The sequence below is a fragment of the Carlito syrichta genome, unplaced genomic scaffold (genome assembly GCF_000164805.1).
Source record: "Carlito syrichta isolate Samal-C Ts95f unplaced genomic scaffold, Tarsius_syrichta-2.0.1 Scaffold288921, whole genome shotgun sequence".
NCBI lineage: Eukaryota > Metazoa > Chordata > Mammalia > Primates > Tarsiidae > Carlito > Carlito syrichta.
The window spans coordinates 159,655-229,451 of record NW_007233017.1 but is presented as its reverse complement, the minus strand read 5'-3'; the positions used below and the strand labels follow the sequence as shown (position 1 = coordinate 229,451).

The following is a 69,797-nucleotide window of genomic DNA, read 5'->3' as shown; positions in this document are numbered from 1 at the left end:
TGACATCATGGGAAAGAATATGTGAAAACACACATGCTAATGCATGTATGTATATAATGAGTATGTATGTATATTGGTACATTATAAGATGAGAAGAATGAAAAAACTGCTGTATAATGTTGATAGGCAAAGAGGTGCATGCTAAATGGATTTCCTTTGAAGGCAGTATATGAGATGGGCTAGGCTCTGGGTAGAATAGGAGTTCTGTAGTCTGATTTCCTTCCTTGCCCTACCCACCTCCTTGGATGAGTTTGACATAAACTAGCTGGATAGAATAAAAGGAACTTGAAGCATCAATAAATTAAACACGCTAATAAAGTGATCCACAATATATGACATGAGAAAGCCCTTTGCAAAGTAAAAAGCATATATTTATGTTAAGTTACCATGACTGGCTTCTTACAAAATGATTATATTGTCTTTAAACAAAATACAAAAGTATTTTCAGAGCACAACTTTAAACTCTGTGTCTATGAGCTTTCAACAAATGCTTATTAAATTGAATGGGTAAGACAGTATTTTGGGGAGAAAACAAAAGTTACAGCATTTAGACAGCATTATTTCTGAAATTTCTTCCAGAAAAACTGCAGAAACCTCCACTGCCAAACCATTTATTTATAGCTAGACAAAAAAATAAAGAAAGAAAAAAGAAGGCCATTTGTGGGTCTCTGTCTTTACTGGCCCCGGGGAGTGGAATCTGACTCAAGCCTTTTTTTATTTTTTAAAGTTTCTCTTTTTCATAACATAATATTTGTAGGAATCAAAATCATTCCTACTTAGGTTATGTTAACATTATGTACTGTTAACATCATCATATTGAGGATGTTAATTGTAACCTATAGAGCACTGGAAATAAAGTTAAAACAAAATTTAAATTCTGGTTCTGGCAATTAATTAGGTAATCTTAATCGGTCTGAACATCAGAAATATCCTCATCTTTGAATGAAGATGACACCAACATTATAGCAATCTGTTTAAGATCAGATGTATGTTATATTAATAATAAAAATAAAGCTTTTTAAGTTGTTACTGTGATGACTTCATACTCTTAGATCATTTTTTTCTCCCTGAGATAAAGAAGGAGGTAGCAAAAAAAAAGCATGGATTTTTGGGGTCCCTAGACCTTGGTTTTCTACTCTGTACAGTGAGATAATATTCCCTCATTAGAATTATAGTGAAAATTAGATACTACCACATCTAAAGTATGTAGAACTGTGCTTGGTAGAAACTCAGGAAAAGATTGCTACTTTTATATATAAGGTTGTTTTTAAAAATATATATTTTTCCCCTTCCCCTTTTAATATATTTTTATTTTTTATTTAATATATTTTTATATATTTTATATATAATATTGTTATTTCTTTGTCTCACAGAGGTCAGAGTCTCCCAGTGACTTCTGGGGCTTTCAGATCAGCGCATGCTCTCAGAGGAAAGACAATGGGTGAATGTAGAATGTCCTGGTGTGTTTTCTTCTGATTTCAGGGATCATAAATCCCTCAAGTTCTGCTTTGATGATTTGCTCCAGTTCTTTTAAACTGATGTTTTATATATCTTGCCATTTTTATAGTATGTTCTGCAGGAGGGTTAGTCCTATATAATTCTCAAACATTAAGGTATGTATAAATATTTAGATATACTTCATCAAAGAATAAGTCATTGTGGCTTACAGTTGAGAGCTTTAGTATAAAGTTTAGAGGTGGAAAGGAAATTTGAGGCCGAAGTGGTAAAGAGGGGGTCACTTTAATTAAACTTTAAGAATGAGTTTTTCTTGGGAGGAAAATAAAATTTTGGCAGATGGTATTTTCAGTTTCAAAGACCTGATGAAGAGAGGCCATTTATATACTTAAGGAATAAAAAGACCATATGATATGTAGTGATTGAAAGTATGTGCTTGAGACAAAGGCAGACGGGTTTGAATTCTAGCCCTCCCACTTATTAGCTGTGAGACCTGGGACAAGGTACCTTATTGTTCTTAGTCTCAATTGTCTTAACTCATAACACTGTCTCATATAATTATTGTGAGGATTAAATGAGCTAATGCAGATGAAGCTATTTGCATAGTGCTTAGCAAGCAGTAAGCACTCATCACATGTTTTCCTGGTACATCTGTCTTTCTGGTGAATAGAGTAGCGTGAATGAACAGAAATTTCAAGTTAAAGTATAAAAGAGAGTAAGGTCAGAAAGAAACTGGTGATAGTTGGTCTGACTGGAATCATGGCTTAAGGGATTTGATTCTAAGCAGTAATTGGAGATAGACTTGAAACTTTTGAGTAGGTGAGTGATGTAATGTCGAATCCTAAAGTGACAGAGCTAGAAAATCCCTTATGAGTCATAATAATATGGACTCCTGCTTTCACAAATGGGAAATGAGAGACCTAGAGTAGTGACAGAGTTAATTAGTTGCAGAACTGAGACTAGAATCCAGATCTTAAGTCTCCTTCAGACTCACTTGTGCCACAAAAATAAATCCAAGGGGTTATTCAGCGTTTGTTAAGTGCAGATTTGGGGAAAAAAAAGGAAACAATGTTCAGGTTTTTTGTTTGTGTTAAGTAAAATAGATGTAGGCTTTTCATTGATGCTTTTAGGCAAACAAATTAAGATTAAAAAGTTATCTTGGTCATTTGTAACCTCAGGAATGTTTGTTAGAGGAAGCTAAAAAATAAATGAAATAGGTGATTCTAGAATGCCTTCATTGGTACTTATAGTGTTGTACTGCTAGTGAGATTGAAGAGTAAAGTTTTCCTTAAACAAAATGGAAGATCATAGGTTGTCCAGTGACTTTCAAAGGTGCTGTTTCCCGAGAATTTTAATTAGAAAAACATAAAAAGAGTTTAAATCTAGGAGGGTCCTTTAAGTAAGTATGTAGTATTACTACATACATACTAATAGACTTTGGTTGGGATTATTTCCCATGTGCTGAGAAGTTTAAGTTTTTAGGTTAATAGAAAAATATCTAATTTACATATAGCTTTATACATTAATGATGAAAGAAGATAGCATTTAAGTATTTAAGTAATTTGCTTCCTGATAGTTTTTTAGATTAATTCTTCAGTAGAAAAATTCAAATTTTAAACATGATTTTTCTTATGTATTTGGGTTTAATAAGACATTTTTGCGTGAAAGCTGTATTCAAATATATAATTAAAATAAACATTGAAACTTGGAATATATACCCATAACCTGTGAATATGAATGCAGACCTCTTTCAGAATTCAGATTGTAGTTCATCAGTTCACTGATGGAGCTCTTTTGTGTACGGTATTGTTTAAATATAGATTCTGATTTAATATTTGTTAATTGTTATAAGAGCAAGACACTTCCATAGAATTGTGAAGTTAAGTTTTAATATATCTAGCCATTTTATTCCTGCCGTTATTTTTGCTACTCAATAGGCAGACTTAAATCTCTGACTTAAGGCTTGTTATTTTCAGAAGTAACTAACTTATTAAAGTAAAACTGAGTATTGAGCATTTTAAAACATTCATAAGCATTTTTTTGGAAGTAATAATTTAATCATTTGGTTATGTAAAAATATAACTTGGGGAATATGAGGATTGATGTGTGTGTGTGTGTGTGTGTGTGTGTGTGTGTGTGTGTGTTGTATATTGTATATTATTAGTGGCTGATTTTGAGAAGACTTTTTTCTTAGCATATAATGCTTTCAAAATCTTTAAGCAAAATAATTTAAGTAGAGCAATGCATTAAGTATTAAGCTATATTAAGCTGTACTAAGATAGTATTTGATATGTTGTTTACTCGGTAATATAAATAATACAATTGAAATAAGTATTTGGAAGTCATCATAGTTACCAGAAGCATTTGTTTGAAATATGACTTTGTATATAATAATTTTGTGTCTTCTAATTTAGCTGACTCATAAATTACCTCTCCCACTTTCACCATTGTCACCTTCTTATTCAAAATGACATTTTGTGTGTTCACTTTTGTCAGGTAACAGTTCTTGAGCATTTTCTGCTTCTTGAGCCTCTCCATGAGGGATTGCTGTGAAGGAGAATCAACAGTAGCAAACTAGAAAAAGTTTGACAGTACAGTTAGTGTTTATGCCTTATCTATACATGATTTGGGACATTTTTGCCAAACACTGAATAATTTTCCTGTGGGAATCTTGAGCCCTAAAAGGAAATGAGCAAGCTAAAGAGCCACATATCATGTGGCACTTAGATTTATTTTTAGAATGGCACTATAATGCCATATTTGGATTGAAACAATGTGATAGCAGTACATTATTTTACTAGAGAGCTATCTTTTCTGATGAAATCATTTACTTTTCTGTTACATCATACATTACAGATTGAACATAATACATATATAACCATCAGCTAATATAAAGTATATATATTATAGTTAGAGGAGTTTATTTGGCAAACATGTCTAGAGCTGACTTATTAAGTCTGGCATAATAGAGATTCTGTGACAGTTCAGTGATTACAGTATATGGTTGTATTTGTTCTGCATGTTTGGGGTAAGTTTTGTTTTTTTTTTTTTAATTGGGAAGGGAAAAGAGTAAAGGAGTAGATTCATGTGGAGTTGTTAATAGTTATTTGTCTCGAAATAGAAGAGCCCCTTACTAAATAAACAGTGATTATAGAGAAACTCAAATGGATTTTTGCCTCTAAGAAATTATTTTAAAAGAAAAGAAGAAATAATTAGCAGAGATATTTCACATTGAGCTCAGCAGTATTTTGGTTAATATGGTTCATAGGCTAAAAAACAAAGCACTCATTGCATCAAAGTGTCAGTTTTTCTGCTGCCTGTTTTATCTTCTTTATAATTTCACTTGGTTAAAATAAATTATGATGTTGATAACATGTAGTAGATTTCTGAATTGCATACTGTCTACTTGCAGATTGCCCACAGGGCACTAAGTTCCAAACAAGAAAACCTGCCCACACACATTTTGTCCCTTGGCTTTTCTCCCAAGGTTGGAAATATGGCAATATTATAAATCTCAAATCTGGTGGAAAAGAGCTACCTGATGTACCAGGCTTTAAACTGCCTGTTTTACCTATTTTCTGTGCAGTGTCTCATTTGCTTCTCATAAACTCTGTGAGGAAGAGACTACTGCAAAGATTTTATAGATATGGATATTAAGGTTCAGATTAGTTAAGTAACTTGCCCAAGGTCACACAAATTAGATTTTTCAGAAATAGAATTACCTGCCGTGCAGTGTGTGTTCTGTTGGCTACATTATGATTATAAGTAGAGTGCCTAAATTCTATCTTCTCTATTCTTTGTCAGAAGCCCAACTCCAGTCTCCACACAATTGTAGCCAGATTCTAAAATGCCTTCATGTTACCTTCATGTTCGCGGCTATCTAATTTCAGTCTGTTCTATGTTTTTGAAGTGTTGGAGCTTTGGAATGGAAAATTTAAAACATTAATTACTGAATGACTGAATATTTCATTTGTATAAATACATAGAGATTAATTTTATCGTTTTGGTTCATCATATGAATTGTTATTAATGATTAATCAATGGTAGTTTTACTGTAGTACAGTTTTTGCTTTCATGAGGAAATTGTCAGGATAAATATATGAAGCAATATCTACCCACAAATCCAATTTTTACTAACATTGTATTAGTGTGGAAGAATAGCACTGCAGGACAGAGATCACATGATTCCTAGTTGAAAGGAAAATATTGACTTAAACAGCAATGTTGCTAGTCACACAGGGACAAGTAAAAATCTGTGTGTATGGGTACACGTGTATTATGTTCTTAGAAGCTAAATTTAAGTTGAAAATGTTTTTGTGTTGTCAGTGTTAAGTGAGCCCATCAGTCAGATATTTCTGTAATTCTTATTGATTAGACATAAAATTGACTTGAGGGGCATCATTTGATTTATACAAATACATTAATGTCTCATATTACTGAGATATTATGGTACCTTATTAGAATATTTATAATTTAACAAACAGAAAAATGCACATAAGAAATAGGTCTAGAAAATAGAGGTAAATAAGAATGTAATACATACACAGATACACAGGCTATGAGATCCTGTGCTATGTAAAATTAAGCTGCAAATTTAATTCTGAGTTTCCAGGAGGCCAAAGCTAAAATGAACATTGAATCATTCTCCATGAGGAAAAGTATGCATAATTTTTTAAGAGAAATAATTTTTGATGGGAACACTGAGTAATGTGGTAGGAGATGTCCTCATTATTATGAAATATAAGGTTTCTATAGCAGTTTAAAGAACAAACAAAACAACCAAGGTCTTAGAACGTGCTAATACCACAACTTAGTGAAGGTGGTTCTCTGAGAGGCCAAGATATTGTGGTCTAAAAATACATCTGTCTAGTAGTCAACCTTAAGCAAAGAATAAAACTCAGAATATTTAAAAGAATATTAATTTTTTTTTTCTAACCTGGAGTCTTACTCTGTTGCCCAGGCTGGAGTGCAGTGGCACGCTCACGGCTGCTGCAGCCTCGACCTGCTCGGCTCAGGCGATCCTTCCGCTTCAGCCTTCAAGTAGCTGGAATTACAGGTGCACACCACCACACCCGGATAATTTTTTTATTTATTGTAGAGACGAGGTCTCGCCATGTTGCGCAGGCTGGTCTCGAACCCGCGGGATCAGGCAATCCTCTCATCTCCGCCTCCCAAAGTGCTGGGATTATAGGCACGAGCCACTGTGCCTAAAGAATATTAATTCTTTTTTAAAATCTGAAATGGTTGAGATACATGCAACCTAGTATTTAGGGAAAATATCTTTTCTTTGATTAACTTATGGATGAGCCACATGATGCGATTTTTTTCACTTTGCTTTTAAGAGTATGGTATATTTCTCTGTCTACATCTTATTAGAGCCTTAGTTTTTCTGCTTTTTTATAAACACCGAATGGCCTTTTCTAAGGAAGTGCTTTTTACTTGAGTGTAAGGAAATAGCTTATTTTCAAAGCCTGTGTCATGCCAATTTAAATTATAAGAGTTTAGAAGAGAAAAAGCATTTTTAATATATTAGGAATTATAAATGATACGACAGTATTTTCACTTTTACAATATAGTATTCATTTTGGTTAAGAACATGAGCTAGAAAGCCAGACCAGCTGGGCTCCAGACTCAGTTCTCCATTTTTTAGTCAAGTAATTTAACTTTTTTCCTCATTTGTCAAATGGGGAGAATAATAGTACCTACTTCAAAGATTGTCAAGATAGATGTATGTGTTATTATTGCTTAAATATTTTTAAATCTATGAAAGCATTTGGCAATAGGAAATTTATTTTTAATAAGTGGCTCTGAACCTTACTATGTATCATATATTCCCTTGAAAATTAATTTTCAACAAGTTTTTGTTGCATTTCTACTATTCTCTGGGCTAGAGATATACATGAACAAAACAAATATCTGCCCTTATGAAACATAATAGATTCTAGTGAATCTATTTAAAGCCATGAACTCTCTTAGAAAAATGTATACAAAACTTTGCATACAGAGTCAGAGAACTTATGGTAACCCATAAGTCTGTTTACTATCATGCTAAAAATACTGTATGTACCTTTTTATTTTGTCAAACTTCTTGTGGAGCATTACTTTTAGATGGGTACTGTATTTGATTTTAAAAGACAAAGCTATTAGAAGACAAAGTTGTATTACTGTTTTTCTTTTTTCCTTTTTTTTTCTGCAAAAAAGCTTTATTTTCATTTGGTCCAGAGCTTGGGAGAGGGCTCCATGGTGGTTTAAAAGCTGCCTAGTGGCTGTAGGCAGAAGAAGCCCTGATACTTTTGAGAGCCTCCCCCCCGCCCCCAGACCGCTGGGCTTCTAGTCGTGCTTGAGGGAGCCTTTCGAAGAGATACTCGCCCAGCCCAGGCTCAGCTGGCCACCTGTAGTTAGTCAGGTGGTTGCCCATCTTCATGAGTTTCACTTCCTCATCAAGGAAGTGGTTCTCCAGGAAGTCACAGAGATGAGGGTCTGTGGATCCCAGGGCATGAAGGTCCAAAAGGGGTCAGGTTCTTCTCCAAGTTTATGGTGGCTTCCATGGCATCCCGGGTTTTACTCCACTCATCTTGAGAGGGCTTCTTGGTATCCTGGATGAAGGCGCGGCAGCCACTCTGGTTTTGCATCTTCAAGAGATGCTCAGCGCCCTTGCGCTTCACCAATTAGCCGAAGAAGTGGCCCACGCCTTCCATAGCCACATCGTTGTGGTCAAAATAGAAACCCAGAGAGAGGTAGGTGTAGGAGGCCCGCTGCTGCAAATTGACCATGCAGTTTGATGGCTGCCTCCACCTCGGTGGAATAATTCTGGTGAATCTGGGAGCTCATGGTTGGTCAGCAAGAAGGAACTAACCGCAGAAACGATGATTGCTGGTCCCAAAAACAGAAGGTAGCTGAGAAGGAGGTCTCGGAGGTTGCAAGTGGAGAGGAGATCAGAGTGCAGTGGGAGGCTGGGAGAGAGGGAGTCCTGGGGTCTGTTCCGTCCAAAAACTGTTGAAGCAAGAGACAGATCCACGGACTGCCAAATGCGCTGCCACTGTTTTTCTTTATCGTTTTGCCTCTATAAAATTAGACATGCTATGAGATATAACATGACTAATTAAAATGAAATTTCCGGAATTTTCAAGTTTTTGTAAGCCCATCCCAAACATAACAGCAACTGTTTTCGTAGATTTAACATTATTATTCTCAGTCTTTATTTTGTTTACATAACCAGTTCTAATTCCAAACATATGAAATGAAATGATTAATGGTGATACATAATTAAGAAAGCGTGATTTTACCTCAGGGAGGTTTTCTGTCCTCATTTATTTACTTTTAAGCATAGCACCACTCTTTTGAGTTTTTGTCCTATCTGTTTAGGGAATTTTAAAAACTAAGTCTTTAAAGTGATTTCTGACAAACTGTAGCTTTTTAGAAAGAAAATGTAACCAAAAATTGTTATTTTATTCCTGTGAGGTATATTGTGAAGATAGGAAATGATATAATGTACTGGTGTGGGTTGGTGTGGTATTTTTCTTTTATTTTGTTTTCTTAAATATTACATGATAGCTTTTAATAAAACACTTATAACATTCTGGATTAGATTTAAGAAGAACTAGCTTTTTCTTTGGATAACAAGCTGCTTGGAAAATAATAATCTTCTCTATGCTGATTATTTCTCATGGCAGCCTTCCACTGTACTTTCTTTGTTTGGGTACTTTCTTTTTCTTCCTGCCATTCTTAGCTTTCTATTTTTCAACTTGAGTTTATAAAGAGTATATATTCAAAGGATTTCCTCCAATTCCCAGTACCTAGTTATTCCTGAGAAGTTACCCAGTGGGCCATTTCTCACAGTAAGGTTTAAAAATAATCATCCATAAAGATTACAGAATGTGATACCATTGATTTGAACAAATAAAGGACTTTTAAAACCAAGATGGGGAGAAGAAAACTACAAATGCTATTATTTTCTTAGATTTTTGTCTGCCCAAACTATTTTAAGAGAGCCTTAAAATTTAGGAAAGCAACAAAGCTTCACTATTGCTTTATCATGTATACTCAAACAACATCATAACTGGGGACAAGAAAGAAATCACATATAATAAATCACACATAAGCCACATGAGCAGAACCTTCCATTGATTACTGTTGAGCATATATGTATCCACAACATTCATTTCACCAGTTTTGTTCCACAAATTCAGACTGGCATTTTATTGGATGCCTTAATAAGTGCTGGTATGTGAAGTTGGTGACTTAACTGATGTCTAAATTTCCATATCATAGAATAAGGAGGTAAGACCTTTTATTCTTTAATAAACTTTATTTTTAAGAACAGTTTTAGATTCACAGAAGTATTGTGAAAGTAGTACAAGGAATTCCTATATACTTTGTTATTAAGCCTGTTATTAACATCTTATATTGGTATGGTACGTTTGTTACAATTAACCACTCAATATTGATAACCAAAGTTCAGATGTTATCCAGATTTCCTTAGTTTTTATCTGATATCCTTTTTCTGCTCCAGGATTCCATCTAGGATAGTGCATCACATTTAGTCATCATATTTCCTTAGGTTCCTCTTGACTGTGACAGTTTCTTAGACTTTCTGTTTTTGATGACTTTGACAGTTTTAATGAATACTCAGGTATTTTGTAGAATGTACCTCGAGTGGGATCTATCTGATGTTTTTCTCATTGAGTCATGAGTTTTGAGAAGGAAGAACATAGGTGTAAAGTGCCATTTTCCTCATGTATCAACAGTTCATGCTATCAGCATGACATCACTGTTGATGTTAGCCGTGATCATCTGTCTGTGATCATGTTTATCAGGTTTCTCCACCTTAAAGTTACTCCTCTTTCCCCATTTCATACTGTACTGTACTCTTCCAGAGGAAATCATGGTGCACAACCTACACTTAAGAAGTGGGGAGTTAGCTGGGCTCGGTGGCTCAGCCTGTAATCCCGCACCTTTGGAAGGCTGAGGTGAGTAGATTGCCTGAGCCCGCGGGTTCGAGACCCGCCTGGGCAGCGAGACCTCACCTCTACAATAAATCAAAAAATCAGCCGGGCGTGGTAGCGCGCGCCTGTAATTCCGGCTACTCGGAAGGCTGAGGCGGAAGGATCGCCGGAACCCAACAGGTCAAGGCTGCGGTGGCTGGGAGCGGCCACTGCACTCCAGTCTGGGTGACAGAGTGAGACTCCAACTCAAAAAAAAAAGAAGTGGGGAGTTATGCCTTCCTTTTTTGAGGTTGGAGTATCTACATAAGTTATTTGGAATTCTGCATAGGAGATTTGTCTCTTCTCCCCCTTTACTTATTTATTCAGTCGTGTGTGTATGTGTATAGCCTCATGGATGTTTCTTTTATACTTTAGTTATAACTCAGTAGTGCCTTATTTATTTTGTTGCTCAGATTGCTCCAGCTTCGATCATTGGGAGCTCTTTCATTTGGCTCCTATATCCCTTTGATATACCCCCATCAATGGAGGTTTGTTTCCTTTGTGGTGGGGGCAAGGGGAAGAGCTTCCTTATTTTTTGCCACTACACGATGTTCTAGGCTCATGTCATATACTTTCTGCTCTAGTAGTCCTAGAATCAATCATTTTTCCAAGGACACCTGATTTCTTTTTTAGGAAATGTATTAAATGTCAAGATCTAGATAGTTGGTGTGCACATTACCACTGAGGGCTATTTCTTCTAGGCACTCTCAACTGACAGAACAAACAATATGTATGTATGACTTTTTAAATCAGTTGACATGCAGATTCAGCAAACCATGCATTGGAGTTAGACTAGGATGGGGTCAATAAACTTGATATGCAATTCTTTGCAACTTTAGATTCAATTCTTAATTATATATAGACTAGAAGGGGAGGGTAGGGCAAGTATGGAAATGATTATTTTAAATCAGACCTAGAATGAAAGTGGTACCAACATGGTTTGTAAATTGGTACAGCTTTTCTGGAGGACAAATCGGCAGTGTAACTAAAAAATCCAAAATAAAGATTATGCTCAATCTTCATGGGAATGGAGTGATTTGGGGAGATTTGTCTCCTCTCCCTTAAGATTCACTGCTTGGGCAACCCCTTCGGGTCCCCTCCCACTGTGGGAGATTTTCTGCCCTCTCAAATTCTGCTTTCAAAAAAAAAAGAAAAAAAAGATTTACTACTCCACTTTACAGCCTTGCTTATAGCATAAAAGAGTACAATAGCTTGAATATCCCAGTGCTGGAGACTTGGCAGAGTAAATAATGGTATAACCATGTGACAGGTTACTGTGCATTAAAAATGATAGGATAGGATAACTACCAAGTAACATGAAATGATACAATATTTTGCAATTAATAAAAATGAATTTTCAATAGTAACCTCATTTTATAAAAATAATTATGTAAAATGTTAGGTATGTGCCAACCAAATGTTAACCACTGTTATATCTGGGTGGTGAAATTAATTTTTCACCCCAGTATTATTAATATGAAGAAGCCAAATAATTTTACTAACATAAAACAAAAGGGTTTTATTATATTAAGAAAGCAAAAAGCTAGGCTTTTTTTCCTTTTAAAATGCAGTAAGGTGTATCATTGATTTGGGGTTATTTGGGGGGAACATTGAATAGTTCCATTTGGTAGGAGTATGGGAAGGGGAAATTAAAGAGATTTGAATTTTAGCATGAGGTATTAGTCACCAGTTTTTGTTTAGTGGATGAACTTAAGAAGTACTGGTATTTTGCAGTACCGTTTTTAATGAAATTACTTCCAACAGTGTCCAGATTCTACCAAACCAGGCACCCTTCTTTCTCTTGAAGTTTTTAGAGATGAACACACAGGAAAAAGTGACAAGTAGAAAACATAGTTTAATTTGTTAGCCAGAAGCCTCTGTTCTTCCTGGAGCAGCCTCCAGATCCTCAAGGAAAGGATGTTGCAGCATGCATTTGAGAGAGAGCAAAATATCCTGGGTTCCTTTTCAAGCAATGACCTTACTTATGTGGTTCAACTGGTATTCTGGAATCAGGCTTGTGGAACAATTAGGATGAAGGAAGAGGGATGGACCTCTTCCACCTATATACACAGTAATAGGGAACCATGAAAGTTTATGACCAGCAAAATAATGTAAGCGGACTGTGCTTTTCAGCAAAATTAATTTTATAAAGTTGTGCTGGGAAGAAGTAAGGAGATAGAGGAAGAGCGTTGTTATGGTCTGAATGTTTTTGTCCCCCCTCCCCCCAAATTCATAGGTTGGAACTTAATCACCAGTATTAGGATAGTATTAGGAGGTGGGGCCTTTGGGAGGTGATTAGGTCATGAGAGCAGAGTCCTCATGAATGGGATTAGTATACTTGTAAAAGGGACCCCTGAGTGCTGCCTTGCTCCTTCTATCATGTGAGGACAGAGCAGAAAGATACCATCTCTGAGCCAGAAAGTGGGTCTTCACCAAACCCTGACTCTGCCAGCATCCTGATCTTGGAATCTCTAGCATTCAGAACTGAAAGAAACAAATTGCCGTTTTTTATAAGCTACCAGTTTATGGTATTTTGTTATAGCAATCTGAACTGACTTAAGACAGTCATTTAGACTATTATATTAGTCTTGGTAAGATGAAATAGAGGTCTGACTTTGAGTGATATACACTAAAAGTGGATAGGAGGAGACAGAACCCAGACTCTGCAGAGAGAGGCTATCCAGATCAGCGATCATTCATGGGAGGCAAAATGAGGAACCTGTTTGGTTCTGGGCCCAAATGACAGAGAAGGTGGTAATTCACAAAAATATAGAAGTCTTATGAAACATTGATGGGAGCAGGGGGGAAATGAGATTAGTTGTTTTTGTAAATGCAGTATAATCTACATATAAAGTGTACATCTCTTAATTATCCACTTTTGATGAGTTTTGACAGTTGTATATGCCAAAGAAAATACAAACATTTCTATCACTCAGAAAGTTCCCTCATGCTCTTTTCCAGTTGATTTCTCACTACTACCCCAGGTAACCACTTTCTGATATCTCTTACCATAGGCTTTTGCATAAAATAATGTTTTTGAGATTCATCTATGTTGTTGCATGGAGTAGAGGTACATTTGTATTATTGGGGCAGTATTATATGGGTGTACCATAATTTCTCTTTTTCTATAGATGGACATTTAAAGTTTCTAAGAAAGTTTGGGGCTATAACAAACAAGTTGTTAGAAATGGAATTGCTGATTCATGGTAGTTAGATATGTATTTAACTTTACAGAAAACTGTCATGTAGTTTATTAAAGTGGTTATAACCTTTAAGCACTCAACAACAATTGAGAATTCTAGTCATTTCATATCCTTACCAACATTTAGTATTTTTATTTTAGCCAATGTAATGTGTGTCAGTTTATATGTTTATAATATCTGAGCTGTGTATACTATTTATTTTGCTGCTTGAAATGTAAGGCACTATATGCCACTATAATTATAGGGTTTCATTTAAACTGTTACTACATTGTATATACAGACTTCGAGAATTAACATTTGCAAAGTGCAGCAAACATTTTAAATGTTATTACATGAAAAAAGTGTGAGTGTTCAAAAGGATATACATTTCAAATTATAGCAGGTTGTGACAATTTCTGCGGCAAAAGGGTAAAACTAATAGTAACATATTAGTATACAGCCTGTAATCCCGCGCCTTGGGAGGCTGAGGTGAGTGGATTGCCTGAGCCCGCGGGTTTGAGACCCGCCTGGGCAGGCGAGACCTCATCTCTACAATAAATCAAAAAATTAGCTGGGCGTGGGAGTGCGCACCTGTAGTTCCAGCTCCTTGGAAGGCCGAGGCGGAAGGATCGCCGGAGCCCAGCAGGTCGAGGCTGCGGTGGCCGGGAGCAGCCACTGCACTCCAGTCTGGGCGACAGAGTGAGATTCCAACTCAAAAAAAATTAAAAAATTAAAAAATAACAAAAGTTTCTTGTCATGTTAACCATAGCAAAAATTACTGTGTTGTTGGATATTTAGAGCAGGGGTTGACAAACTGCTGCCTGGGGGAGGTCAAATTCAGCATGCCTCTTGTTTTTGTAAGTAACATTTTATTGGGATACATCATATATTTACACATCATATATAGCTGCTCTTCAAAGGGAAAGTTGAATAACTGCGACACTGAATGGCCTACAAAGCCAAACATTTTGCAAGATGTTAATACTACATCATTCTGTGGCATTTTAGTTTTCTTCTGGAGATTAAAGCTGTTTTTCTTGAGATAAATGAAGCAGCCAAAACAGAACCAGTTGACTAAAAAACACCTCACTAAAACATCAGTCATTTTCAGAACATATCAACTGACTTTAGCTATTCATTCCCTGTTCTTTTAAAAGTTTTTATCTCTGCACTGTATGCCTTTAGTACATTTGTGGAAGTTTGTTGTCTGTTAAGCCATTTCACTAACTACAGCCTGGTTGGAAAGATGCATTTGGTTGACCTGATTGGTTTGGCCAAGTATACTATTTTCCAATATGTGTTGTATCAGCAAGCTCTCTACATTAGCTATATCTATGTTTAACCCTTTAGAGATTAAAGGAATATGTATTGTGTAAAAATTAATTTTGTAAGCACTGGGTTTAGATATTTTATAAAAGCTCTTTGCGATATTCTCTTAGGAAGGGAGCGTCCATAATGTTGCGGTGGTTTATTTTCAGAACTTTATCAAATTTAATGATGTCATTGTAATAGGAACTTACTAAATTCGCCGCTGTTAGAATTTCTGGATCATTTTTGTATGGCTTGGACTCTGGCAAGTCAAATGGCTTTAATCCAAGTTCTTCAGCATATTTCCTAAGATCAAATATTTTAAGCAAGTGGTTCACATGGAATTCCCTGATTTATTTATTCTTGAAGGCATCAAAAATTCAGTGTGAATTTTCAAATTGACCTTCTCTCAGGGGTATTTTGCCCCTTCATTCTCTGAAGACTCCCATGGTTAATGACAGATTGATGAGAACTGATTAGTTATAGAGTGTTTTCATTTTTTTGTTTTCATTCTGTGTGCAGTTGAATTTTCAAATCATATATCTCTAGTAATTGTATCCTTTTTCAGATTTTCTTTTCCATCATCAGTCCAATATGATTGATGTAGCTGATATAAAATAATTTGAAACTTTCTGTATTTCTCCCAATTCTCAATCTAATTTTCTAACCTTCATACTGCCTTAAACCACAGTCTGTAATTCTTAGCATGTTTCAGAGCTTCCATTGTTGTTTTGTGGAATTCCTAGAGTAAATTCATCAGATTCACTGTGGATTGTTTCCAGTTTTGGCTATTGGGAATAAAGCTGCTGTGAACATTTGAGTTCATGTTTTTGCATGCATTTAGATTTTCATTTCTCTTGGATAAATACCTAGGAATGGACTCACTGGGTTGTATGGTAAGTATATGTTTAATGTTATAAGAAACTGCCAAATGCTTTCCAAAGTATTGCATTCCCAGTCTTAATGTATAGGAGTTCCAGTTCTTTCTTGTCCTTTATCTTAGGTCTTCTTAATTTTAGCATTTAGTGAGTATGTAGTACACTCTTTTTGTGGTTTTAATTTGCAATTCTTGATGATTAATAATGATGACATCTTTTCAAATGCTTATTTGTCATGTGTTTATTTTCTTTAGTGAAGTATCTGTTAAATCTTTTACAAACTCACCACTCCAGTTTTTTTTGATTGTTGATTCCTTAAGAGATATATATTCTGGATACAACTTTGTTATCAGATATACTTTATAGGCATTTTGACCTGTACTGTGGCTTACCTTTTCGTATTTTTAATAGTAAGATTTAAAAATTTTGATGAGGTATCCAATTGTTATATTTTCATCTATGACTCATGACTCCTAGGGACCTCTCTAGGTAACTATGCAGCTCTCTTTCTCTCTCTCTATTCAGCTCATTCTTCTCCAGTACTAAGCCCCACAATTCTAGCTACCTTGCTCTTCCCAAATTCTGCTCTCTCTCTCTCTCCCCTCAACTCATGTAGGTACCTCTGACCCCTAGATCTGAATCGGTTTCCTTAACATGTGCTGTAACCCGGAAGCTGCCACCATACAACTAGCTGCTATAGTCTTAGGTGTCACCTTGGATTTTTTTTCCTTTTGTCAGATAGCACCACAGTCCTGAGCTGCCATAAGTGTTATTAAGGATGTGTTAATACTGCTGGGGGGTGGGAGGGACAGAAGAGAGGAGCACATGGCAACATATTGGGTACCTGGGCCACTATCAGGGGAGAGAGGGCCAGTTATTAATAGAAGCCCAGGCTTCACCTGTATGCAACCTACTTATATAGTATATCCTTGTTTGTACCCATCCCACAACTCTAAAATTTAAAAAGTTAAAAAAAAAAAAAAAAAAGACTGTTAATAACTAGAAGTAATATATGAGGGGGGGAACCAGGATCTCAGGATTATTTTTTGGAGGGCAGGCCCCTTGTAATATAGGCTTTCCCCTCTAGGTAAGTGTTCTAGGAATCCATTAGCAGCAGTTTATCAGCTGTTGCCATTGTGAGAGGCTATGCTTGGCTTTAGTTTTTTTTTTTTTAAAGAGTCTATCAACACATTTGCTTTGATACAAGTGCACCTGCCCACGCTGCACTGAGTGTTCAGCAGTTTTTGACCAAAAACAGCATGACCCCTGAGCCCCACTCTCCCTATTCACCCAATCTCACCCCTAGAGACTTTTTTTTTTTAAATCCTGGATGAAGAAAGTCCTCAAAGGGAAAAATTTTGCTGATGTGGAAGAGGTGAAACAGAAAAACAGCAGAAGCACTAAAAGGCATAAAAATTGGCAAGCTCAAAAACTGTTTTGAGCAGTGGAGAAAGCAATTCTACAGGTGTATTGCATCAAACAGAGTACTTTTGAGGCGACTGAAGTTTAAACAGTTGAAGTTAAATAGTTACAGTAAGAACACGCAGTATTTTATAAATAAACTCTGGGTCCCTGAACAATTATCATAATACTATAAGAAAGGGATTGGCAGTGACAGGAAACTGCCAGGAGAGGGAAGGAGGGGTACACGTCATCAATAAGGTTACCCAATCTCAAACCAGGCAAACTGGGGACCAAAGTGAGGCCCAAACTTTACCTGTACCGATGACTATTTGTATATCTAATCCTGAATTGTACTCCATATCTTTAAAGTAAATAAATATATAAACAAAATCAGAGATACTAAATAAATAAATAAACAAACAAACATACAAACTCTGGAGGGTTTTTTTTTTGTTTGTTTGTTTCTTTTTTCTGAGTTGGAGTCTCACTCTGTCATCCAGGCTGGAGTGCAATGGCCGCTCCCGGCCACCGCGGGCTCGACCTGCTGGACTCCGGCGATCCTTCCACTCAGCCTTCCAAGTAGCTGGAACTTCATGCGTGTGCTATCACATCTGACTAATTTTTTGATTTATTGTAGAGATGAGGTCTCGCCAAGTTGCCCAGGCGAGTCTCGAACCCGCAGGCTCAGGCAATCCACTCACCTCAGCCTCCCAGGACATGGAATTACAGGCTGAGCCACCAAGCCCGGCCCGTCTGGAGGTGTTTTTTTTGGTTCCCCTCTTATATGTCAATAAAGCTCCTTGGAAAGCAGTTGGGCAGTGTCATTGAAGGTATAAATAGTTTGCTGGTTAAGAAAGAGCATAAGCTTTCAAGTTACTTAGTTCAAATTCTCCAACTATAAAATATTCATGGCCCTGAAAACATGATTACCTGAAAGGCTAGAGAAATTATTGTACAGGAGAATATTCATTTGTATGCAATCACTTTAAATTTTCATCTTAAAACAGGAGTATCATACACTTGAATGATATGCTGATTATGATGTATTCTCACCAAGCAGGAGAATCAATTCTATTGTCTAGCTTTGAAAACAATGCATTGTTAAAGTAGAAAGTCACATTTCCGTGTTCCAGTTTTTTTTTTTTTGTATGTGAGGAAATGAAATTTAACAAGGGAGAAGTATTAGAAATAACTGGGTACTTGATATGTTTTACAAAGAATTGCTGACATTACTGACATCTGTTCAGGTTTAGTTAACTCATTACAGAAGAGGAGGCAGTTTTTGTCCATTGGAAAAAAGCATAGAATATTTTCCCATAGCTTGTTTGAATCCCTTGGCATTTGGTGGTCTTGTTTCATGTTGAGTAGTTTGCTCTGTGCATTCTTATGCCATTTGCCCCAGGACAAATCCCAGTTAAGGAACTTCTTTTTCCATCTGAGAGCCGGCATGTGGGCTTCATGCCAAAGTGTCAATTAAAGCAGCAATTTTTATAACCTTACTTTTTAAATGGGAGCACTTTACATCCTTCTTTTGAGGTTTGGTTATTTTCCTATGGGATATCCATTTTGAATAGCATATATTCCCTCTTACAGTACGAGGGTCATCAGCTGCACTTCTTTACAATAGGGATGGAGTGCAATATGAGATGTATAGAGCAAAACAGATTGCTTTTCTTTCATCTTTTTCCCCCATTTACATTTGCTTTTGCTTTTATCTGAGGTGGTCGTCCCTGAAGAGGCAGTAATTATGGGCATGTATACGTGTATATGTCCTTGTAACATTTTAAAGCATGTAAATGAGAAAACCTTGCTGTTTAACCCCAAACAAGAATTTACATGACTGACCTAACTAAAACCTCTGTTTCCTTATGTTTCCATAGGAGTCTCCCCAGGACAGTGCTATCACCCGGGATATTAACCGAACATTCCCAGCCCATGACTACTTTAAGGACACAGGAGGAGATGGACAAGATTCCTTATACAAAATATGCAAGGTATTTTCTGTCAAAAAAAAAAAAAGATTCAGTTTTGAGTGGTGGCTCTGGTTCTTTGAAATTATATAAAAGACAACACCAAAGTATTTGTATTTGATGGTCAAGAATGCAGAAAAGGAGAGAAAAGACTTTGTATAGTCATAGGTAACAATACAATTTTTTTTAATGTCATTAGAATTTTATTTATTTTTATCTTTATTTTATTTTATTTATTTATTTTTATTTTTTTTGAGTTGGAGTCTCACTCTCTCGCCCAGACTGGAGTGCAGTGGCCGCTCCCGGCCACCACAGCCTCAACCTGCTGGGCTCCGGCGATCCTTCCACCTCAGCCTTCCAAGTAACTGGAACTTCAGGCGTGCGCTACCACGCCCGGCTAATTTTTGATTTATTGTAGAGATGAGGCCTCGCCCAGTTAGGTCTTGAACCCGCGGACTCAGGCAACCCACTCACCTCAGCCTCCCAAAGCTGCGGAATTATAGGCTGAGCCACCGAGCCCAGCTTCTTTACTTTATTTTAAAGATGTGGGGTACAATTCAGGATTAGGTGTACAAATGTTCATTATGTAGGTTCCCTTGTTGATGAGGTATGCCCCTTTCTCTCTTGGCAGTTTCCCTCAACTGTCAATTCCGTACCCACTTCCCTGGCAGTTTCCCACTACTGCCAATCCCTTTCTGATAGTATTATGATAATTGTTCAAGATTCGCTTATGAGTGAGAACATATGTTACTCTGTTCTTTGTTTCTGTGATAGATCACTGAGTATGATAGACTCTAAATCCAACCAACCAGGTTGCTGTGAAGTCCATATGTTTTTCCTTCTTTTTGGCTGCAAATATTCCATTGTGTATAGGTACCACATTTTTTAGCCATTTCAACTTCGTTGGATAGCATGATTGGTTTCATGTTTTTACTATTGTGAATAGAGCTGCAACAAACATGCATGTGCAGGTATCCTTTGGTAGAATGACTTGAGTTCCTCTGGGTATATTCCCAATTAGGGGATTGCTGGGTCATATGGAAAGTCAGTTTCCAGTTCTTTCAGAAATCGCCATATTGTCTTCCAAAGAGGTTGCACTAGTTTGTATTAACAATACAATTGTAAACTCTTAAAGAACAGGAAATAATTAACAGTAAAATGGTAGGGTTTCTTTTTCCCTCTTAATAAGAATTTTCAGATAAAAATCCCCTGGTTCCATATTTAGACTTTAAAATATAATTTTATGTTCACAGTCTCTGAGCCCTGTAATATTGCAAAACTCCTTTTCAAAGTTAACATTGTAAGCAGTGAACTTGACACTTAGGGTATCATCCAACAATGGAAAGTGCCACTGCCTATCCAGGAAGACTTAAAGTACTGCAGCGTAATAAATGGTGGCAAATGCTGATTTCTGTCAAAAGGTCTGTACTTAAACACTATAAAGTAAATGATAACCTGTTCAGTTGCAGTAATCTATTTTTGAATAGATTTTGGCACATCAGAACTGTAGGACTATAAAAGGAGGGGTAAAGATCAGAGCTTTTCAACTTTCGTCTGTCCCCAGAACTAGTCTTTAGTCTTTTTCCCCCAAAATGAATCAAATAATTATTTAACATCTTCTATGTAGTAAGAACATGTAAGGTGTGAGACATGTCCTTAAGGAACTTGAATATTATGATTGAGAAGGCAGAAATAATAACTAGTTTTAGACAGGCTAAGAATAAAGAATACATTCACCAATGCTGAATTAGATCGTTTAAACTATAAGGACAGAGTTTAGAGAAACGTTTCTAGGTTTAATTTTAATTTCACCATAGCACATACAAGGCTATTATTTCTATTGTAATCCTCTCTGATCTTCCTTTTTTGGCCACTTCTGTTTTATTTCCCACTTATCCAGTTACTCCAGCTATCCTTCACTTTACTGCAAAATTTCCTGGAAAGAAACCTGTGTTCCCTACCTCTGGTTCCTCATCACATACTTTTGGCCCCACTGTTTTCTAGTTCCTGTCTCGTGATGCTCTTCCTTGCAAGTCTCTCTGCCCTTGACATTTCACCATCTTGGTTATGTTCTCGCTCTCTCATGACTTAACCAACTGGTTTATTATTTTATCTTGTTCTACCTGCCTCTAAAGCAGAGCCCTTCCCCCAGGTGCTCAGTTGGTAGTCCCTCTAGCTTTATGCATTAACTCAGAATTTAAATTTCTAGTGATAGTCTCCACATCAAAGTCTGTCAAATATATTTTTAAAAATGAATCTAAAAATAGAGTTTATTTAAAAACGTGTTTTATTATGAAAATTTTCAAACATACAAAAGTTGATTAGTATGATTAGTCTAATTAATATAATTACTATCTCCCACCCTATTTCAGTATTTATCAACATATTGTCACAGTTACTTCATCTGTTTTTTCTTTTTCCCAAAGTATTTTATAGCAAATCTTTTTTCGTGATCCTAAATCCTCTACTGTGCAGCTCTAGAAAACAAGATCATTATCCATCTACACCATCTAATAGCCACTCCATATTCAAGTTTCCTTAAATGTCTTTCTTTACGCAGTTGGTTTGAATCAGAATCCAACCAAACCGACATTATATTTAGTTACTATATCTCTTTTAATTAAAAACAGTCTTTCATTCCCCGTTGCCATTATTCAGCACAAGATGTAATTATTTCTGTCCATTTTCAATTCTTCTTTTGTCCAGGTTGAATAAAATACAATTGATGTCTCTTCACTGCCCTGGTAGAGGCCAGTATTTTATGTTGCTATCACTTTTATAAAAGCTGCCCTGCCTCTGGGATCTAACTTGTTTATTATTTGCTCCATGTTTACCCCAGAATTGGATCGCTTCAGCGGCCTTCACAAAAAACTGTAGTGCTGCTTTATAACCCACAGAGTGAAATGAAAACTTCTTAGTTCTTTTTCTGGTCCCAGATCCTTAACTTAGCCCTGAAGATTTGTTATAATATATTCTCGCTAATCCCTTGCTGCTTCTGCACCAAGTCTTTTATACATTAATTGCATTGAACTTCTCACTGTATTCTGTTTGATTTACTTTTCTAACGTTCCCCACTCTAACTGTGATGTTTTCAAGGGAAGAATCGTCTCATATGTGGTAGTAGCTGTAGTACTTGGCACAGTGGTTGGCCTATAGTAGGTGATTATTAAGTTTTGATGAATCAGTGAAATGTCTTTTCTTCCCCATGTTTCATTACAGCAAACATGACCTTATACACCAAACATTTTCTACATATATCATGTAATTTCACTCCTGTATGCATTTTTTAATCTCTTCTGTCAGCCTGAGAAATATGCTCCCTTCCATTCTCTACCTATAGAAGTTCAATACATTTTCATCCTACTACGTAATTGGTTAAGCTATGTGCTTAAACTTAAAAACGAGAGTACTGAATGAGAATAATACATCCAACTCTATGATATTAATACTAGGCTTATTCTCATCTTACAAATAAAGAATATAAGTGACATGCCCAAGATTCAGACCTAGATATTAGCAGTTGTGGGATTTCAGCCCAACTCTGACTTACTCTGAAGCCTCTTCTTTTTTATTTTATTTTATTTTAAAGATATGGAGTACAATTCAGGGGTAGGTATACAGATGTTCATTATGCAGGTACCCTTGTTGGTGAAGTGTGCACCACACCACACCCCCCCGGCAGATTCTCACTACTGCCAATCCCGCATCCTCCCCCCCGCCCCGTTTCCCACTACTGCCAATCTTTTTCTTATAGTATTACGATAATTGTTCAAGGTCCGTTTATGAGTGAGAACATGTGATACTCAGATCTTTGTTTCTATGATAGATCACTCAGTATTATAGACTGAGTCCATTCAGGTTGCTGTGAAGTTCATGCTTTTGTCCTTTATGGCTGCGTAATATTCCATCGTGTATGTGTACCACAGCCTGTGTTCTTTTGTAATGAGTAAACCATTGATGAATACCTTCAAAAACATTTCAAGACTGCTCTCCAAAGAGTTATAGTGGCATTTTTAACAGTCTTAACAACACTGGCATTAATATTTGGTAATATTTATTAATTTGACAGGTGAAAAGTGGTGCTTCATTCCACTAGATCTAGAGTTAGATAATTCTGTCTAGAAATAAATAATTTCCAAAGCCCTCTTTGCACATTTTGTCTTTGGAAAAGTATGCATGTTTCTCATCCTGTAGTTCTCTCATCAGATGAGCTGTGATGAAATGAGGGATAAAATAAGATTACATTAACTTCTACCTGAATTTATGGAAGCATGATTATATGTCTTTTTTTCTTTTATTTATTTATTTATTTTTTTGAGAGCCAAGGTCTCACCATGTTGCCCAGGCTGGTTTGGAACCCCTGGGCTCAAGCTATCCTCCCTTCTTGGCCACCCAAAATGCTGGGATTACAGGTATGAGCCACTGCACCCAACCAATTATATATATTTAAAAGCTAGTTTCACTGACTGGGCATGGTAGCACAGCACTTTGGGAGGTGGAGGCAAGAGGATTGCCAGAGCCCAGGAATTCGAGACCAGCCTGGGCAACTTGGCAAGACCTCATCTCTATAGTAAATCAACAATTAGCCAGGCACGGTGGCACATGCCTGTAGTTTTAGCTTCCTGAGGTGGAAGGATCATCTGAGCCCAGCAGATCGAGGCTGTGGTAGTCATGTGCATGCTGTACTCTAGCCTAGGCAGCAGAGTAAGACTCTGACTCAAAAATTAAAGCTAGTTTCACAAGAAGCAGTAAAACTTGTTTGCAAATTAGCTTGATTATCTTCTGATAAGCAATGACATTACATTTTGCTAAGAGATAAATTCTAAAACAAACCCCATTCTAAATTGCTTTCTTGGGACACAGAGGAATCTTGGCACAAAAAATAAGTGGAGAATAAAGGGAGTTTCACCAGAAATAAATTTGTCAAATAGGGAATCGCATTTTGAACCTATAGCGATTTCCCTATCTACTACATTTACATGAGAGCTTCAATTATTAATTATAAAAACAGAACTGAGAAAGAGCCAATGAGTAAACCATAAGGAATGTTAGTTGTCAATATTGTATTCAAAATAATGTTCAGAAGAGATGAGTAAGAGTCATCTGCTGCCAAGAAAAATAATAAGAAGAATTCCAGAGGAATCCACAAATGACTCAGAATAATCTTATCAGAAAAGTTACTGCCAGGTGTGATGGCTCACGCCTATAATCCCAGCAATTTGCAGGCGGAGACGAGAGAAGTGCCTGAGCCCAGGGTTTCAAGTCAAACGGGGGCAACATATTGTCTCTATAATAAATTTAAAAATTAGGTGTGGTTGTGTGCACTTGTAGTTTCAGCCACATGCAAGAGTGAGACAAAAAGATTGCCTGAGCCCAGCAGGTCGAGTCTGTGGTGGCCATGAGCATGCCACTGCCCTCTAGCCTGGGCAACAGAGGGAGACTCTGAGTCACCAAAAAAAAAAAAAGAGAGAGAGAGAGAGAGAAAAGTTATTGCTCATATTATGGAAAGAATTGTATTTTGGTATCTTTGCCAAGAGTTTTCCCAGAAAGAAAAAAGGATAACATTAACAGTGTTTAGCAAGTGCCTACTGTGTGTGGGGTTCTGGTTAGGTTGAATAGGACATCACCCTAATCCTCATGAAGCTCACAGTCGAGTAGAGAAGATGGACATTTAAATTGCAGTTTGTCACCGCTATAATAGCCATGTATAAGAGAGGGATTAATTCTGGGGGATTGGAATAAGTTTGGGCCTTAAAGAAGAGTGCATTTTTCAGGCAGAGAGAGAGAAAGAAAACGTCATCCCACGTAGAGGGAACAGTATGACCAACAACAATGAACCTTTTTTTCAGTGCTGAAATTTTTTTTTATTTTGGTGGTTTTTGCTTAACTTTCCCCACTCTTTGGCAGGTGACATGGTAACAGTTCTGTTCATTGTAAGGAAAAAATTAGGGAGGGTGAGAGGTGTTAGTGTCATTTATTGTCTATCAAAATGCCTCAGTGGGGTGTGGATAGCATCCTTAAGATCCTATAGGACTGCCATAGCCCACCGATGGCTATATTCATTTACATTTCTTGTATGTGTATTTTTTTCCAGGCTTATTCTGTGTATGATGAAGAGATTGGCTATTGCCAGGGCCAGTCATTTCTTGCTGCTGTATTGCTTCTCCATGTGAGTAATTAGGTCTTTATTTTGACTTAAATGTGGCCTGCCTCAGCTTATAGAGGGGGAAATTAAAAAAAAAAACAAAACAGAATTTAGTTTAAAAAATTGTGTATTTGTTCTTACATGTTTAAACTTCAGTTACCTTCAAAGTACTCTCCATTTGATGCAATACCCTATCTACTACTGAACATAGTTTGTGAACTCATCAATTTTGATGTCTTTTAGTGCTTCTGCCGTTTTTTGTTCACCCCTTACATCAGCAAAAGGTTTCTCTTTGGGGACTTTTTTCATCTAGGGAAACAAAAAAAAGTCACCTGGGGCAAGATCAGGTAAATAGGCAGGATGGGGCACAGGGGTCATGCTTTTTTGGGTCAAAAACTGCTGAACACTCATCACTGTGGGCCAGTGCACTCATAAATCACCCATCATGAAATGAGCAAATCGATAGAATCTCCAAAAAAAATTCACTGACGCCAAACACAGCCTCTTACAACAACGCTAGGTGGTATACTGATGCCAATGAGTTTCTAGAACACTTACTTAGCGGGAAGCCTGTACTACAAGGGGCCCGCCCTCCAAAAGATAATTGTGGTTTTGTTTTAGTTTTGTTTTTTTTTGATCCCCCCCCCATACTAACCTTAAGCTTGAGCATGGTTTTATATTGAGTTTAGCCAGACTCTCTGACACAAGTTTTAACTGTTGTATTTGGAAATTTTTTTCTTAAATTAATGTCATCATGGAAGAGAAATATGATGTGAATAAATGACAGTGTTGAAAATAGAACACGAGTACTCTTCCTTTTTTTACTAGAATAATTGGATAGACTTTAGTGTTGGTTTAGACCCTTGGGGACATTTTATCTTCCCTAACGTGGCCATGGTCATTAATACTTATTTGGGGATTTATGTATTAAGCAAAAAATTTGGCTTTCTTTTAGTGGCATTTTGTTTATTCATTTGCTCAGCAAAGATCTTTGCCCTCCAACATTTAAATTTTCTTTCAAATCTACAGAAAAGGTAAAAAAAATGTTAAGGTGAATGCTCTTTAATTAATTTGTCAATAAATATTTTTGTACATTGATTTTTCTCTTTCTATCTCTCTGCATCTCTCTTTCTCTTTTTTTCTGCACTTACACAAACACATTTTATTTTTTACTTCAGAGATTTTTTTGGAAAGTAAGTAGCAAACATCAAGATACTTCACACCTAAATACTTGAGCATGTGCCTTCTAAGGGCAAGGGCATTCTTTAGCATAACCCTAATACCATGATTACATCCAAGAAATTCCATATTGATTCAGTAATGTCTGATACACATTATACATTCCGTTTTCCCCCTATTTGTCTATTCTGTAGGGTCCTTTATAGCTTTTTTCCTAATCAAGATCCAATGAAGACTCCAACATTGGATTTGGTTGTCGTTTTTCTTTATTTTTTTTTTTTAATTTAAATTACCCTCTTGCCTTTTTTATGTTTTATACCATTGATAGTTTTAAAAAATTCAGGCAAATTGTCATGTAAAATGTCTTACATTTTTGGTTTGATTTGTCTCTTCTTTGAGTTTAAAATGCTTGGGAAGAATACCACACAGGTGATGTCAGCAAAGAGTTTTTGAGTGCCTGTTATGGTCTATACTGTGCCAGAGGTCAGAGGCAAATAAGATAAATAAGGATAAACAAGCTCCCTATCTTCTTAGCTACAGGGCTACCAAATCACACAAATCTATCATTATTCATTTCAGTGGTGCCATGAAGGTATAATAAAAAGTTTGATGCAAGATTATAAGAAGGGAGCCTTATATAGATTAAAGGCCTCTCTGGAGGTATAACCTTTAAGGTATAATCTTAAAAATGAGAAAGCATGTTACTCTCTTTTGTACTTTTCTGTGTTGTTTAACTTTTTAAAAATGTTGTTATAAAAGTAATTAAACTTTTAAAAGCCAGAGTGTGGAGAGTAGAGTATTAGGGGCAAAGTGAGTGGTGCAATATATAGAAGCCCTAAAATGTGGAAACACTTGGTGTATGGAAGAAACTGAAAGGAGGACAGTGTAACTAGAGCATCCTGAGAGATGGGGATTACGAAAGAGAACTAGGGAGGGCGGAGGGCCTTGCAGGCCACATTGAGTCTGGATGTTGCTTCTTTAAGCAACAGAAAGCTTTTGAAGGGTGTTAAGCCATTTTGTGGAGATTGCGGTATAGGTTTGAATATCCCATCAGAATTGCCACTATGGGTCAGGCCTCATCTCCCTCACATGTGGCAAAGTCCAGCTGCATTCCATGACGAAGACTTCAAAGATCTGGTCTTTTGCCCTAGATTCTCTTACCTTTTCAATAATAATCTATGCTTTTCTCATTTATTACTTACTTAATCTGATTTGCTTTTTAGCTCTGCTTTATTTTCATTGATTTCTATGCTCAGCCCATCTCCATCATCTTGTTCCACAGAAGCCTACCTACCTTCTTGACTTTTTTTGAAGGCTTGCTATGGTCACAGCAAGCTCTAAATAACATTTCCAGTGCTCTTTTTCCTGAAAAACTAGAAATTTTGCCAAGTTCTTAGGGAAATATTTTTCCAGAAAGCTGTAGGTATTATTATAAACAGGGTACCATTTGCAAACAGAAGTAGGGTTTTGTAGTACTTTCAGCATTACTGCAAGCCTTAGAATGTGTAAGGTTCTTCTATGACAACTATGTTTTTAACAACAGTGAGGAAGAAAAACAATTTTACTAGAATGAAATAGCAGCTAAGGGAGGTAAAATGGTTAAACAGATGACTCATGATTTGGGAAAGATGACAGCTACACTGTGTATCAACCTGTTCCTACTCAGCTCAAACTCCATCCTCCCTATACCGCCTGTTCCTAACTCCCTCAAGTAGACACAGGCCTTCCTATTCTTGAATTATCACTGATCTTTCTACCTTATTCACATTACAGTTACATGCTAGTTGTATGGGAGACGCCTTGAGAACAGGAACAGTACTGACAGAGTAGGTGTCATTAACTATTTCTTGACTGTGGGAATGAATATTTTAAAACACAACTTTAGACCTGAGATTCTGTATAGCATTAAATTGTCTGTTAAGACAGTAGAAAGACAAATACAATATACTGAGGAAACGTGTAATTTTTAAAAAAATGTTTCCAACCCCATTGCCTATGTCTTACAGATGCCTGAAGAACAGGCATTCAGTGTTCTGGTCAAGATCATGTTTGACTATGGTCTCAGGGAACTTTTCAAGCAAAACTTTGAAGATTTGCATTGCAAATTTTACCAGTTGGAGCACCTAATGCAGGTAAAAAGAGAAACCAGCTTGTGTTTGACAGAAAGAGTACAGGACTGGGGAGAACTAGTTGATGAAATGGAGGGAGCAGTGGTAATTGCCTTAGCCATCTATGGTTAAGGACAGGTTTTATTTTTATCATTTTTCACTATGTACTGATGATGCCAAGATTAGCAAAGTGTGAACCTGATGAGTAGTGTGAGCTGAGAAACACCCAGAGGATCAGATAACTGTAGGGGACTTTTTCATAGCAGACTTCATTTAAACATTTATCAAGGCTCTGAAGCTGATTGGTTAGGAGTCTTATAATAAAAGTTAAACAAACTTTCCCAAACATTTCAAAACTTGGAAAGGAAAAAATGGCTTTCCAAATACTTGTCACCATTTTGGGAATTTCTCTTTCTTTAGAGCTACTTTGTAGTCTGAAAAAGAGAGCTTAGCACCAGCTTAATATCAGATGGTAATTGTTCTTCTGAGCACTTTGGAGATTTTTAGAAAAACACAACTATTTGGCTTTTTTGACCTATTCCTGGTAGATTATAAGCTTCCTGAGTGGGAGTTGGACAGATGCATATGTGCCCAGAACTAATTAATTTTCTGTTTCAGGAATACATTCCTGACCTGTACAACCACTTCCTGGATATAAGCCTTGAAGCGCACATGTATGCTTCCCAGTGGTTTCTTACACTTTTCACTGCAAAATTCCCTCTCTACATGGTCTTCCATATCATCGACCTGCTTTTATGTGAGGTATGTATCAGAGGCTACAGCACTTTGGTTTTTGTTTGCAGTGTACTTCCTGTTTAGCTCTGTCAAAACAGAGTTTGTTTGCCTCAGTTACTTTAGTGCTGGGAAATTCAGGCTTAAGTGACTTCCTTGAGTGAATTACTGATCACGTTAAAGTTATACTCTACTATGAAAAGACATACTGTATTAGACATTTTTGTATTAGTAATAAGTTTGGTTTGGTTGTATTTAATGAAGAAACCCAAAGTAATGACTAAATATCATAGAAGTTTATTTCTCTCTCATGAAAAAAAGTCACAAGGTTGGCAGTAGCCTGCCTTCCCCAGAGTATGGCTCTTAACGTTATGGTAGAGTAAGCTCCAGCCATCATATCTATATTCCAGCCAGGAGTACTAGGGAATGGAGGAAGGTATATCTGTTCTTTTTAAAAGAGACCATTTTCCACTTACTGGTGGGAACTAGGTTATATGACCATGCCTATCTACAAGGGAGATAGCTGGGTAGGAATTTGCTAAAAATTGGTGGCTTATTTCTGAAGAGAAAATAAATATTAAAATAAATAACAGTCTTTGCCATGATATAGTTTTGGGTTTTGTGGGGGATGTGTATGTACATTTAAGAAAAAATAGACTGGGTACAGTGGCTCACTCCTGTAATCGGAGCACTTTGGGAGGCCAAGGCAGGAGAATTGTTTGAGCCCAGGAATTCAAGACCAGCCTTGGCAACATAGCCTTGTCTCTACAAACAAATTAAATAAAATATTAGCCAGACGTGATAGCTTGTGCCTGTAGTCCTAGCTACTTAGGAGGCTAAGACAGAAGGATTGCCTGAACCCAGGATGTTGAGGCTGTGGTGAGGCCCTGATCATGCCACTGCACTTTAGCCCAGGCTGGAGTGCAGTGGCATGCTCACGGCAACCACAACCTCAACCTGCTGGGCTCAGGAGATCTATCCACCTCAGTCTTCCAAGTAGCTGGGACTATAGGCACAAGTTATCATGCCCAGCTAGTTTTTTTATTTATTGTAGAGATGAGGTCTCACCAAATTGCCTAGGCTGGTCTCGAACTCCTGGGCTCAGGCAGTCCTCTCACCTCCACCTCCCTCAATGCTGGGATTACAGACATGAGTCACTGAGCCCAGCCTCAGCCTTTTTTTGTATTCATATGTTTCTATATAATTTCTATATGGAATGTCAGATAATATATATTATGGTTCTGTATGTGTTTATTTAAAATATGGTTATGCTACATATACTAATTGCCTCTTTATATACTTGAACATGCATATCTATACTATCTTTTTTGTTTAATTATACCATATTCAAAACATATAAAAATTCATAGAGAATTTGTATCTACCATCCAGCTTGAAATATTCTAAGAAATGTTAGGATAAACCAACATTTACCAGATATACCAGTATTCTTACTTGCTGCCAAGTATCTCGTTTTTTGTTCATGCTGTAACTTATGTGCCAATTTCTAATCTGAAACCTTTAAGTTGTGTCTAGTTTTTCACTATTAAAAACAGCTATCTGTTAAGTAGTTACTGAGGGTCTAGTGGCATGCTAAATATTTTATATAAACTTTGTCACTATATCAGAAAACCCTTAGGAGAATATTAGTTAAGGAAACCTAGGCTGAGCAACTTAAACAGTTTATCTGAATCAGCATATATTAGTTCCTTCCCTCATTTGTCCTTTTGAGGATAAACAGCATAATATTCTAGATATAATCACTGAAAATGTTATTTTTGTGTTTTCTCTTTCAGGGAATAAGTGTGATTTTTAATGTCGCCCTTGGATTATTAAAGGTACTCATTTATATATAAGCCAGTTCCTGTTCAGCACTTGCAACAAACTGGTCTTGCCTTATTCTGAGCAGTCACCGTACTCTAGGCTTGTCCCCAACGGTGTATATTTTCAGGTGGCTCTGACAAAGGCTAAGAAAATGCCTTCTGAGATTATAACAGTGCTGGAAATATAAAATGTTTTTTGTGCAACTTTATAGCAAACATTTTTTCTATATGGGTTTGTATTTTCTTTCTTTCTTCAAGACTTCCAAGGATGACCTGCTGTTGACAGACTTTGAAGGTGCCTTGAAATTCTTTAGGGTTCAGCTTCCTAAGAGATATCGCTCAGAAGAAAATGCAAAAAAACTAATGGAATTAGCTTGTAATATGAAGGTAAAATAAATTTACATTGATATTCTTTTGTATACTTAATGTCTCACTCTTCGTGATCAAGCTATGAACATTAATAATAGTAATAATGATGTTCTCTCCTTAATTCTTGCACTTTTTTCCCCAAAATAATTTCATACGTATTATATCTTATGAGTTAAATCTCATTATCTCCCTCCCCCGAACTCTAGGAAAACTATAGTTGTCCCCATTTTGGAGACAAACCAAAACACAGCAAGGCTGTAGCCCCCTAGTCATAAAACTAGTTTGTGGCAAAACTCAGATTTCATGATTTCTACTGTGCCTCTTTTAACTTTCAACATTTGTTGTTATGGTCAGAAATTCCCTAAAATGAAACTAATAATGTGAAGAAAATCCACCCTGTTTTATCACTGTAAGCAACATTTATGACTTGTACAATTTTTTTTTTTTTTGAGTTGGAGTCTCACTGTCACCCAGACTGGAGTGCAGTGGCTGCTCCCGGCCACTGCAGCCTCGACGGCCACTGCAGCCTCGACTGCTGGGCTCCGGCGATCCTTCCGCCTCAGCCTTCCAGTAGCTGGGACTACAGGTGTGCACTACCACGCCTGGCTAATTTTTTGATTTATTGTAGAGATGAGGCCTTGCCAAGTTGCCCGGGGGGTTAAGCAATCCTCTCAAAGTGCTGGGATGACAGGCTTGAGCACCGCACCTGACCTGTACAATTGTTTTTAAAGTAAAAAGATATAGAATCTCCTTGTCCTCATGTTATAATAAAGTTGTATTTTTAAAGAAGAAAAGTAATTAAGGGAATTTAGGTTAAAATTTGGGGTGGAGGTCAGAATAAATTGCATTCAGATTGTTAGAGGGTATGTGTAAGGCTGTTGTATTCATTTGGTATGACTTGAGATTGAAACTAGGATCAGTCTGTCATGGCAGATATGGTAAGGGATAAACTTCTCTGTGTACAAAATAGAGCAGTGACTTGGTGTCAAAGAGATCTGAATTCAAAATAACTTCACCTTTTTTTTTTTTTTGAGACAAGGTCTCACTCTGTCGCCAAGGCTGGAGTACAATGGCATGATTTTGGCTCACTGCAGCCTTGACCTCCTGGCTTAAGCAATCCTTCCACTTCACCCTCCCTAGTTACTGGGACTACAGGCACATGCTGCCATGCCTGGCTAATTTTTTTATTTTTTGTAGAGATGAGATATCACTATGCTGCCCAGGCTGGTCTTGAATTCCTGGACCTAAACGATTCTCCTGCCTCTGCCTCCCAAAGTGCTGGGATTGTAGGAGGAACCATCATGTCCACCCTCTTCACCTGTTTAAGGCTCAACTTCTTTATTTATAAAGTAGTATTGGACTGCTGGTTCTGGTTGTGTCAGACTGAGCTAATTCAGGCTATCCTTCTTAAATACATAGAGAGGCTAAATAAAATATAACCTAAGAAATGTTTAACTATGTGGTAGAACTTGAAATGAAAAAGAGAAATACACAGTTATCTGAAACAAACTAGCTCAACATTAGTATGTATAAACTGATATAACACATCACGGGGGAATGTGGAACCATGTGTAGGTATTAGGGTTTTAATGCTCACACAGACATAATGGATCTGACTTTGGGCCTTTGGGAAGCAGTTGAAAACTAGGACCTCTGTATAAAGCGAGGACCTTAGAATGGCTCCCTTATCTGTTAAAGGGGGAGTACAAAACTTTACTTATTAGCCTGAGAGACGATTGACAAAATTTCTTTCCAATTAAAATGTTACATATGGGCAACCCCTTCTGGTCCTTTCCCACTGTGGGAGCTTTTATGTCCTCTCAATAAATCCTGCTTTCTAAAAAAAAAATGTTATATACTTCATAGACGTTATGACTAACCATTATAGTTTACAGTATACCAGGTACTGTAGTTAAGTGCTTTTATGTGTAAGGATTAACTACAATTTCATAGGTACAGTTCTTAACATAGTGCCTGGTAATTAGTAAGGTTTTAAGAAATTGTGCCTACTACTATAATTATTTCCTCTCTTGTTTTTCAAGCAGATATAATTTTCCAGCAACTTTTTCAAAAAGAATGAGTTTGCACAGAGCATAGAACCGAGTGAGTTCTGAGATTCTTTGAATCACTCTTCCCACCTCAACCTGGTTCAGCTCATCTTTCCCTTCAGAATCTCCTTTCTCAGTGTCCCCATCTCGTTAGTGGTAACTGGTTGTTCAGGCCGAAATCCTTGCTGTCATCTTTGACTCCTGTTTTTCTCACACTCCACATCTTCACACTCCACATCTAAGCCCGCTGTCAAAACATATCCTAATTCTGATGACCACTTTCATCACTAACACCCTAAGCTAACCATCATCATCATCATTTCTTTCCTGTTTCCAGAGTGACCCCTCTCTCTGACTTTTCTCCATCCCATCTCTCCCTTGCTTAAAACTCTCTAATAGCTTCTTACCTAACAGTATAACTCAAGAGCTCTTGCTATGACTCATAAGGCCTGGCACTATCATGCACATACTACATGGACCACAAGACCTGGGCCTGGCACTCTCTCTGATTTCATCTTCTACTTCTCCCCCTTGTTCTTTCCACTTCACACATCATGGCCTCCTTGCTGTTCTCAGACATGCCAAGCATGTTCATCCCTCAGGTCTTTGCATTGTCTAGTCTCTGCCTGAAATGTTCTCTTAGATGTTTGCGTGGCTTCACTGTCACCTTATCCAGTCTCTGGCTCATATATCAGAGAGACCTTCTCTAGTTACAGTGTCAAAAGCAGCAGCTCCCCTCAGCCTTTATGCCCTTATCTCCTTACCTATCTCCTTACCCTATTTTATATTCTCCCACTGCAGTGGAGGTTCTGCAACAGAATAGACTGTCTCTTTTGTTCACTGATGAATACTCAGCACCAAGAATGGGATCTGGCTTATAAATATTGGTTGAATACTGTTGAGTTTCTACTGTTTTTTACAGAGAAGAATTAGCATGGATTTGGGCAAAGCTTAACAGTAGTTTCCAGCCAGAGGTTTTACCTTTTGGATTTCCATTAGCTTGAAACACTTTAATAATATATGGATCCTTTATTTCCATTGACTAGATGGTAGGTATAGGTATCTAGTGTCTTTTTTTCTTGCCTGTGCTTTTAGTAAGTTAAATCTGATAGGGCTTCCTTCAGTGTTTCTGCACAACCCGTATATTTTGTGCTTAGATATGTAATTCCTTTTAGCCCTGGAGAACTTACATGTTTGGGGTACACTTTGGTTGATTCCCCCATTTGTACATGGTTTCGGGTGAGATAGTAATTTTTCTTGAAATTGACTGACAGCATGGAAAGCCTACAGGTTTACCAGGAACATGAGAGAATGGAATTTTTCTGCCAAAAGGTGAGAGATTTGGTGTGTACAGTTTAGTTAGTGATGATTGGCTGTCCTCTAGCATCTGTGCTTAATACCAAAAAACATTAAGGGACATATACACAATAGTTGAACCAGTTATTGGCAAAGTGATAATCCGTAGTGGTAACTTGCGAATTCAAAATCAAGAAAAATTGGCACATGCATCATGAACACTGCCTTCTGTGACTTGCATGAGGTAGGTGTGAACATGATGATCTGTAGTTTTTGAGTCCCCTTTAGATCTGGAAAAGTGGTTCATATGATGTGTGAATGGTTTGAAAACGAACTTTTGCATTTTTTGTTGTGGAATTTACAAAGGAAACTTTTGCTCTGCAACTCACTGAAATTCCTTTCCATTATGGCTAGATTCACTCAGTTGTACAGTTGACTGTTGAACAACAAAGGTTTGAACTGCATGGGTCTACTTATATGTGGATTTTTGTCAAGAAAAGTTACACCAAGTGTAACTTTGCCTTCCCTTCTACCTCCTTTACCTCTGTTACCCCTGAGAGAGCAAGACGAACTCCTCCTCAGCCTACTCAGTATGAGGGCTACAAGGATGAAGTCCTTTATGATGATCCACTTCCACTTAATGAATAGTAAATATATTTTCTCTTTCTTAAGATTTTCTTAATACCATTTTCTTTTCTGTAACTTACTTTTTCATAAGAATACAGTGTATAATATGCATAACATAAAAATATGTGTTAATCAACTGTTTATCAGTAAGCCCTCTGGTCAGCAGTTGGCTGTTAATAAAGTTTTTGAGGAGTCAGAGGTTCCATGCGGATTTTTTGTCTGCACAGGGAGTCAGTGCCCTTAGCCTGCCTGTATTTTTCAAGGTTCAATTGAACTTCCTGATTAAGGTATGAATTGACAATACTTTGCCTAACATACAGGCCTAGCAAAGTGATAGTTACTTTTGTTGTCATTATGTTTTAACATTATGATTATTGTTGTAATTTCTGGTATTTATATAGTTCTTACATCTTATTTCTTCCTCACAGTACCCTGTAAGGTACTTAGGGCAAATCAAGTGTAGAAACTGAGGCTCATAGAAGTCAAATTAGTTACCCAGGTAGTTCTGACTGTAACCCTAGTAGAACCCAGGGCTTCTGACTCAGCATTCCCAATGCTTTCCAACCCATCAACCCATTCCACTTCCTCTTCTCATTGCAAAAGTGAAACAATAATTCAGTTTGGTGTGGCAATATCTGGAATGGCCACAAGATGTCTGTGTTGTTCAAAAAGGTCTATATTCTTCTCTGCCCTTGGGTCTTTTTTTTTCCCCCCCTCTATAAATCTTTCTCTGTCTCTGTCCTTGCCTCTTTCTACTTCTGGTTTTGTTTTTTTGTGTGTGTGTGTTTTTTCCCCTCTAGACCTTTTATTTCTCTTTTTCTTTCTGTTTCTTCTTAAAGTAAATTTATTATGGAACTGAAATATTTTATTTATTTCTTTGGAGTTTATATCACCGGTTCTTAATCTAAAATTTAATGTATGTCAAAACTCATTTAGCTGTCCATTAAATTTCTCCCCCTTTATGGGTTAGTAACCTGAGATAGAAAAATTGTTTCCACTTTTGGCATAATATCTGAAAGGAATTCCACTCTAAATAGAGTATTCCAGGAGATCATGAGTATTCCTGGAAGCTCCACAACACTTTTATACTCACACTGTTATGCATAGTCTTTAGAGGGAGTAAATTAAAAAAACAATTCCTAGGCCTTTTAAACTTCTGATTTAAGAAATATGAGAGGAAGACTATTTATGTCTGTATAGGGATTTTTGCGAACTTGTCAGATACGTGAGGCTAGTTTAGAAGAAACAGGAACCATGCTATAAGAGGATGGCTTAGTGTGTTTCTCAGATCAAACCTTAAGACTTGACTATTTTGCTATGGAATTGTGCCTAAGGTGAAGTAGAATCACTGAACTACTGCTTCACTGGAATTGGTTATTTCAAGCATAAAGTGAATGTGCCAGGCTTCAAACTACTTGTAAGAAAGGATATTCGTACAAAAACCAAACAGCAATATCTCCAAATTAATAAAATCTTAACTATTTCCTATTTGGAGAAACAACCCTTTGGCATTCAGGAATATTTGCCCTTGGGGGGATATTTTTATTTATGCACTAAAAGCAACATTAGTTTGAACTTCATTCTCTGTTCAAATAATTTGTGTAATTAATGTGTCTAAGGGTTTAAGCTCCATGAGGGCAGTGACTTATCAGACTTGTTTGTTGATGTGCTCACAGAATCTTACCTGGCGCTCTCACATAGTGAAATAATCCTCCCAGTGACTGTATGAGGTCATTTTAGGGATGTGTATACCGAGACTAGAGAACTGAAGTAACTTCTCAAAAGCTATAAAGTTAGTAAATGATGGAATTAAAATGAGACCCCTAGGAGTTTCAGAATCTAAAATCGCTTCTTATAGTCATTGTGCTTTACTGTAAATGAAGGATTGAATGAATGGAAAAAGACCCACTTATGTATTGACCCCTTTTTGATGATGTTAGTCATATAATGATGGGTAACTCATTCTCTATGTCAGAGTTGAAACCTAGTCTGTATACTCTGTAGCTAAATTCAGCTTTCCTTATAACTAGACCAGACTATGGTCTTATTTTTTTGTTTGTTTCTACCCTTTAGAATTGGATTTTATGAGGAAACTTTTAGTGAATGCTCTCTTTCTTGGTCATTACCAATAAATTTTTTGCCACTTGTTGCGAGGGTAGTAGGGGACACTACCTTCTTATTTTAACAAGCCGGTCTCCCTTGGTTCTTATCTCTTTAGGTTCTGTGCTACTAATTTGCTTCTTCCAGTTTAGAAAAATACTCTGACGGTAGAACCCAATATATAATTCTATTTAGTGATCTTTGAAGGAGTTTGAGTATGAACTATTTGAGCAAATTGAATACAAAGGATCAGAAATTAAATAGAATGTTTATTTTAAATGGCTAAGAGTGCAGACCTTGGCGTCCCACAGACCTTGGCTCCTACCCTTGGCTGTGCCTCTGCTGTGTGTCCCAGCGTAGTTTAACACAGCAGGTTTGCAGTGAGAAAAGAATAAGATGCCACCTTTACAGTAGGTGCTGCTTGTATTTCTCAAACATGAGTGTTCTTTTGGCCTGCTCTCTTGTGACCTCCTCTGCCCAAGCATCCAGAGTACTTTCCTTAAGTCATTCATCTCAACAAACATTTATAGATTTTCTTTGTGCCAAGAACTGTGATCACTACTGAGCAGGCTACAGGGGTAAATAAGAAATGAGAAGCACGGTAACTGCTGGGAGGGGGCAAGGAAGTGGGATGAGCAGTAGTGGGAATCTGCCTGGGGAAGCCGGGGGACACCTCATCAACAAGGGTACCTGCCTAAAGAACATTTGTATACCTAACCCTGAGTTGTACCCTATGTCTTTAAAATTAAAAGTTAAAAAAAAAAAAGAAACGAGAATCACCTTAAGCTTGCATTCTTTTCTGGCATTGCCACTTAACACTGGGTCCTTGACTTTGGACAAGTCACTTTACCTACCTAGGTCTCAAGTCCTCATCAGTAAAATGAGAGAGATAATTCCTACTCTACCCATCTCAGAAAGTTGTTTAAGTAAAATAGTAGGTGTGGAGGCATCTTACTATCTTGAAAGTTCTATTTAAATCTCAAGTTCGTTTAATCAGTAACTGAAAATCAGTCCTTGCCCCAAGCATCTTAAACAGGAAGGTGGACTCATGTCTAATTTCTTTTTTTTTTTTTTTGAGTTGAGTCTCACTCTGTCACCCAGGCTGGAGTGCAGTGGCACGCTCACGGCCACCACAGCCTCGACCTGCTGGGCTCAGGTGATCCTTCCACCTCAACCTTCCAAGTAGCTGGAACTACAGGCACATGCCACCATGCCTGGCTAATTTTTTGATTTATTGTAGAGATGAGGTCTCACCAAGTTGCCCAGGCTGGTCTCAAACCCATGGACTCAGGCAATCCTCTCACCTCGGCCTCCCAAAGTGCTGGGATTATAGGCGTGAGCCACTGTACCCAGCCTATATCTAATTTCTTTATTTAACTTCCTATTAATCATATCACACAAAGCAGTGAGGACTTTGGAGTCACAGTCTCCTTAATGTACCAGACCTTTTACTCCCCACCATCCACCCAACTCACCAGACACCGTGTTTCCATCTCACCATGCAGAGCTAACACTTAACCTCCCACCTTCACTGGATTCCCCATGACTCCAACTCATCAGAGTTTCTGACCTTGCAACACTTCTTTGAGCTAAACTTGGAAAGCAGTTCCACCTCCAAAGGCATCCCATGTTATGCTTTTGTTAAATGGACTTTGTTTAAATGGTCCATTGTTGCAGCACATGTCAGAGGATAACTCTGTCTCTTGATTCAGGACAGGATGCTAGAGACTTTTCTGAGCACTTTATATACATTTTATATCATTTGATCCACATAACAGTAGTCCCCCATAAGGACTTTCAGGATTTTTATAGATGAGGAAACTGAAGTTTAAGGAGATTAGGGAGTTTCTCCTCAGTCACACAGCAAGTCTGGCAGAGCCAGGCCTTGAACCTTAATCTGTCCCCCTGCAAAGCCCAAGCTCTTAGTTGGCAGGCTGTGCCACCTAACTCCTGTCCAGGTGAGTGACCACTCTCACTCTTTCCCCATCTGTTAGGATCCTTGACATCACTCCTGTTCCAGGGGGCTGATGAGAGACCAGCTTCCCTAGGGCAAGTGGCATAGATTTTAAGACAGCACATTATCCAATTCATGTGACAAATAATTGACAAGTGAATGATCAAAGGAGAGGTGTTTTGAATGGAATTAGGGCTTCTAACAAAATATCAAACTGGCACATATCAAGTCTCCACCATTGCTCTAATTCAAAGATTCTTAACCCTTGCCCATGAGCCCTCTGAAATGGTTTGCAGAATGTTATATTGTGAAGGGAGAGGGGAAAGTTGGCATCTATGCTCTTTTTATGGGGGAGGAACCATAGCTCTCAGGAGACTTTCAGAGTGGTCCCTAACAGTGTTAAGATCCACTGTGCTAATTGCAGTGAGGTATAAAATTGGTTTTACCTAAATTACAAACCCAATCTTACCCCAGGAATTCATTAGAGTTTTTTCCCCCTGGAAAGTACATTTAAACAGAACAAGGACTGAATTTCAAATTTAATCTTTTTTGAGGACAAAAATACCTCTGTGCAAAGCTGTGATTTCCAAAGCCTTCTGGTAGGAGTCAGCTACAAGTAGGTGTGATTTAAAGCTTTGAGACTGAATCCATAGCTTCTCCTGCTTCCTTAATTCAATTAAAATGTATTTTTTATAAGTAAGAGAGAGAAAATAATCTCGGACTTTTAAGTCTGTATTCATTATTTTCATTCTTACTGTATGACAGGCATTAGGAATTTCACAATGAATAGGAATTCCTTCCCTCGTGGAGCTTGTGTATTGGGATCTAGATACAACTTGGTATTGCTAATGCCTAGCAAAGAACACTGGACATAGTAGTGTTCTACTGTCAGATAAACAAATGCCTGTGATGCATCCTTATTAGATTTAAAAGAAAGACTTTCAGCTTTGATTTGTTTAACATCTGATTATTGAGTCCCAATTATATTCCAAGCATTGAGCTAGGCACTAGAGATACAGTGGTAAGCAAAACAGATGTGGCCTGTTTCCTAGTGGGGAGACAGACAGTGAAGTAGCACCTAAGTAACTAAACTTGGATAGGTGCCTTGGAGGAACTGACTTGTTGCTGTGAGAAGACTCATACAGCATGGAAAGTCCTGGCCTGGTGTGAGGGAAGGGTTTACTAAAGGAGTGTTAGTGCTCTGATGTGACTAATAGTGAGCCATGTGTGAGGCTGTCCAGGCAGAAGGAACATGCTTGCATTGCTTGTCCACTTTAGATGCCATCTTCATTCAGAAGAAAGGCCAGTGTGAGGAAGAGAGTCCTTTTTCGCTAACTTATCAAGCATTCCCTATGCATGGGCAGGGAACAACAGTGATTGAGACACAGCTCTGGCTTGGAGAAGGCGTTGGTAGTATGACAGGTAGGCTGAGAGGTGCTTGTCTCTCTCAGGTGCAGCACAGAGGAAGGCTTAAATTGCTGCTTCTGCCGCTGGCACCTCCTGGTTCCCCATTTAGATATCAGGCATCAGTCTTTCTCTTGGGTTTGGTCTTCAGAGGCAGCCTAAACTAGATGGCTTTGGTGTGCATCCACCCATTCTCCACAAGTCAGCACCAGCTGTGAACCTGTGAGAAGCTATGGTGTTTTTATTTATGTTCTGCTTGTGGTGGGAGTGGGGGATGAAGAATTGTAAGAGAGGGTGAGAGAAAGAGAGAACCTGAGTGAAGCTGAAGAATATTAAGAGGCTGAGCTGGTGAAGAAGTTAGAATCCCATGTGTTACCCAGACCTGAGAGATGACCCTGAGGACTGATTCAGAAGCAAGTGAAGGCCATCAGCTAGAGAAACAAGCAGAGCTCTGTCTTAGAGGAGTCCAAAATAATTACGAGACTGATTTTTAAACAGCATTTTAATGTTTTTCTAAATTATGAAAATAATTTATGCTCAATGCAGAAAACTTGGAAAACATGGGAAAAGTGAAAAGAAACACCCATATCCTGTCATGAAAATAGATGAAGCAATTATGAAATATTGGTTGGTGAAAGGTTCTAGCATTTACCAGGTACTCATCACACATTAACTGTTATTATAATGCTGAGGAAGAGTTCAGCCCTTTTTCTGTGAGGATGAGGCAGTTATAATGAGAGCTAATGAAGTAAAGAAGAAATTGTTTTGTAATTAGCCTATTATATGTATATTTATGGGAAAAACGTTAATTCTTCCTTACCTTAGGATGAGAATGAAAAATTGAAGAATCTTGAAGATTTGTGAAAATGTTTTCCAGGATTTGGTGTCAATTCGTGAAAGCGCTGGAGCCTCATACCCACCACTTGCCCTTCTCATTTACTCAGACTGCAGAGAATATAGGATAAAGTGTTTGCTGCCTACAGCCTCATTTATTTTCTGTTCCTCTACTATTGATCTGTTAGGATTGCTTATACATTTACTGAGTTCATGGACATTTTATTTAGGTGCTTTCTTTGTGAGTCAGTTAGGTATACAATAAAAGTTTACCCTATACTTGGCCTTAAACCACAGAAGATCTGGTTTAATGGTTTAAAAGCTTGTGGCCCACCCCAAATGGGCTTCTCTCTGTAGAAGGCAGTCAGGGGAGAGTGCTGTCTTCCTGGCTGCCAACCCCGACTGGGGCAGACTTGCAAACATCCCAACTTGGAGCGGTGTCCACAGAGTCAATAGGAGAGGAACATCAGGCAGCTCAAATAAGACGGAAAGGGAATAATAGAACAGGGAATTAGAGATGCTGGTACCAACACACAGCAAATGTGGGCCTATCCCTTCCTTTATCTAGGTCTCATTTCTTCATTTAAAAGATAAGGAAGTTGGACTGAACTAGATCTGAGATGAGGGTCTTAGTCACCTGGATTGGGGATTAACAAGCAGATTTCCCAGTCACCAGTTTAGTGCTGATTATTGAGGCTTTAAGAAAGAATGAGCATTAGTTTTTCTAATCATTCTTTAAGTTGAACATGTAGTTTTATCACTTTTCTGTTATATCTCATAATTTTAAAAAATATAATTTAAAAACTACCATAGGGAATGGTTAGCAGTTTGGAAGAAGGAATCAAAAGACAGTTGCATCTTGAAGATACACCCTTGGTTATGGTTAGATTGAACAAAGAGAAGGAACCAGTCAATAAAAAGGAGAAAGACCTGTTATGTATAAGGAAAACCAAGAGAAGAAAGGGAGAACGGATTTTGTAGAAGAAAATGGATTTGGATTGGTCATGTTAAAGTATGAAAGGCAAGGAGTTTTGAGGTCTGATTAGGGAGAGGTAGGACACACTAGACAGAGTAAGAAAGAAACCACTGATGACCTTCAAGCGAGTACTTTCTGTAGTATAGTCAGCAAAAGCCTGATTTAGAGAGATTAAGGAAGGAGAGGCCATGAAGCAATGGAGGTAAAGATATATGGGCCTATGGTCTGCAATTGTCAGTAACAAAAAAAAAAGCATGAGAGAAAGCACGCAATAGTTTGATGAGGTGAAAGGGCATCTAAGAGTGGTCTGCAGAGTTGGGTTTTTAAGGCAAAGAAAACTGCCTGTGAAAGCAGCATAGAAGAAGGTAGGGGAGAGGACACAGGATAGAGAGGTGGTAGGATAGTGAGGTGGCTACAGCTTGAACTTGGGATAGAGTCCAACTGCCTGAGCTCAAGTCTTAGATTTGCCAGTCTCTTATTGAGTGACCTTGGTTAGGTTACATAACCAGCCTCCTTATACCTCAGTTAATTTGCCTATAAAATGAGGATAATAATAGCATACCTTGTAGAGTTGTGAGGTCACAGTTATAAAACATTTAGCAGCAGTGCTGGTGTGGAATGAATGAATGGTGGCTTATTATTAGTAACAAATAGGACCCAGAACTCAGGTAGGAGAGGCCATCTTTAGGATGTTCATTTGAACACTGTTACTCAAAGCATTAGGAACCCAATATCTCCAGCAGAACCTTGGACATGTTGAGTAAGAATTTGGGGTCCTAGGCTTACAAATTACCGCTTCTATAGTGACTGAGATCACCCAGGTCACCAGAAGTCTTGGTCTTCAGTATAGTTGCTAAAGCACCCACCACTTTCTAATACTTCTTAATTTGTCCTATGATTTATCCTACAGATTAGTCAGAAAAAGTTGAAAAAATATGAAAAAGAATATCACACTATGAGAGAACAGCAGGCCCAGCAAGAAGACCCCATCGAGCGATTTGAGGTTTGTTTGCTATGGCGTAGATGATGTAAGGAGCTTCTATTCCAGCCTTTCATTTTATATAATTGTGCCTGTAACTAGCTTTATTATGTCTTTTTAACATTCAGTTCTACTGTTTCTAGGTTTGCGTTTCAGTTTGAGTTTGCAAATGAGAAAGCAAGATCTGTTTTGCTTCAAACCAGCTGCCTAGTTTGTTTCAGTTCAGTGGTCTTTCAGCACAGTTAATAAGAAGTAGCTTGACAAGGTCACTTGAATCGGTTAAGTATTTCTTTATACCAATAGAAAATAAAAAATTGTTGATTTGGAAGCACATCAGGACCAGCCACAGCTCTTATTATTTTCCATCGGTCCCAGAAATTCATTTTGAATTTTAGCACTGAGAAACTCATTTCCATCTGATTTTATATGTCTATAACTGGTTTCTTCCTACCCTTCAGAGAGAAAATAGGCGTCTACAGGAAGCTAACATGAGGTTGGAACAGGAAAATGATGACTTAGCCCATGAGCTGGTGACCAGCAAGATTGCACTGCGGAAGGACCTGGATAATGTAAGTCCAATAGGTCTGAAGGGAGAGGTCACGTTGAGAAATGTGACTTCTCCCTTAGTCAGGTGAAGTCCTTGAATTTTAGTGTTTGTAAGCTAGTCACCTACAAAGTTTCCTTCCTGTGGTACAACATGCCTGTCACCATTAACATTCCTCTTTTCCCTCAGGAATTATCAGTTATATCATTAGGCCCGCCTTTCCATATACTTTTCACATTGTGCACACAATCCCTGAACTCCTTCCCCAAACATTGATTGAGAGATCTTTTGGCCAATTCTTATATTATCACAATTGGCAGTAGCAGTTAATCATTATTTCCTTAACTTTCCCATAAGGCAAGAGATTTTGTTATTCTACATATTTGATGCTTGTTGAAGAAGCATTGCTGATTGGAATGTAGCCCAGTGCCTTAGCAGCTTACAATTTCATGAGTAGTTTCTGCTTGCAGATGTTCCCTTTCTCTTTGCTTCTCCTAATCTTAAAATTTTTGAGATGATATCTTTCCTGGCAGAAATACTTTTCCATTTTCTATACTATAAGCTAACCTTAGAAGTGGTGTTATCTCTCACTCATGGTGTAGGTTAGAGGTTGGAAAACATATTTTGTAAAGGGATAGATAGGTATTTAAGGCTTTGTTTTTCTGTAAAGGAGTAGGTAGTAAGTATTTAAAGGAGCAGCAGTCTCTGCTGCTACTACTTAATTCTGCTGTTGGTGCCATAGACACCAGTGCCATAGATAGTATATAAACGAATAAGCATGGCTATGTTCCAGTAAAACTTTATTTACAGAAATAAGTGACAGGCTGGATTTGGCCCATGATGATAGTTTGCTAACCCCTAACTTAAATTTCCTAGACTCCTAGAATTATGTTTCTGCCTATTGGTTTCCTAAGCTTCTAGGGATAGGCTCACACTATTGAGGGTTTACAGGGATCTTATATATATTAAACCCCATAGGAGCCATGAACTTCAGGAGGTCCTTGATATCCATCTAAAGTATATGAAAATTATGTGTACTTATGCATTTTTTTGAAAGGCTATGCTTTCATTAGATTCTCATAGGCAGAAAGTCTGTGGTTTCATTAGATCCCAAAAGTGGTTAACATGTGAGATGGAGAGAGAGATTGTAGCATCTCCCAGTTCTTATTACTTCTCTGTAGAAATAAAAGGATGGAGTAGACGTTGTTGGATAGACCAGCTTCTCTACTTACAGCTCACCTTGAACACCCTATAAATGTGGGGAGGTAGAATAATAGCCACATCACAGGGTATAGCAAGAATTACATAATTTGGTATATATAAAAAAGATCATAAAAAGAAATCTAGGCACAGGCAGTGTTAGTTTCATCTGCTTGTCTTCTACAGATAACTGCATGAAACTGGGAAGCCTCTTATTTCCAGTTTTTGCAGGGAGTATATTTCAAGGTCATTAGCCCTTAGTGACCAGAACCTGAGCTCCCTGACTGCTTTTTAACTTACCACAATCTGCTGATCAGGGCTGAGTGTCCTCCTGATGGTGCAGATTCCCATCATATTCTCTGTTCCTCGTTGTAGAAACATTATGAGTCATTCTCTCACTAGGCATTTCTGCCTAGTGAGTGGAGGGAGGGCCAGAGGTGCACACCAAACAGGGACCTCATCGCTGCTGTGGATCATGCAGAAATGAGGTTTAAAAGGGAAATAAAAGAAAATGGGTCCTGAACAGGAGTTTTTGTGTTCAACAATGCAATTAAGAGGCAGCTTAGGCTAAGATTCTAGGTGGATTTGTAGTTTGAGCTGTTGCATTACTGCGCTGATAGGCCCAGTAATAACATTGACATCCTACTAGTTTGAAGTGGGCTCAAGACTACTTATGTTCTTAAACAGTGTAAACATTTTTTCCAAGCTGTCTTATCGTGACACAGTAGTCAAAGAACTAGTTTACATTCCTGATATCATAAGGGGGAAATAATAAAAATATATTGACAGTATATATAGCCATATCCCATTGACTGATAAGTTATGGTGCCAGGCACTACTGAAAGCACTTTAGAAAACTCTTATATCCTTTATCCTTACCTCAGCCCTGTGAGGACAGTAAATGAGACTCATTTATGGATGAGGATTTTTTTAAACATTTCTAAAACTTGAAAATCAGGGGTGACACCATTCAGGAAGACACAAAGCCGGGAATCTAACCCAGGCCCATTTAACTGGAGTGCCCGGGTTTGATCTACAGTATCAGACTATCTCCACAGTAAGTATGGGTCAAGAAACTATGATTTGATGCCATTAACTACATCAAAAACATGCTGGGAGGCCCAGTGGCTCTGACCATAACAGCTAACATTTTGAGCACTTACCTAGTACTAGGCACTGTTGTAAGTGCTTTGTATATATTATCAAATCCTCAACGTAGTCCATGCTGTCGAAGGGATATAATTATGATCCCCATTATACTGATGAGGAAACAACAAAAAAAGGTTAATATCTTGCACAGCTCACCAAGCTGGTCAGCTGAGGAGATTGATGGCCTGACACCATAGCTCACGCTTCTAACCACGCTTCTGACAAGGGCTCAGGAGTGTCAAACTTGGCTCCTCCAGCTATCTAAAATGCTGAGGAGACAAACCTCTGCCACACTAACTTTCCCTTTCCAAGTTAGACTTCTCTCTAGTTTGTTTTGAATCATCACTGAAAATCAGCGAGGTTCTTCTTCACTGAAGGAAGAAGCGTGGAGTCTTCTCATTTTTTTTTTTTTTACTTCAGGGACTCAGTCAGACTTTGGCTTACTTCTAGGAGCTTACTTAGCCCTACAGATCATTATAGGACATTTTTTAGCTATACACTATACTTCAGATATAATAACTGCACTTTCCTCTAACTTGTATCTACCGAGATGTGAACTATGGCTGAATCATCTGGTATCTGCACACTAAAAAGCATCAGTATTCTGTCAGGTTTTCTTTTGTTGTTGTTTTTTTGTTTTTGTTTTGTTTTGTTTTTTGAGTTGGAGTCTCACTCTGTCGCCCAGACTGGAGTGCAGTGGCCGCTCCCGGCCACCGTAGCCTCGACCTGCTGGGCTCCGGCGATCCTTCCACCTCAGCCTTCCAAGTAGCTGGAATTACAGGCATGTGCTACCGTGCCCGGCTGATTTTTTTTTTGATTTATTGTAGAGATGAGGTCTTGCCAAGTTGCCCAGGTGGGTCTCGAACCCGCAGGCTCAGGCAATCTACTCATCTCAGCCTCCCAAAACACGGGATTACAGGCTGAGCCTCCGAGCCCGGCTTCAGTCAGGTTTTTGAAAGAATCTGATTCCTTTCAGCTCTTTCCTTCTTGCCTCCCACAGAAAAGCTCTGTTCTGAGGACTACAGTTTCCAGAGCCCTCTTTATATTTCCACTTGATTTTACATCACTTTTGTTATTCATCACCTGTCACTTTTGCTATTCTTCACACGGAAGCTGTGGAGAAATTCCACGTCAGTCACTTAATCCCTGGGTAACCCCAATGAAGCTTTCTCTATGAAATGGGAGTAATGACTGTACCTGACACTGGTGCTGAAAGAATGAGAGGGAACGGAAGGTCCCTGACAAGGCTGACAGGACCATGTCTGAGTCCCCTCCAGCACGGTTGCCCCTCTACATTAAGACAGGCATGAGTGCAGGAAACTGACTCAGGAGCCCACTTGCTGGAATGTGAACTCTGGCTCTGCTGCTGACTAGTTCCGTGATCTTGAGCAGCTTGCTAAACTTTCCCCATTGAATTAACCTTGGCCCTTTTATTAAAAATCAATTGACCCTATATGAGTGGGTCTACTTCTTGATTCTATCCTTATGCCAGTAGTCTTGGTTAACTTAGTTTTATGTAATGAATCTAAAAACCAAGTCTTGTGAGTCCTCTAATTTTGTTAATCTTGTCAAAAATTGTTTGGCTACTCTGAGTCCTTTGAATTTCTATATAAATATTGAAATCAGCTTATCAATTTCTGGAAATAAAAGGCTTCTGGGATTTTGAGTGAGGTTTCATTGGATCTATAAATAAATTTGGGGAGAATTGACATCTGAACAATAGCTGAGCCTTCTAATCCATGAACACATTATAATTTTCATTTATTAAAGTCTTTTTGACTTTTTCTTAGCAATACTTCTTAGTTTTCAATTTACAAGACTTGTGCATGTTTTAATATATTGTAAAGTGGCTTTGTTTTTACAACTTCTTTTTCTAGTTTATTGCTAGTCTCTAGAAATACAATTTATTTATTTTTTTATTTTATTTTTATTTTTTGTAGAGCTGAGGTCTCACAATGTTGCCCACGCTGGGCTCAAGTACTCCTCCCACTTCAGCATACCAAAGTGCTGGTATTACAGGCATGAGCCGCTGTGCCTGACTAACAGTTGATTTTGTGTTGTGACCTTGTATCCCATGACCATGCTAAACTCACTTATTAGTCCAGTAACTTTTTAATATACTTTAACATATTTTTCTACATACACAATAAAATAAATACACATCTTGGAATAAAGATAGTTTTACTTCCTGTCAAGGTTTTCTGCCCCTTTTTTTTGCTTGCCTCTATACTGACTTGGATCTTCAAAAACAGTGCTGAACGGTAAGAGTGGATATCAACTGCCTTGTTCTAGATGTTAGCTGTAGGTTTTTCATACAGCAGATTGAGAAAGTTCTGCTCTATTTCTGTTTGTTGAGAGTTTTTGTCATGAATGGGTATTGAATTTTGTCAAATGTTTTCTTGTGTCTATTGAGATAATTATTTGGTATTTCTCCTTAGTTCTGCTAATATGGTGAAGTAAATTAATTGATTTTTCAATGTAAACTAGCCTTGCATTTGCAGGATAAACCCCACCTGGCAATTATATTTTTTATTGAATATTTTAATTTTTATTAAATATTTTTATGTTCATAAGGAATATTTATCTGGAGTTTTTTTTAATGTTTTTGTCTGGTTTTGCTGTCATGATAATGTTTGCCTCATAAAATGAACTGGGAAGTATTCCATCCTATTTTCTTTTTTTTGAGTCAGTCTCACTCTGTCACCCAGGCACCTCAGCCTTCCAAGTAGCTGGAGCCACAGGCATGTGCCACAATGCCTGGCTAATTTTTTGATTTATTGTAGAGATGAGGTCTTGCCCTGTTGCTCAGGCTGGTCTCAAACCCCTGAGCTCAAGCAATCCTCTCACCTCCACCTCACAAAGTGCTGGGATTACAGGGGTGAGCAACCATGTCTAGCTCCTCCTATATTCTTAAGGACTTTGTGTAGGATTGTTCTTTGGTTATATCTTTAGTTTCCTAGTGAAGTCATGTAGGCCTGGAATTATTTAATTTAATTAATAACTAAATTATTTAATTTAATTACTTCGAATTAGAGTGTTTAATAACTTAAATTATTTAATTTAATTATTGTGAATTCCGTTTCTTTCTAGATATGGAGCTATATAAATTTTTAATTATTCGTGTGTCCATTTTTATAATATGTGTCTTTGAAGTAATTTGTCCCTTTCATCTTACTTGTCCAGTATATTGACATAAGGTTGATATTTTTGATATTTTCTTATTTTAATGTTTATATAATCTGTAGAGATGTTCCCTCTTTGGTTCCTGATGTGGATCTGTCTTTTCCCTTTTTTCCTTAATCTAACTAGAAGTTCATCAGTTGTGTTGATCTTTTCAAAAGTCACCTTTTGGTTTCATTGATTTTTCTCTATTACTTTGTTTTATTGGTTTCTGCTTTTTATTATTTCCTTTCTTTGGGTTTGATTTGCTGTTTTTCTAGCTTCTTAAAGAGACAGCTTGATTTTGAACTTCTTTTCTAAAATAAGCATTTAAAGTTATGTCTCCATGTAAGTACTATTTTCAGGTACATCACACATTCTTATATGCTGTATATTTACTTTCATTCAGTTCTTGTGATTTCTTCCTTAACCCATATGAGTTAATTAATAGTGTATAATTTAATTTCCGATTATTAGATTTTTCCCAGAAATTTTTCTTTGTTTAGGTCAAATTGGTTGATAGTGTTGATCAAGTCTTCTACAAAACAACTTGATTTTCTCTCTGTTTGTTCTGTTACTTACTGAGGGAGCAGTGTGGAAGTTTCTGGCTCTCTGCATTTTTCTTTTTCTCCTTTCAGTTATGTAATTTGAATTTCTGCATACATTTTGAATTGTTATACTTCTTAATGGAGTGACTTTTTTTATCATTATGAAATGTACTGTTCATCTCTTGTGATACTCATTGTTCTGAAATCTACTTTTTCTAGTATTCATTTAGCTACTCCAACTTTCATGGTATTGCATGATATGTATATCTTTTTACATTTGACATTATCTATGTCTTTATATGTAAAATAGGTTTTTGTTTTGTCCAAGTGAGAACTTGTTTTCTATTTGTCCTTTTTGCTTTGGGTTTTTTAAATTCTTTTTCTGCATCCTTTGGTTTCATTATTTCACTTTATCTCCTCTACTGCCTGTTAAGCTGTTCCAGAGCTCATTTTTCTTCAGAGCCCTGCCCCATAGCATCCAGCCACCTCAGCTGCCCTGACCTCCTAACTGCCTGCCTCGTTCCCCCTTTGAGGCCTTCATGCTCTGCTTGGAACCTGGGCTGAAAGCCAGGGTGACAGTAGGACTCACCTTGTTTTCTTCCTCCCAGGAACCACAGTTCTGCATATATTGTTTGCAGTGTCTGAAAACAGTTGTTTATATATTTTGTCCAGTATTCTGTTTATAGTGGGAAGATAAATCTTGTCCCTGATAGTCCTTCATGACTAGAAATAGAAGTCTGGCTTTGTGTTTATCACCACCAGATATTCTCTCTTCGTGTGTGTATGTAGAGTGACCATGCAGTGGGTGAGTGCCATTAGAGTACTCTTGTTGAGTCAGTCCAGGAGCCTCTGTACCTTCCATTGGCATGATGTTGAGAGCCAGCTCTGGGAGTGGAGGTACAAACCCTGGGCTAAATTTCAGACAATCTGTTCAGATTCCAGCTTTGCTACATACTTGTGAGAGCTTGGGGAAGCCACTTCCCTACCTAACTGCTTTATAAATGTGAGGAGTCAGGGTGGGTGGGCAGTGAAAATTCTTGAGTTAAGAAGACCCAGTTTATCACCTGGCTTTTCCATACTTCTTAGTGTTGATTATCAGTCTTAGTATTAATTATCATCTACCATGGTAGTGATGGTGAGAAGAGGAGAAAACATAATATGTGGCACATGCTCCAAAGTGTGCTCAAAAGATGTTAGCCGAGTCCAGGGGAGAGAATATAGGTTGTTCCACCGGTTAAAGTAAAACAGAATCTTTAACAGGACTCCATTTTCCTTACTTGTTATTTCCCCAGTTATTTGATTCTCTTTGTTTTCCTATCAATTGCTTTTGGGTTTTAGGTAGAGAAGGAGATGAGAAGCTACTCCCCAGGAAGGACAGGTCTTAAACCAACTGTAGGACCCCATTTAATTGTGTTCATGTGAAGTTTGCCAGTAATTTATGTATATCGTGAGTTTGCGTATCGTGCCATTCTCAATTCCCCATATAAGGTCCCAGCCTTCTGGAACCTGTTCCTCCCAAAGAAGATATAGGAGAGGAAGTGGAGCGAAGTGGAAAGCTCGGGGGCACAGTTACACCTCATTACCTAGGTGAAGTCAGAAACGTTGTTTAATTTCAGTTAAACCACATCCGCTGCCAATGGAGGTTGTATATAAGAAACCCAGCAGAGACCTCTATAGTTAGTTTGTGTTGTTCTCTAATGTGGTATAGTCAGTCATTCTTTAGTTGTCCTTGGAGTGACTAGTGTCAGTAACTCACATGTCAGCACAGGCATAATCATTTTTTACTGGGTCTCAAATCTGCTCACCAGACCTTTTCATGCTTTAGAAAAAGACTAGGGTGGAGGGTAGCCATTAAGTATAATATAAAGAAAGTGCCAGAAAAGGGGCAGCCTCCCTTATCAGATGACAGCGAGAGCAAAATGCAGAACTTGTTGGATAAAGCAGAAGACAGTTTGGAGGAAGAAAACTAGAATTTATTATTATTAATAATAATGGCTGGGCACGGTGGCTCAAGCCTGTAATCCCAGCACTTTGGGAGACTGAGGCAAAAGGATTGCCTGAGCCCAGGGGTTCGAGACCAGCCTGGGCAACTTGATGAGACCTTGTCTCTACAATGTATCAAAAATTAGCCGGGGATGGTAGCATGTGCCTGTAGTTCCCACTACTTGGAAGGCTGAGGTGGAAGGATCACCCGAGCCCAGCAGGTTGACACTGAGGTGGCCATGAGTGTGCCACTGCACTCCAGTGTGGGCAACAGAGTGAGACTCTGACTCAGTAATGATGATGATGATGATGATGACAACTGCCTATTTATTTATTCATTCATTCAGAGTCAGGGTCTCACTCTTTCACCCAGACTGGAGTGCAGTGGCACAATCACAGCTCACCACAGACTCCATCCCCTGCGCTCAGGTGATCATTCCTCCTCAGCTTCCCAAGTAACTGGCATCACCACACTTGGCTAATTTTTTTATTTTTTTGTGGAGGTGCAGTTGCCTAAACTGATCCCAAACTCTTGGGCTCAAACAGTCCTTCTGCCTTGGGCCTCCCAGAGTGCTGGGATTACAGGCATGAGCCACCGTAACCAGCCAATAGCTGCCTAATATTTACTGAGTGTTTACTATATGCCAGGCACTGTACTGAGTGCTTTTCATGCCTTATCCCTCAGATGAAGAACTTGAAGCTTAGAGAGTTCTCAGTGTCTTGTCTGAGTGGCATATGGTCATCAACAATGGGAATTGAGCCCAGGCTGTCTGATGCCAAATTCTGAGCTCCTACCTATTGCCCTGCACTACCTCTGTTCAAAAGACTGGGCTAGACACTGCTGCATGAGTGTAGTCTCTTACAATCTTGGGGATATCATTTACCCTCTCTGAATCAGTTTCCCCATCATCTTAAAATAGGATTGTGCTAGGTAATGTAAACCCTTTTCAGTTCTCAATTCTTACTCTGTGACAGTGTATCTTTAAATGTTTCAGGCTGAGGAAAAGGCAGATGCACTGAATAAGGAACTGCTGATGACCAAACAGAAGTTGATCGATGCAGAAGAAGAGAAAAGGCGGTTGGAAGAAGAGTCTGCTCAGGTGAGAGGACTCTACCATATCCCTATGTCTTGCAAATGCTTGAAAGTTTGGAAGTTCAGCTGGTAGCTTCCTGTTGGCACTGGAGAACCTGGAGACAGCTGGTTTCAGTTTCTCTTCAAAAGCCTTTTTTCCCCCCTACTGTGTAAAGTATAATGGATCTTAAAGAGACAAAAGGTCAAAGCCTATCCCTAGTTGGGGCAGCAGAATTTCCTATATATCAGCAGCTGAGTGTAACAAAGAAAGAGGGGTTAGTATTTCTGCAGAAGGAAAGCACACATCATATAATGTTTGGCCTGTTCCCTATATGTTGTCTGATGTCTGCCTCATAGAGCAAACTTGGGAGAAGTCTTGTTCTGAGCCAGTGCTCCACAGTCACTGGGGACACAGACCTGCAGTCACGAGTGCTATGTGCCCTGGAGCCACCCTCCTCTCCCCCGCACAACCACTGTTCAGGACTGGCTAGAGTGACAGATGTCAAAGCATTTTCTGCATAACCTTGTAGTGCTGATGAAACTGCAGCCCTCTCATTAGCTCTTTGGTCTGTGTTGGATTTATGCTGCATTCTCAGCAAAGGTGCACAGGTTGAGTTGCACTGCTGGGAAGAACTCCAGCAGAAACCCCAACCTGAAGTGGAATCTGACATTTTCATAAGTTTTGACAGTTCTCTCCCTCTACTGGCATCAAGAATAGGGGATTAGTACTGCTGAGAGGGAAGGAAGAAGGGAGGTGAATTGGAGCCTTTCTAAAGTTTGGTCAGGCACTTTTTAGAAAGCCTAGCACTAAGCAGTTGGTGACAGAACTTCCTTTATTTTTCCATTAAAGCACTCATTTTTGCTTTTTTTATGTATGCAGTTAAAAGAAATGTGTCGTCGGGAACTTGACAAGGCAGAATCTGAGATTAAAAAAAACAGTTCTATCATCGGTGACTACAAGCAGGTGAGTTCCAGTACTGTGGAATTGGGCTGTGCAGTCTGAAAGCCCTGCTTCCCTGGGTAATAACCCAGAAGCTTAAGCACTCTGTATCAAATCATGGCTGTGCCCCTTGCATTGACAAGGGACTTCATTTACTCTCACTGTAAATTAAGGAAAATAGTCCCTGTCTTGGAGGATTGTGAGGATTTAAAAAGACCATGATTGTAGAGTATCTATCTGGTATAGTGCCCAGCATATAGTGGGTACTTAATAAAAGAAAGCCACAGTGTGTTTCTGGGAGCATTTCAGATTCCGAAGTATGAACTTATGTTTACATATAATTGTAAACCAGTTCTCTCCCTGGCTGGTTGAGTTTCCTTTCTACACCGGGATCACATGCTGGCCTGTGAGTATGGCAGGTGTTCAGCAACCACTGGCCACTGAGCGTGGTGCCAGTAAGTTTCTACAAGTCCTGGGTTGACACATGCAAGGTGGCAAAGCTGGAGGACATTCTCATCTGTTATACACCCTCCCAAGCAGTGGCAGTCTGTTTGATACTGTATTAATAACACTTGGCATATTCTACCTTCCACTATAGAATTTATCCCAAGCCTAAATTGTGCACATAATTGCATTGCTTGAAAGATTGTCATTTTATGTTTATTTCTTTAGATTTGTTCTCAGTTGAGTGAAAGATTGGAGAAGCAGCAGACAGCTAATAAAGTGGAAATTGAGAAAATTCGGGTAAGACTTACCTTTACCAAAGAGATTTTATACCACTTAGTTCATTTTATGGCTGTATTCAGCACAATAGATTTGGGGAGGTATAGTGCCAGGCTCCCAAGTACCCCAAAAGGGAAGGCACTGTGTTCAAGAGGCTGAAGAAATGACCTGGAAACAACAGATGAGACATAGGCTTTATTCAGGAACTTACCTAAAGGGGAGGTGGTCCAAGAACAGCTGGACTGGTCAAGAAAAACCACTCTCAACTAAATGTAAAAGGCACACAGGTTATATGGCATTTTCCACAGGTAGAGTAGGGTTAAGCGTGAAAAGGGTCAGGTTTCTAGTGTGTAGGTGCACAGAATGGCTGTGATTTCTCTCTGCATGGGGTTCTTAGTAGTATAATGAGCTAAAGGTAACCAAAGGTTATAGACATTGATCCGGGTGTGTCCGATCTAGTCTGAACCAACCCGGACTGACTGCCTCAGGGAAGGGTATGTGAGAACATTCACTATGCACAGATGCGAGATGTGGTCAGCAAGCCGAGAACACTTCACCGTGGCCTCAGTATGGCCTGCGTGCCCAGGCACCAAGCCTGAGGGGAAGGGGACATCCTTCGTTGGCTGTCCCAGGACCCCTCCCCAGGCTCCAGCCCCCTGCTTGGGGCCATATCCACGGTGTGTTCTTGTTGTCACTGAGTTTGTGTTGCCTTACAGGAGGAGGCAGTTGATTTCAAAAGTAACAGAAGCAATACATGATAAGGCACCTGTTGGAGGGCTTGGTTCGGTAACTGACAACTAACATTAGGCCTTTTTCTCTGGGAGTGAAGGCGAGACCAAAAGAGCTCTGGCTTTCTATCTCAAAATACAAGTGCCCCAAGATTTCCACATGTTGTCAGTAAGGCATCTGATTGCTACAGTGTGTTGCTGAGGTGAAGGAGCGCTGCAAGTAATAGGTTTTGCTTGAGGCTGGGGCGTAGAGGTCAGGATTGCATGCTATGACTTGTCACTCTCCAGTGTTGTTCTGTAGAACAGAGACATAAGTGCATTCTTTCCGCTATAATGGATCCAAATACAATGAAGACTTTAATTTTTTTTTATTTTTAATTTAATTTATTTTGCTTAATACAGGGTCTCACTGTGTTGCCCAGGCTGGACTCAAACTCCTGGGCTCAAGCAATCCTGAGTATCTGGGATTACAGATGCACCACCACGCTTGGCTTAGGACCTTAGTTTTTTTAATGTTCTCTTACCAGTTTGGGGGCTTTCTTTCTTTAAGCTATACAAGTATTTAGAGTATTTGTCAAATTTTACTAAGATGAGTAATTCACTAAAAGATGCCTTATTAACATTTTCAATTCAGTGGACAGCAGTACTCATGGCCATGTTTGCACAAAGCAGTATTATACCTGGAGCAAGATGACACTGTCCTCTATCATAATTAGTGTTTAATCAGATATATAATTTAATAAAATTTAAATATAACTTATTTTTATTCTAAAACATTAATACCCTTGCAGTAAATTTGGTAAATAAGAGGAACAACCCTTATAATCTCATTATCCATAGATTGTTATCATTATTAACACTTGGGTATCTATTCTTTCAGTCTTTGTTCTGTGTTTAACATATAAAATTTTATTCATTCTAAGATATGCTTTTAACATTTACATCTCTAGAAGTGGGACATTTTATAACTGCCTTTTTTGGTTTAATTGGCAGAATATTTTCTTAGAGTAATATAAAGTTGATGTTTCTAAAAGTCAGTAGCATCTTATTTTGATGAGATACGGTATATGTTTTGTGACCGTATTTTATATACTGTGTGTTCTTGTCTTTCAATCGGGATTTATCTATTTTCCCATGCTATGAAAAATCCCTCAAAAACATTTTAGAGGCTGTATACTTCCTTGTATAAAGTTAGCACAGTATGTTTAATTGCTCCCAGTTAGATAGTGTATCACCCTCCCCCACTTTTCCTATCTCCAGTTCCGCAGTGAAAATTTTTGTGCATAAATCTTTGTCTAGTCATGGCTTCATTTTTGTAGACTGGGTTCCTTGAAATGAGATTACTGTATCAAGACAAGAGTATTTTTATTGCTCTTTGTATATAATACCAGGTGGTTCTTCCAGTAGGTTATCTGCTAGTTTTCAAAAACAGCAGTGCTCAGCAGAGAAGCTGCCTCTCAGTGTTCCCCAAAGGAGATGCTCACATATCGTAGCTTCGCTGCTTCTTCGCCTCTTCACATCTGACATTCTATTTCAGCAAAAAGTGGATGACTGTGAGCGCTGTCGAGAATTTTTTAACAAAGAAGGGTGTGTAAAGGGCATCAGCTCAACCAAGGAGGTTTTAGATGAGGACACAGATGAAGAGAAAGAGACACTCAAGAACCAGCTGAGAGAGATGGAACTAGAACTGGCACAAACCAAACTCCAGTTGGTGGAAGCCGAGTGTAAGATACAGGTAAGAGCAATGGAGCTCAGACACGTGCTTATGAGCTAGATTTCCTGAGGTGGACTAGAAACCCCAGAAAGGGATATATTTATGGTGAGGGGAAAGAAGCCCAATGCGTGTTATTTACCAGTTGATGTTTAATCAGTATTTGGCCTGAGGATTTGAACTTTGTCATATTGACAATTACCCACAAAGCTTGGAACCTTTGTGGTGGGACTGAAAACGCATGCTTTAAAAATGCAGCTCCACCACTGCACTCTTTGACCTTGGGTTAGTAATGCTACACCTCAGGGTCCTCATCTATACAGGGACGTGATGAGAGTCCCTGTCCAATAGGTTGATTTGAGGACGAAATAAGACAGTGTGCAGAAAAGGCTGAACAAATGATGGGAGCTTTATAATGTGAGTTTTGTTGTTCCAACTCCCATCACAACTAGATCTGTGACTTTGGGCATATTACCCAATTTATCTGAGCTTCTGTTCCTGACGAAGAAATTAGGACTTATTTTGGTTATCTTTATACTGCATTGCTAGACCCACCAGCACCAGTAAGCACTAAGCACTGTTTGTGGAAGGAACCAACTTCAGGACAAAAGCTTAGGGCTGAGTCTCCCTCGTATCACATGTTCACTGGGCATCTGCACTGTACCAGGCCCTGTTCTAAGTGCTGGGAAAAAGCCTGGCAGTGTGGCTGCCCAGTTTAGTCTAGAAAGGCATAGCATAGCAGGAGCTGTGCTATGATCCGAGGATGAACAGGGACTGCAGCTGCAGAAGAGAAAGAGCAGTGAGCACTCCAGGCATGTTCAGCAACACAGGGAGGAGAGGGCCTGCCCAGTAAGGGCCTCAGGAGTTCCTTTTTAAAGATAGGGATGGAGGTGGTACAAAGGCTGGAAAAGAGTGTGTGGACCCCGAATGTGATGTACTTCAAATGCCACACTAGGGAGTTTAGATTTTAAAGGTTTTTGATGGAATTTGATGATGTAATCAGTGCTAGGGTACTCGCTGATCTGTCTGGTGTGCCCTGGGTGGACAGAAAAGGGAGATACCAAAGTAGGAGATTGTTTTTTAAAAATAGAACATGCAGCCGGGCTTGGTGGCTCAGCCTGTAATCCCGCGCCTTTGGGAGGCTGAGATGAGTGGATTGCCTAAGCCCGCGGGTTTGAGACCCGTCTGGGCAACTTGGTGAGACCTCATCTCCACAATAAATAAAAAATTAGCCGGGCGTGGTAGCATACGCCTATAGTTCCAGCTACTTGGAAGGCTGAGGCGGAAGGATCGCTGGAGCCCAGCAGGTCGAGGCTGGGCGACAGAGTGAGACTCCGACTCAAAAAACATAGATAGATTAGATAGATAGAGTAGAATAGAATAGATCGATAGATAGAACAGCAGGTCGAGGCTGGGCGACAGAGTGAGACTCCAACTCAAAAAACATAGATAGAATAGAATAGAATAGATAGATAGATAGATAGATAGATAGATAGATAGATAGATAGATAGATAGATAGATAGAGAGAGACTCCGACTCAAAAAACATAGAGTAGATAGATAGAATAGGATAGATAGATCGATAGACAGATAGAACGAACATGCAAGAAATGAGGTCTCAACTAAGAAAGCTCCCAAATCTTTAGACATTTCAGGCCTTTCTATGCCAGTTTAAGACTGGGGATATTTCCAGAGGCCTCTCCAGAACAAACAGACTGAATTCTTGTCTGGGCTCAGCTCTGGGGAGGCATGACCATTAACAGTGTGCCCAGCATTCTCACCGCACTGTTCCTCTTGCAGGACTTGGAGCACCATTTAGGCCTTGCCCTCAATGAGGTGCAGGCAGCCAAGAAGACATGGTTTAACCGAACACTGAGCTCCATAAAGACAGCAACCGGGGTTCAAGGGAAAGAGACTTGCTGAGAGCAGCTTCCGCCTCCAGACACCTTCAGAAAACAAGACACCTTTTGTTGCCTTCTTTGGCCAGATGTGTGATTCTGTGACTTGTCCCAGGACCAGAATGTATCTGTCAAATCCATAGGCGCATGTTGGTAGGTCATTGGACCAGGGCTCATGAAGCAGGCAGCCTTTGGGGTAAGACTACTGATACTAACAGGCCTGCTAGCTCAGCTGATGCTCTGGACACTCTAGAAATCACTCCTCAGTGAGACCTCCCAGGCCTCCTCCCCGTGTAGGTCAACACCTCACCCAGCCTCAAGGCTGAGTTTACACGATCAGAGTTTGGGGATCCTTCAGTCTGTTGATTTATTTTGTAAACCTTTAATTAAAAAAAATATGTATATATAGGTACATATATATGTACCTATACACACACACACACACACACACACACACACACACACACACACACATATAAAAGGGGGAGGAGAGCGAGGGATCAGAAACTCAAATAAATCTTACCTGCTTCAGCGTAAGCAGAAGCCCCAGGTAGACATGAAAAAGCACTTTGTTTTGAATGAGGGTTTCATAGTTGTAGTTGAAACCACCTAGTTCTGTTAAAATATATGATGCACAGGTTTTTGGCTTGGCATTATTCATGTTTCTGATCAATTCTATGCAACTCTCATATTCCTGTTATTTTTTTAGCATTAGCTGCCAAATGACTTCAGAAGGCTGGGGTGGGTGACTTGACTGTGAGAATGGATTAGTCATAATGTGGACAAATCTTATTTTGCTTAGTGTGTCTGTGTGTGTGTGTGTGTGTGTGTGTGTGTGTGTGTGTGTGTGTGTGTGTGTGTGTGTATACAAATAACTTTTCCAGTATACCCAACTGACGGTGTTTAAATCCCAAACTAGGACTGCTGACCTGCACAGCTTAATTATGTGGTTATTTGGGCACTTAATTTCATTCAAGATCTTTTTGGCTCTGTTCACAGAAGAACTCCCTCGCATCAAAGTTCCTAGTGTTTTTGCACAACAGTTGTTCAAGTGAGAAAAACTGAGTCATGTGTCTGTGTAAGTGTGAGAATGTGCAAGATGTACATTCTGTGAAGTCACTATCCTCCTGGCCTGGTCCCTCGCTGATGGGCTGGGCCTCTGAGCCCTCCCAAAGTTTGGTTGGGTGCAGACATCATTACTCAGGCAGGCTGCAGGTTCTCACTTCAAAGCTATGGAACAGAGTTTTTAGCACCTTTAAAGACAAACTTTTAATTTATATAGTGATATACTGACAGGCTGATTTGCAGATCTTGTCTTCTGCATTCAGTGTGGAGGTGGCTGGGTTACAAGAGGCACTGGTTTGTATATAATGACACTTGGGTTGTTTTGTAGCTCTTTTCTTGCTGGCTGTACTAATGCTTGCTGAGGTCATCCTTGATAAGGGAGGTAACAAGTGGCAACCCCCTCCCCCCAATCATCCCCTCCGCTGCTTTCTGTGTCTTTCTTGTTCCGTTACCAAAACAGCTGTAAGCCCATCTAATGCTAGGTGCGTGGACATTGTGCTAGGGTAGTTTCCGTGTGTCAACTTGATGAATTGAAATATAAACCAGTAAAATTGTATTACTATTTCTTTTGTTGGTTTTATTTTAAAAGCATATTCATTAAATATTTTGGTACAAAGAGCACTGCTTTGAAAAAAAAAAAAAACAGGTTTATCATTATGTGCTCCTACTGCCACCTTCATCCCCAACAGAGTAAAAAGGTAGGCCAAGCCCGTGGGGTCAGGTATGCTCTGCTAAAAGCTTTGGGGAAAGCAGTGATATAGAGAGGAGTGTCTTTTTAAAGTCCTTTTCTTCTCATTGTTAGTTCTTCCACATCCCTGCACCAGAGATAAGACTTCCAGGCCCTCTGCTTACCACCTCACTATTCTTACAGCAGTTAGAAGAGCAATGCTCCCCTAACCCTACAGTTCTCCTTCCCTACCTGATCTGCCCTCCAGGACCCACTTATGCCCAGGCTTTGAGTGGAAGCAGGCTGAGATGTAGACCTGCAAGACCTTGCATCGCACCTGCAAGAATCAGGAAGATGGTGAGTGGGCCCCTGTCCTGTCTTTTCTTCATTGCACTAAGACTGGAAAAGTGCCTAGCAAAGGGCCCAGCCCCTGGCAGGTGTTCTCACAGAGGCCAGGACAGTGGCTCCAGAGCACAGTTGGGGGCCCCTTTGATGTTCAGAGCTTTCAGGCTGGGGGACATATTTCTGGGGTCCACATTCCTGGCCAGCCTGCTCTATACTTTCCATTCCACTCTTATGTTCAGAAGTGTAGGGATGCAGCAGAAACCCTTATTCCTGCAGCTGTGTACTGGCCCAGAGAAAGGAGTCAATAAGGCGGGCTCAGTGGCTCAGCCTGTAATCCCAACACTTTGGGAGGCCGAGGAGAGTGGATTGCCTGAGGCCGTGGGTTTGAGACCCACCCGTGCAACTTGGCAAGACCTCATTCTCTACAATAAATCAAAAATTAGCCAGGTGTGGTAGTGCACACCTGTAGTTCCAGCTACTTGGAAGGCTGAGGCGGAAGGATCGCAGGAGCCCAGCAGGTCGAGGCTGCAGTGGCCGGTAGCATGCCACTGCACTCCAGTATGGGCAACAGAATGAGACTCCAACTCAAAATAATAATTTTGACACGTTAAGCATGTTAAGTACTGTACAAGCATATGGGCTCCTGTGGGAACATGGAAGTTAAATCTAACTGCGTGGAACCAAGTGGTAGCTTTTTCACTGTCTCTGACAGCTAGGGAATTTGCTGAGTAGAGAAGCAAGAGGGAAGCATTTAGATGGGAAGAACAGTCCTGAGCACCGTAGTCTGGTTGAGACGGGGTGATGAGAGAAGAAGCTGAATAATCAGGTTGGGGCCATACCAGGGAATTTGGAGGGGATCGGGAGGCACTGGAGTTTTAAACCAACTTGTGCTTTGAGCAGTTCCCTACCGATCTTTTAGGAAGAAAAATTGGGAGGAAGAGAAATTAGGGTGTGAATAAAGGTGATAGATGATAGGATAGAGAACAGAGTCAGTGAGGGTGAGGACAGACCAGGAACACAAATTTACCTTTCAGTGTATGGATCTGAGATAGCCTGGAACATTGAGGTTGGAGACATAGGGAATCTAAGTTTCTCAGGAGTTGGCCCAGCATTTCTAGCAAAGGGTTTCTGAACCGCAACATTATTGACAGTTTGGCTGATGATTCTATGCCGTGGGGTCTGTCCTGCAGCATCTCTGGCCTCTACCCACTGGAGGCGAGTAGTGCACACCCCACCCAACTCTCACAACTAAAAATATCTCCAGTATTGCCACTGTTCCCCAGGAAGGCAAAATCACACCAGTTGAGAACCATTACTCAAACAAGCTGAAGCTTGGTGACTGGAGAGACTGTCCAAGAAATGTCCAGAGGCCGCCAATAAAGAGGCAAAGGAGAATACAGAGAACAGAAGTGTAGACAGCCAGAGAAGAAAATGAGCTACCTTGGGGTAAAGGTAGGACCAGAAACTGCAGAAACTGTTCATTGGATTTGGCAGTTGGGAGGTTGCTGGGACAGTGGCCCACCACAGTGGGTTTTGGTGGGGGGGAGTATGGGAGGGTAAGAAACAGAAACAAGCAAGTGTAGATTCTAAGAAGGCTGGTGTGAGGGAAGTGGGTACACAAGGCCAGTGGTCGGAGGGAATTGAGGCAGGAAGAGCAGAGCAGTTATGCCAGGAAGCTCAGACTCTGGTTCCAACCTTGGGCATGCTTTGTCCTGACTGTGCTCTTAGGGCTGCTCGTGAAGTCAGTGGGAATACACTGCAGGTTGAGGGGGCTGTCAGCAGGCCTTGCTGCAACCCAAGCTGATCTCCAGGGCCTTGGTCATGATTCTCAGCAGGGACAAGAGGCTCAGACTGAAAGGCAAGAGGATATCGGCCCCAGAGTCTGTGCACTTGTTCTGAATTCCAAGTCCAAGACACAGGGAGTGAGGAGTGAGAAGAAACGGAAGAGCCACAGGAACCCAAAATAAGCCCAGAACAGAATTCCCGGTTGCGAAAACCAGAGCCTATGCAGAGAGGAGTGCAGTAGGTGACATGCATACCTCGTAGCCTGGGAGAGAGTCACTTTGCTGCTCAGAGAGGTGCCTTATTCTCACACTGGGATACAAATCCTCTTCTAAGATTCATTTGAGGGTGAAGAGAGGACAGGGGAGCTGGAGAAGACAGACATGAGGACTGGAACCACCCAGAATGACTGTGGCACCCCCAGAACAGACTCAAGCGCTGAGTTCTCTCCTGCCCCCATTTTATAGGTGAAGAGATGAGAGCTCTGAGAGAGGCTCTCGGCCCAGCCCACATAGCAGGGGTGTTAACACACACCTCTAAGTCCAGTAACCAGAGCAGCCGCTTTAGGATGACAGTGCAGGCGGCACATGGGCATAAACTGTCACAGCACTTCACCGCAAGCAACACATATGGAAAGTCGGGGTTCAAGGCCAGGCTATGACCTTAGATGCACATCTCAACCTTTCTGAGTTCTCTTCTTTGTGCAGCAGGTTCAGTGCCTGTCTCACAGGGGTTGCTGAGCTCTCCCATGTATGCTTGGCTCATCTCAAGCATTCTTCTCCCTCCAATTCACCCAGGAGTTAGGTGATGTGACTCCCAGATTTGAAAGTGAAGGTGAAGGCCTTCCTGTGACTGCACCATCCGGGAGTTTAGTCTTTCCTGCCATGTACCACCATCTCCACCTTCTCTTCCAGGGCCTGAGAGGAAGAAAAACAGTGCCCCCTCCTTCCTCTCCTCCATTTCCACGGCAACAACCTGTCTCCTGTGGGCTGAGCCCTGTGCCATGGTGGACAAGAAAGCCTGGCTACCACTCAAGCCCAGAAAGGCAGATTGGGAAAGAGAACGGGAACAGCAGAGGGCTGGCCCAGGCAGCTCTTCTTTCAGTCAGTTCTAGAATGCTGTCAACCCAGACTGATGGTGTATAGGGAAAAGGTAGAGCCCTGAGTTCTAACATGAGGCAAAAACACCCAGTGCCATGGTTCATGCAGCTCTCCACTTACCTGGAGGTCACGGCAGTAGCAGTAGCTCCTGGCTTGGCACCCGCCCAGACCACCTCCCTTGGCCGCCAGCACATTCCTTGGCCTTATTCATAGCTGTGGTCCCAGGCTCTCCATGTTGCCAGGACAGCTCAACTTCATGAGCCTCGCGGGGGTGGGGGTAGAGGTTGTACCCGGCAGCAGCAGGAGGAGCTTCAGCTTTGGATTCCAGTTGCTGCTGCTGTCTAGAAGCTCCACACCCTTGGAGAGGGCCTTTTACCTCTGAGCCTTAGTTCCCTGGTCTGTAATGTCTGGGTATTGCTAACCCCTGGGAACAGGTATAAGGACGAAGAGTAAGGTGTGTGAAAAGCAGCTGGTACATTCTGAGGCTTAGGATTCCACATTACGTAACTTACTGCTCACCGTGCCAACCTGCCAGGCTCAAGTTTCATTTTGAGTAAACTTTCTGCACCATTGACAGAGAAGCAGTTTTAAGCACCATACACAAGAGCATGAATTGGGCCCTGGCCCCACCCTGCCCAAACCACCAGTCATTATCAAAAGCCATGCTACCCTCCTTCAAGTTTCCACAGTCCCTCATCCCTTAGCTTAAAGGGAAGATCCTGTCACATGTACTGAGCTAGAGTCTTAAGGGCCAAGAAAAGGGGGCCTGTGCTTGAACCTTTCATCAAAGCGGGATCTTCATTTTACCGAAGTGGGTCCTGCACAAAACACTTCAGCCCATTACTGTTTAAGACAGAAGCATTTATTTTTATTCAGATGGGGAATATGCAACATGTCAGGGCATTACAGACAAACTGCAGTAGCCAGACAAGAGGGTCAGTCTATGGCAGAGTCCAACATACTCAGTGCAAAGGAGCCACAGTGTGGGCGCTGCCTGCGGGAGTCGGGGCAGCAGGGTCCCTTTGGATGAAGGCCAGGCATCTCTGGGCGAGGCACTGATGACAGTCCACACATGTAGGCTGCTGCTTCAACCACGCCGAAGGTTCAAGGTTCAGAGTCCTACATGTAGTAATAGCCCCAGAGGGGAAGGACAATCCATGGTGGTCGTGGTTTCCAGCGTTTTTTGACATAATACACAAAGTTATTGCCAAGGACTTTGCACTGCAAATTAGACTATTTACACTGGAGTATTCAGAAAAACACAGTAAGTAGATACATGACAAGTTAAACAGATTTCTAAAAACGAACTTGGCCATCACCAGACCTAAGTGAGCTACAGCCAGGAGTCCAGTGTCATGTGTGCAACCGTACAGTAGGGAAAGGTTTTCTAACCATGACTGCTCAGTCTTTTCCTTGACTCGTACACCTCCATCCTGGGGCCAAGGAAGGGCTGAGGCTGAGCAGGGCCCTTACTCCTTAGTGGGAGTGAAGCCCCTTGCTGAATAGGATTTCAGGTCTAGACTGGTTACACCTCCCACCTCCTTCCCAGAGTTCTGCCTGGAGCAGGTGAGAAGCAAGTCCTCCAAGAACACTACATGGCAGGTAGACCAGGATGCAAAGACATGGGGCTAAGGGTCTGAGCCTGGTCCCAAGCCAGCCCCTTCTCAGAGCCCTCTGCCAAAGCATCCTTGGGACCAGGCCCTTTAGCTCCATTGTTCCTGGAAGTGTACTCACTCTAATTACGGCTACTTCAGGAGACTTCCTCTAAAGAAGTGGCTGGGCCCAACCAGCCACTTAGACCAGAGGCTTAGCACAACAGGCCAAACAGATAGGTACAGGGTGAAAGGCCTGAGTTCAAAGATGCTTTGAGAAAAACAAGATAAATACTGCGGGGGGGGGGGGGGGCTAAAGTACATGATGTTTGCCCAAGGAAGCAACAGCAGCAGGGGACTACCACCTGGATCGGCTTTCACTTTGCCTACATAAGCCTTGATATGCTGGAAAGGAAGTCCATGTGGAGCTGGAGACAGCTCACCAGAGAGCTGGAGCCACGCTGGATTCCTGGGAGACACAGTGAAGACCCCAGTCGGGCCTTGAGGATGCCTACAATTTGGCTCTCCGACAGGGTTTCTGAATGAGTCTCCCTCTCCAGGAAAGGCCAGGAATAGTAGCCAAGAATCTCCAACAGCTATGGCAGATCCCATGTTAAGAGAGCTAAAAAAAAAAAAAACGAGTGCTCAACACCCCTTTTAAGAAGTGGGGGGTACAGAGTGAGTTCAACCTGACTGCACTGGGCTGATTGAGCACACAAGCTGCTCAGGGGTAGGGAGAGGGCTGTGTCTAATAGCAGCACTTCTGGCCTGGTGTCAGTGATAGAAGAGGTATTCTGAGAACCAGGGCTTGCCTGGATACTTCCAAGTCATACCTCATCAGCCATCATCATAACCTCAGGGTTCAAAGGGGTCAGAGCTGCAGCCTGAGGGAGCCAGTGAAGTGATGCCTACAAACGGAGACTTGGAAAGCGACATGAATGTACCAAGGAAATGCATACGTCTGGATCAAGGGGTCTTGCTACTGACTCACCACACCAAATCCCTGGAGGGTAGAGAGCATGAGTTACCCAGAAGAAAGAGGCTTTAAACCTAATGCAACTTTCTAAATTACAGGTTGGAGAAGAAACTTCTTAGCGTATGAAACCCCTGTTCCTATTCTTGATTCAGTTTCATGAACAACAACAACAAAAAAAAAACCAACCTTACTGCCGAAGCAGCTGAAATACTTAGCTTGCAGTCAAAGAAACTCTGACCACCATGTTTCCCTAGGCAGGAGAATGAGAAGGATGGCAATGCACATGTACCTGCACCCTGGGGCAGGGTTGGGCTCGACTCCAGTTTGGAAGTAACTACAGTGCCTGACAGACAAGAGCCTTCTTAGGAAGGTGGAGCTGCAGCATGTGACCTGCTGCCAGATGAAAGGCCACACCTGGCATCACAGCCAGGGACAGGCTGCACTCTCTTTACCAAAGCCAGTGCCCAGTCTATCTGTGGCAGGCTCCAGTTTGTCACCTTCCCTTCCATAAACCTAGAAACTTCTCTAGAAAATGCAAGGAGTGCTCCTTTCTTAGAGATGAGAAGTTCACACCTACTGTCAGAGCCTGCGATCTACTACATGTCCCTAAGACGGAGACCAGGCAGCAAAGCTCAAGGGGCACATCCCTACCAGAGAGAAGGCCAGACAAGTCTAACGGTGGCAGCTACCATGTCTGGCAGCGGCAATTTCTCAGTGACATTTTCCTTGCATAACCCTCACTTGATTGTCAGAAATCATCAAATATAACTTCATTGGGAGCAAGCAACATCCAGTTACTTGAGTTTTCAGTGGCTTCCTGCTTCCCCAGGGACTGACAGACAGCAGTCTAGGCAGGGCACACCTTAATGCCCTCCCCACACCTGGCCTCACTGTGCTGGGGCAGCAACATGGCCCTCCCCTTCTGACTTAGTCCCAGAGGGCCCTGCGGAAGGTGGTCACCATGCAGAACAGCACTACCAGCTCCAGGGCATTGTGCAGGTGCCTTCCCTCCTTTGAGCTGTACGTGACCCTCACCTACCCAACAGGGCTGCTGGACCTTCACCGAAAGTGCTTGTGGAGGCACCTGTAATAGGTTGTCTTTCTCCAGCCCTACCCGCCCTGCCACAGCAGACACTGTGCTTCTCTCACCCCACAGTGACAGCAGCTACTCCCAGCTGTTACGCATGTTAACAGAGAGTGTCAACAGCTCACATCCCTGGTACTTCACCATCCCCTGGTACTTCACCAACCCTCTAAATGGTAGCTCCCTTCAACCTGTCTAGAAACGCCTCTGAGGGAAAAAGACCTTGCAGAATAAAAAGCACTACAAACATTTATGGGTTTTTCCATTGTCCCAACGACACTGAGCTCTCCTCGGGGCAAGCACCATTGTCTGATTCACCAGTCTCCTCTACACCCAATGTCAGGCTCAGCCCAGAGCAGTCTGTGATGGTCCTGAACAGCAGTTGCTTCAACATGCCTTAATTTGTAGGTTTCTGGAGAGGAGAGTCCAGCATCTGTTTCATAAAGCTTTCTTGCCATAAGACTTGATTCTGAAGCCAGGGGGAGCCTGTCCCCACCATTTTACCCTCATATTCCAAGACTCCAAGCCAGAATTAGATTTAAGACAATGTTTCATTTATCTCACCCTTCTGGGTGATCTTTAGAATAGCAGGAGAGAAAAAGCCTGAAGAAGCAACATGTCAAAATAAAGGTGGGGTGCTCACTGACCGACTTAAGCCTGAAAAACAAAAAGTGGTCAGAAAAGCCATCCAGTTCTCTGGACCCCATTCTAGTACCAAGAGTAACCAATCTCTTGGCTTAGAAGTCCAAACTACACTGGAAGATAAAATTTGTAACCACAGACATGGTCTTCCATGACCAGAGTTACATTTCTAACATGCATTTGTGTTCATTTTACCCTCCTGAGCACAACTGCCCAATGGCTCCCCACTGCCCAGAGAGTAAGTCCATGCTTCTCAGGCTGGCACTCCAGGCCCTTCACAAGCTGACCCCCATGCACCTGCACAACTACACCAAAGTTCTCACTGTTAGACAATCTCATCCATCATCTGGGCTTGTTCCTCTTCCTGGAGAAGCACACCCTCCTAAGACTCCCCTCCAGAGTTGCCTCCTAGGAAGGAGCCCTTCTCTCCTGAGCCTCTATCACCTTGGACTTCCCTGAGCCCTGTTCTGTAATTTGCTCTTTAGCAACCACTGTCCCACCTGTCACTCAAAACCTAAGTCCCCTATGGGCAGTTACAACATCTTCCTCATCCTCGGCGCTCACACAGATGAGATGCTCAGGAAGCCTTTTTGGGGAAATAAATGGGTTTGGGCAGCAGATAGGAAGTTTCCAGTCACGATTACGCCAAAGGGTAAGTTATCTCTATAAAGGCAGAGGTTGACAAAATATGGCCTGCTATTTTTGTAAGTAAAGTTTTATTTAAAAACAGCCATGCTTTCTATTTACACAGTGTCTATGGCTGCTTTTGTGCTACAGTGGCAGAACTGAGTAGTTACAACAGAGACCAGGTGGTCCATAAAGCCTGAAATACTCACTGTCTGGCCTTTTACTAGAAAGGTTTGCTGACGCCAGGTCCAAGGCAGTGTTTCCTACATATTTTCACATGGTAACACACACAAAGAGGTGAGATCTGTGTGGACTACTGAAGTAACAGACAAGGGTACTTGGCCACCCAAAGGCATGGATGGGATCAGTGTCTCAGTACATCTTTAACCCTTTCAAAGCTCTGACACAAGGACTCAAAAATCACAGCTGCTACTTGAGCCCTGTTCCCCAGAAGAAACAGGTGCAGAAACCCACCCTGACTCCTGGTTTCTTCCTATGATGAAGCAG

The 69,797-nt window shown here is 40.0% G+C and overlaps 2 protein-coding genes across 3 annotated transcripts in view; one reads left to right on the top strand and one right to left on the bottom strand.

Annotated features, from left to right (window-relative positions):
- The first annotated feature begins 19,092 nt into the window (after window positions 1-19,092).
- Window positions 19,093-61,091, top strand: LOC103256097 (rab GTPase-activating protein 1). The gene is made up of 14 exons (XM_008053992.2): window positions 19,093-19,205; window positions 25,276-25,350; window positions 28,512-28,637; window positions 29,232-29,375; window positions 31,142-31,183; window positions 31,427-31,555; window positions 43,687-43,779; window positions 44,214-44,324; window positions 53,334-53,438; window positions 54,291-54,374; window positions 55,023-55,094; window positions 57,339-57,536; window positions 59,313-59,835; window positions 59,882-61,091. Exons 3-13 carry the CDS (start codon window positions 28,512-28,514, stop codon window positions 59,433-59,435), a joined length of 1,227 nt encoding a protein of 408 aa, XP_008052183.1. The 5' UTR covers window positions 19,093-19,205; window positions 25,276-25,350; the 3' UTR covers window positions 59,436-59,835; window positions 59,882-61,091.
- Window positions 61,092-65,209: 4,118 nt separating this feature from the next.
- Window positions 65,210-69,797, bottom strand: part of STRBP (spermatid perinuclear RNA binding protein) — a 77,690-nt gene continuing 73,102 nt past the window's right edge. Inside the window, exon 18 of one of the 2 annotated variants that reach the window (XR_002481728.1) lies at window positions 65,210-66,583. The gene's annotated coding sequence lies outside the window, so the exon portion shown is untranslated. The remainder of the gene's footprint in view (window positions 66,584-69,797) is intronic. The other variant, XR_504059.1, reaches the window with a different exon arrangement.

Excerpts from the sequence above, each read along its gene's own strand:
- LOC103256097 (XM_008053992.2), top strand. The coding sequence starts at position 28,512 with ATGCCTGAAGAACAGGCATTCAGTGTTCTGGTCAAGATCATGTTTGAC. Across the intron at positions 44,325-53,333 it reads TGCGGAAGGACCTGGATAAT|GCTGAGGAAAAGGCAGATGC; the intron begins GTAAGTCCAATA and ends TAAATGTTTCAG. Across the intron at positions 57,537-59,312 it reads AAGCCGAGTGTAAGATACAG|GACTTGGAGCACCATTTAGG; the intron begins GTAAGAGCAATG and ends TTCCTCTTGCAG.